Source organism: Dermochelys coriacea, chromosome 3 (genome assembly GCF_009764565.3).
Source record: "Dermochelys coriacea isolate rDerCor1 chromosome 3, rDerCor1.pri.v4, whole genome shotgun sequence".
In the NCBI taxonomy this organism is placed as follows: Eukaryota; Metazoa; Chordata; order Testudines; family Dermochelyidae; genus Dermochelys; species Dermochelys coriacea.
The window spans coordinates 87,784,880-87,856,968 of NC_050070.1; the positions used below are offsets into that span (position 1 = coordinate 87,784,880).

At 41.0% G+C, this 72,089-nt stretch overlaps 1 long non-coding RNA gene across 1 annotated transcript; it reads left to right on the forward strand.

Moving 5' to 3' along the window:
* Nucleotides 1-34,222: 34,222 nt before the first annotated feature.
* Nucleotides 34,223-47,114, forward strand: LOC119853456. The gene is made up of 3 exons (XR_005292084.2): nucleotides 34,223-34,735; nucleotides 45,518-45,624; nucleotides 45,780-47,114. It is a non-coding gene; the product is annotated as an uncharacterized LOC119853456 (long non-coding RNA).
* Nucleotides 47,115-72,089: the final 24,975 nt, after the last annotated feature.

The window sequence follows — 72,089 nt, forward strand, 5'->3', positions numbered from 1 at the left end:
AACCCTGAGCATGTGAGTAAGAACCAGCCAGCCAAGCACCTGAGAGAGAGAGGGAATGCTCAGTGCCCTGCCACACCCGCCCAATATTCTATCTCCAGCCACAGCTACCCCAGTTAGAGGGAGGAGATAAAAATGTATTCCTGGAATACATTAGGGAGGAAAAAATCCCTTCCTGACCCCTGATCATAGCCAGCTGAAACCCTGAAGCATGAGCTTTAGGAACATAAGTCGTAAACCAGAAATAAGTCACAGGGCTGTTGAGCTCTGCCCCTCATCATCACAAGCATCACATAATTGTATTTGTAAATTTGTCATTCTCTCTCCTAAAGCTAATTAAGTTGTTTCCCCCCAAAACTCCTACTGGGAGGCTGTTCTAGAGCCTCACCCTCTGATGGTTAAAAACCCCACCAAAGGGGACACTGGCTTTCCCCCACCAAGAAATCAATTCACTTTAAACTCATGTAGTAGATTTAAAAAATCTCATGAATGACTATAAATTGCTACTATGAATGACAGTGACTAGTCAGTGGGTGAGGAGTAGCTAGTGAGGATGTTCTTATAGCCTGGTGGTGTGGGACTGTGCCTGTGGATGGGGGACACTCAAGTCCCTGTCTAGTAAATATTTCTTTATTTATACATAGTGGAACAGCTTCAAGAGGAGAGAGTGGAAAAAAACCACATGAGCCTATCCCACAGTCTAGTGGCTTGGACTGTCTCCTATAATATCTAACACCCAAGATCCAATCTTTCTCCATATCATGCACAGAGGGAATTGCAAAACTGCTGTACCAAAAGTTTCAAGGGAGGTTCTTTTGTTTTGTTTTGTCCTCTTTTGCTTTGGTCTGACTTGAAAATGTTTTTGACTTGTTGATTTGCAGAAAAATTTCATTTTCAGTTTGACCTGAAATGATTTTGTTTTTTCAGGATTGCCAGCAAACTGAAACATCTATTCACCCAGCACTGCTTATGTGGTCTCCTTTACAAGAGTATCTGAGCACCTCCCAATCTTTAAAGTGTTTATCTTCACAACTCTTCTCTTTAGTAGGGAAGTGCTAGTATGCCGTTTTACAGATGGGAACAGAGAAACTGAATGACTCACCAAGAGTCACAGATGAAGTCAATGACAGAATAGGCATTGGACTCATGTCTTCCAATGTGAAGACCAAGCCATTCTTCCTCTCTAGTGCACACGTTTTGGTTCTTCCCTCTCTGCCTAACTTCAGGCTGACCTCCCAGCAAAAAATCACCCTCTGTTATTGCTTCCTTATTGTAAAATATTGTTTGGTGTGGGACAATATTTGTCTCAGTCTGAACACCAGAAGTGCTGCAAGCCATGGAACAATTTACCACCTACGATACTAATCCTTTTTGGTTATGCCTAGACTACGCAACTTTTAGCGACATGGTGGTGTCACTACAGCCGTGCTGCTAGAAGTCATGCAGTATAGCCACTGTTTGTTGGCTCTCCCGCTGACAACAAACTTCCACCCCCAGTGAGCAGCATTTGCACTGTCATCAGGAGAACATGTCTGCCAACAACGCAAATTCACACTGGCACTTGTCGTGGCAAAACTTTTGTCTTTCAGGGTTTTTTTTAAAAGCTCTGAATGACAAAAGTTTTGTTGTTCTTTTGCCAGTGTAGACATAGCCTTTGTGACTCTGTTTTGTCTGTATTATGTATTATAAATGTGGATGTGAAACATTTTGTGGAGGTTGGTCTCTCCCTTCTTTCATCCACAGCCAAAATTGCCAGAAATGACTGCCAATTATAACTGCACAAAAGTTAACGTGAAATTACAAGCTAGAAATGGCTCTTACACAAATTCTGAGGAAGACAGGGCAAAACAAATTGACAAACAATGACATGTTCGATTTCACATGCCATTGTTCAGTTCCAGCACTGCTGTTAGTAATCAAGTCATTAAGAGAATTGTAGTTAAGTAAAATAGTGTCAGTTACATTCTTCATTAATAAAGTTATTGTGTGTGACAGTTTGGTTCCTGCCCATGTCCTAATGGCTAAATATGCATCTGCATGGGAGTAGTGTTGCTGGAAAATTACTTATTGAGTTGCTGTGTTTAAGTATCACTTTCCTGCCATCATCACGAAGCTCCTAAAGTCTGAGGCTCCCTGCCCTTCTATTTTCATACAAAATCCAAAGATTATTTCTCTTATCACTTTGTCCTTTGTGCCTCTTTCAGCTGTTCTCAGCGATCAGCAAACATCACTTTCACTCCCACTTGAGAACAGATGATACGCGTGAGGGACAGAGGGTCACTTGCTGGAGCCAGGGGGACAGCACTGTGGTTCAGTAACACCTCTAGCCACTTTCTTCTGGTTCAATCCAATTTTCGGGGAGGATTTATCTTCTCTTAACAGCCCTCCCCTTCCAACTGGCTACAGATGAGGCCTGCATGATTTAAGTTATGTTGAAATCCCACATCTTAAACACATAGAATCAATTAATCTGTGCATACAAAAAGTCAATGTGGTGACACCCAGGATGATTTTGAATAATTTTTCCTCTGTGATATAATATTCAAAGTGGCCAAAGATCCTTCACGCACAAATGCTACCTCAATTATCTTCCGTTGCTTTACTCTTGATATCTGAGGAGGGATTTTTTTTCAAACCGAATGAAGCACATAACAACCTAACATAACAAAGAAGTAATGTTTAATATGAATGCGATACAAGGTGAAAAGCTGTACATCAAGAGTAGATTTGCCTTTGTGGGTCAAAGCACACCACGTGGAAGTAAAAAAATGTTCAACTACCGTTTGTTTTCAATTTACTTTGTGCAGGTACTGCATTTTTTTATTGGTTTCAGAGTAGCAGCCGTGTTAGTCTGTATTCGCAAAAAGAAAAGGAGTACTTGTGGCACCTTAGAGACTAACAAATTTATTAGAGCATAAGCTTTCGTGAGCTACAGCTCACTTCATCGGATGCATTTGGTGGAAATCTCTTGGAGGAACTTGGATTTGCGATATCAGCCAAAACCAGATCTCCACAGGTGTGTTTGTGTCCATCAACACAGATTGGATACTTCCCTTTAAAAGTATGTAATCCATTAGAGGTGGAGAAGGATTGAAACATAGTGTCTGTTCAGTCTTTTTTCTCACCAAAGTTAATGTTTAAAAAAAATCACTACCAGTAGGTACCGGAGATCAGAAAGTAATACTAAAAATAATTCAGACTTAAAAAGTCCAATTCATAGGATTCAAAAAGAAACAATTTGGATAAAATAGATAAGAGTTTTAAAAATTTCAGTGGAGTATAAGGTGAATGTAGGGTGTATGTGTCTGGTGGTTTTTTGGTAATAATATTGCTTTTGTAAGCTAGATTTTTTTCTTTTTTCTTGTTTTCCTTGTCTTTGTTTCTTGTTAAAACCAGTGCATTGTTCTTCTATCAAATAGGGAGGAAGTTACATAGACGTGGCTGGTACCTTAAATGGGTGGCTGGCTATAGTTATGTACCAAAGGTGCATGAGGGAGGCACCAGGGATTCTCTGTTCCATTCCTATCACCATGTCCTGTTGCCTTCTACACTTCCCGCTTCAGCTCCTGTAGGGTGTCTGAGTTTTCAAAGTGAAAAAAATGGGATGACTGTTAGGGGAGAGAGGCCATGGAGAAGGGTCAGTGGAAAGATATATGTGGTGAGGTTTAGACAGCTGGAGGAGAGAGACAAAGTATCTATTACATTCGCCTCTCCTCCAAGCTACCCCCTTGTCCCCCTTTCTGAATGAGAGATGTGACAGCGAATGATGGGGTAGGAGAAGATAGTATTTTTTCTCACACCCTCTCAGATCCCATCCATCCAATCACTGACATGCTCAACCCTTCTCCTAATCACCCCCTCTTCACCATTCAGCTGCTCTGTCTCTCTCACCCATCCATTCCCTCATTCTTTCTTTGTCCCTCTCTCCCAACCCTTCCACCCACTACCCACAAGCCTTCTTTCTTCCTGCTGCCCAGCTCGAGGCTCTATTAGCTTTTCTGAGTATTGCCCACTTGTTGACTTGGGGGAAGCAATGTGAGTAGTGCAACCATCCTCTACCCTTTCCATCCTGTATATATCTGTAGTGCACTTCCCACTTCCCACCCCTTCCCCATGGCAGGTAGCAACCTCCATGTAGAGGGTACTAAGGAGATGATCTATTATTATTATTTTATTATTTGTTAACATCTAGTAGTGGACTTGGAGTTTACTTGACACTGAAAGACACCAGACCCAAAGACTTTAGAATCTAAATAAACATATATTCAGGATTTCTTCAAATCTCCAATTAAACATGATATAGGTATGTTATCTATCTAGAACTAACTATATGGCATAAGAAGATCTGGGATCTTGTTTAGGGCTCCCTGAATAGTGGAACTTTTAGCTTGTAAACTCTTGAGGGCCAGGGCTTTCATTTTCTAAATGTTTGCACAGCACCTAGCACAATGGCACCCTGACCCAGTTGAGGACTTCTGGCACTACTGTAATATTAATAAAGAATAATCTTCATGGTGAGTAAGTTCACACTTTATTGGCAACATCCATTTAAGTTTTGTGGGCATGGGCTGATGCAATTCACAAGGACTTTACTATCCTACATAGCATGAACCAAAACTCCCAAATGAACCCTCTGTCCCTGCAAAAACAAACAACATATATTTGGATGTGATAGATCTCTCACAGAAAAAGAATGGAAAGACTGGGTTTCAGGGAGTTCCATTCCTTATTGATGATCACTGCATGCCTAAGATTAATGATTCAGAACCAATCACTATTCCTATAATGTGAAATGCAAACTTTTTTCCCTTCCCCGCAATAATGGTTTAACATACAGTTATGTTCTAAGACAAATGTAATTACCAACGACATAAGTCTAATGAAATATTGTTGAGGCCAGCATAACAGGTCTGCTGTTATACTGTCAAGGCCAATTATACAGAGGGCCTTTTTTCCTGAAAATTCCCATTGGAGGAAAAGAAGAATTAACGTCATCTGACAACCTATAGTTACTACTGGGAATGGTTACATGGCGTGGTTTGTAATTGTAGTCAAATTAGACACAACTTGGAAACAAAATGTGGTGTATTTCACTATGCAGTTTGCAAATTTCAATAGAGATAGTATAAATCACCTCTTAGAGCTAGCAAATTAGATCAGCTTTATTAAGCTGCAAAAGGCATGTTTCATAGACATTAAAAAGATACTGACCTTCTGAAGTGGAAGGAGCATTTAAGAGAGAAATATAAGATAACAAAAGATATTAGCCCAATTTGTACATTTTCAATGACATCTGGGTATGGGAGAGTTAAACAGAATTAATGTTTGCACAGCACTTTGGAGATGTAGGGCTAGATTGTGCCTATATTGTGCGTCAATGCAGGAGAGTAAGGATCCCCCAAGCCCTTCTGAAGTCCATGTAAGGATTACCTTGATCATGGCTCTATGGTTCAACAGAGCACAGGAGCTGTGGGTCAGTTGGTACCCACTGGAATGAATAGATCGGAGAGGCAAGGAGCGGGCAGAGCTGTGAACCTCTCCCACACTGGTAAGTGGAGCTGATTGGACGAATAGGGGGAATATTCTGCACTTTATAAGGAGTGTCTCAAATTACTTCCCTGGGGGAAACCAGGGAGTCTCAGGAGGGCCTGTTCCTCTTTGAGGTAAGGGGCTTCCATAGACACTGCCCTTACTATGTGTTATGGGCAAATAGAACAGTCTAGTCCTTAGATCTAAGTATTCATCCTTATTCAGAACTTTATAACATATCTGAATAAGACTCACTGAAATATGCAAATCAGGGATTAAATATGAGAAACATTACATTTTGGAGATACTTAGAAGATCTGATTCTGCTCCCAGTGAAGTCAACAGGAATTTTTCGTTGGCTTCAAAGGCAGCAGGATTGAGGCCATAGTGAGTCTTGACTATAGCATTTAAAACTTTTGCCACAGGATATGTTTTAGTATTTAAAATATAATTCATATAAACCTTTGCATATGGTGCAATGCTTGTCATCTGAAGTCCAGTGAAACAAGTATTAAGCAATCACTCAAGGGATCAGTAAAAAGTGTTTTTTTACTGGCATGTCTTTTACCTGCTAAAAGTTAACAGTTCTCTTGGCAAAGCTGAAAAGGATCCAATAAAAGATTAAATCATTTCACATAGTCAGGTTTCATCCATAGACAGTAGAGAAATTTGCATGGAAACATATTCTCAATTGGTCGCTGACCACTTTGGAGGATGTCACTAACAGATTGAGTCTATCTACCATCTCCCACAATGGCTGATCTTTCTTAAAGAAATTCTCTCATACTATTTAAAAAAGTGAAAATAAGGTAACTAGTTTTTAACATACTGTCCCTTCCAGGCTATATGTGCTTGAGGTTGGAAAAGATCAAGGCTAGATGGGAAGATTCTTCACTGAAGAGTGTGTGCCACTTGGGGACCAATCCCACATTTCTTCTTACCAACAACTTCTTAGTGTGGAAGTTTTATGTCCACAAGGAATTCAGGAATGGAATACTGATAGAGAGAATGGGTTTTTCAAAAACACTTAAGGGAGTCGGAAGCCGAAGTGCCATTAACTTTCAATGGGATTTTAATTCCTAATTCTTTTGAATCATTTTGTAAAGTTCAACCATATGTATTGATGTCAACTCATTAGATATATTTTAGACATCTGTATACTATTTGACATTTCTTTGCACTCAATTTTGGCCAAAGAAATGATCAGTTCCAGCTGTTATGCATTCGCAATTACATTTCTCTTTGGTTGATTTTAACTGGATAGGTACAACAAGGAATAGGAACTTCAGAATCATAGAAATGTAGGGCTAGAAAGGACCTTGAGTGGTTATCTAGTCCATACCACCCTTGATGAGGCAGGACCAAATATACCTAGACCATCTCTGATAGATGTCTATGTAACCTGTTCCTAAAAACCTCCACTGATGGGGATTCCACAACCTTCCTTGGAAGCCTATTCCACTATTTAACTATTCTTATAGTTAGAAAGTTATTCCTGATATCTAACCTAAATCACTCTTGTTTCAGGTTAAACCCATTATTTCTTATCTTGCCTTCAGTGGATGTGAAGAACAATTGATTACCATCCTCTTTATAAAACCTTTTAACATATTTGAAAAATATTGTTAGGGTCCTGCTAAGTCTTCTTTTCTGCAGACTAAACATACACCTTTTTTTTAATCTTTCCTCATAGGTCAGGTTTATCATTTTTGTTGCTGTCCTCTGGACTCTCTCCAGTCAGTCCATATCTTTCTTAACATGTTATGCCCACAAATGGACATAATACTCCAGCTGAGGCCTCTACAGTGCTGATTAGTGAGTCATTTACTGCATGTGTCTTAGATATAACACTTCTGTTAATACACCCCAAAATTATATTAGTCTTTTTTGCAATGATATCATACTGTTGGCTCATATTCAATTTGTGGTTTACTATTACCCCCAGATCCTTTTCAGCATGACTACTGCCTAGACAGTAGTTCCCCATTTTGTATTTGTACTTTTGATTTTTCCTTCCTACATCAAGTACTTTTCACTTGTCTTTACTGGATTTCATCTTGTTGATTTCAGACCAATTCTCCAATTTATCAAGATCATTATGAATTTGAATACTGTCCTCCAAAGTGCTTGCAACACTTGCCAGCTTGGAGTCATTCACAAATTTTATAAGGATTATCCATTCCATTATTCAAGGCATTCATGAAAATACTGAATAATTTCTAAATCCATCTGAAGTAAGCTTGTCTGAATTAATGTAAACACCCACCTGGCCACCCCTCACTCTCTGCACTCTGCAAATAATATGGAATCCAAATATTTAAGAATACACCCAACGAAGAAAGACACAGAAAGACGACCATCTCTTTATGGAATGCAGATTCTGCTGTCCTTTATTGGGCCTTTGACTGCTTAATATTTTACACAATTGGAATGACTGAATCATTGGAGAAAGGAATCAGAGCATTTATAAGGCTTTGCAATAAACATATCTAGGCTAAGATTTTCCAAATAACTTGATTGATTGCACTGTAAAATAAATGTAAATGCATACAATTATGTTTATTTCACTGCACATTACTATTTGTTTTTTTCTTCCCTAATTGTCTGTAGTTCTGGAAGATTAATTTAAGAGTTATTGATTCGGATGTAATTAATACTGTCTGCCTTGGGAAAAATGTTGAGGGCAGGTAAAAGCCTTTTAATAGCCATGCATTTTTCCCTTCTAACAAGAGTACATAAAATATAATATTTTATATTCACCAGGCCTATACTAATTTAACAAATACATTTATCGAGTTCAACATCCCCTGAAGTAATCTTAATCTTTTAAAAACAAATTGCACCCTAAAGAATATCTGTTTATTTGCACAATTCATAAAAGTACATTATGAGCACTGTAGCTATTGGTAACTTTTAACAGTAATAGGCAGCCAAGTATTCAAACTTAAAACAATCAGAATGGTACCAAAAGAGTTACCAGATTTTTCAAAATTTAGATAGGAAGAATCAAGCAGCATTGGGAGTTGTGGGGGAGGGAAGCAGATAGAGTTTTTATAGTAATTTGACCTTTGAAACTGGACAAATTGAACTTCTGTCCTTTGAAATGCCAAGTGAAATCTGCCATGTAATCCAGATACTGATCTCCTAAATATGAAATAGATCATTGTTTCTCAGTCTTTTTGATACTGATTTGCTGCCTTCCTAAACTGTGTCAGGGGGAACTCAGGGACCGGTGTCAGTCCATGGACCGGTCATTGAGAAACACTGAAATAGAGAACTCAGATTTCATTTAGGGGTTTACTGTTACTTTCAGAGACCATTCTTCTATTATTTTCCTAACCATATCACTAGCAATCAGCTCATCACAGGACAACCATCTCGAGATCTTGCAAATAAAAGCAGGGTGAGCCATTAATGAAACCAGCACCATTTACAGTTTGAGTTTGAAGAAGTCACCTGATATTACTTTCATATCTGAATAAATGTTATCATCAACACTATATAGCGCAGCTAATCCTCAGGTTAACTGATACTAAACAAATAAAGATGGGTTCTAGAAAACGGCAAAGAAAAAGAAGTAAAAGGTGATGCAGCAGCCTTGTTCTCCTCCAACCTCAGAAGCAGAAAATGCCTCATCCTAGAAATCTAAACCTTTGAATGCACCTTGTGACCTGTGACAGTAAGAGCAAAAGGAAACTAGAACTTAGTGGGTCTACAGACTGCAAACTAGAGTTGGTCAAAAATATGGGGGGAGGAGGGGAATAAAAACATTTAAAATTTCTGACATTATTTCCTTGCATTAGTTTTTTAAATTGACCAGTTTTTCATTTTTGTGAAACATTTTATTGTTGGACTTTAAAAAAGTTCAAAACAAGTAATTTTAAAAAGTAAAAAGGTTTCTATTTTCAAAAATCACATGAAAAGGATGACCAGTCAAAATGCCCCCATACAACGCAAAGGTGATGCCTGAGTATTAGAACTGGTTGGTATTTTGAGGTGGGGGGGAAAGGTCAGAAAATGCCTGTGTGTGTGTGTGTGTGTATATGAGAGAGAGAGAGACCTAAACACACTCCAAAATAATCAATAGGCTAGATGTTAGGCCACTCATCTTGGATGTGGAAGACCCTGCTCTGGCTCATTCTATTTCTGGTCAATAAATATGCAATAATTCCCTGCTGTACCTGATTCAGGGCAGGGATTTATTTTCATGTTCTCTGTCTGTGTATATATATGTGTGTATATGTATATCTTCCTACTGTATTTTCCACTGCATGTATCCAATGAAGTGGGTTTTAGCGCACAAAAGCTTATGCCCATCTAAATTTGTTAGTCTCTAAGGTGCCACAAGTACTCCTCATTCTTTTTGCCAACATTTAGTTGAGATTCTTCAGTCATATCTTTTAATGAGATGAATGTTGAAGATAATTACAAAACATTGAAAACTTTATGTTACCTCAGGCTTTTTTCTCTTAAGTAATTTTAGCATTTTACTTGTTACTCTATTCCATTTGGTTCAATGAACAGGTTGACTTAATTGTACAACCAACTAGTACTAATAATTTATTTCTCCATTAGTAGATGTTGGTTGGTCCTAATTTTATTCTTGCGTGACTTGGATCTTTCCTTCACTTCTGCATTTCCTCTTGTGACATGAAAATAAGAACATCTAGATAGACAGCAATATTTTGGCTTCCCCTGATGCTTTATTATCTCATTTGATAATGTGATGCATCATTTCATTAAATTATTGCTCCTTTTGGATTTTCCATTTCTTTTTGTTCCTTTTTCATATTGAGCAGCAATTATTATTTTCAGACACTATTGATTTGCTAGTATGTTAACCAATCAATGTATCTTTTTATGATTAAATTTCGCTTTATTTTGGGAGGCGTGTGTATAAATTTTTGCAAATTGAAACCCTTTGGAGAGATGATGATTGCAGAGGATTGAAGTTATGAATCATATTTTCCATGGACTTAATGAGCTCCATCACACCCAAAGCAGAACCTCCTGAAACCAGGGACAGGAGAGAGAAGAAGACATCATTAAGTCAACTAGGAATCTCAGTATGCTAGTATAATTAACCTAGAAATCTTTTAGGCCCAGCTCCTCAAAGGTATCTAGGTGCTTAACTTCCATTGAAATCCAGATTACCTGAAATCAATGGGAGTTAGATACCTAAATACCTTGGGTGATCTGGGCCTTAGATACCACAGTGATGGGCATCTTAGATAGCTCTGAGCTAGACAGATGAATAGTAATAACCTATTATGCTTCTAGTTTTTTCTAAAGATCTGTAGGAGCGGGTCCTGCGATGAATAATATATATATAATATAGTTCCAGAGTATAAAATAAGACAAAATGACTTAATTAACATCTACTATTTTTAGTACAGTATAGATCTAAATAACACTAAACCAGATTTTTTTTAATAAATATGTAATATAGGCAGTACATTTAATTTACATGTTCAGTATACAATGTCAATATGTTCTGTTCCTCTGGATAATTAAGTTACAGTAGAACCTCAGAATTATGAACACCAGAGTTATGAATTGACCAGTCAACCATGCACTCCATTTGGATCCAGAAGTACACAATCAGGCAGCTGGAGAGACGACAACAACAACAACAAAGAAAATACAATACAGTACTGTGTGAAATATAAACTATTAAAAATAAAGGGAAAGCAGCATTTTTCTTCTATGTAATAAAGTTTCAAAGCTGTATTAAGTCAATGCTCAGTTGTAAACTTTTGAAAGAACAACTATAACGTTTTGTTCAGAGTTAATGAACATTCCAGAGTTACGAACAACCTCTATTCCCAAGGTGTTCGTAACTCTGAGATTCTACTGTACTGTAGAGCTGCAGCAGAGACTTTATGGCTTATTTTCTGCAAGGAGTAGCGCTCACAGTGTCCTTGTTTCTAAGGACATACAAGTACTTTATTTCCTCTGACATTCCTTCCAGTACACTTAGAATGAGGATATTTTTGCTCTGTCATTGCTTGGATGGTATGACAGGGTGACTTGCTTTCTTGAATTTCTTGCTGTTCCATTAATCCATCATGAAGTTTGAATGCTAAGCAAAAATTGTTCCTTCAAACACCAGCAACAAAAAATGTAGGGGTAATTTCATTCCATTAAAACATGAAGAAAGACCAAAAGCATGATTATTAACAGGATTCTATCAATGGTAAATCATCCATCTCTCTCTATCTCCTTCCATTGACTAATGCAGTGACAACATTTTCACAAGGCAAATGGTTCCTGACATTTCACATCTTGGTCTTCACCCTTTTCACACCCACCTGAAAGCTTTTTATAGCTTCTTCCTTGAAAAGAACTGGAGCAGCAGAAGAAAAGCCACGGTCACTGAATATGAATATATATTCAGCATTTACAATTGCAAACCAGTATGTGTTTGTGAAATCACTTAATCTTTAAAAAAAAAACCCAACACCTTCTATGCAGTGTTCTTAGTGTTAGCCTCCACTGTATATAGTACATAATTATCACCAATTTTACTGAGGAGGTCCCATTCATCAATCTGTTTAAATCAGCAGTGCCAACTGTATCATGTAAAACAGTCGGCAGTTGGCATTGGTGCCTGCATCTCAGCATGCAACCAAAATATTCTAATACCAAATACTTTTCTGCTTGCAGAGCATTCTCTCGCAGATCTCAGATATATACTATTTCTCTTTTTTCTTTTTCTTCTTCACACCCTTTTCTTTCCCTTACTCCTCTTTTTTTTTCAGGGCAATTACACATACAGAGATAGCATTTCATTTTCTATTACAATCAATTAAGAGTTCATGAACAATTTGGAAAGAGTTCATAGGAGAAATAAAGAGGGTTTTACAGAATAAACAAACACTTTATTTGGAAACAGTCAGACAGACGACATGCTCTGGGTTTATTAAATGGATAAGGATCAGTGAGGCAATTCCAAGTAGGACTTAGACCAGGGTAGAATTGGGCATATTCCACATCTAAAACAGGAAATAAAAGAATGTAAAAACCCCAACTTTAGGGAATTTAGATTAGAGACTGGTTGGTGAGCCAAGGCTGTGATTTCACTGGAAACGTTATCTCCTTGACTCAAAAGTTAGAAAGAGACTGCAGGAACAACAGAACAAAGGTGGGGTAAGAAGTAGTTATTTGTTGTTGTTGTTTATTTTTATTTCTCAAAATGTACAGATGCCTTTACATTTTACCTGATAAAATCATTGCACTTTTACACGTCTTTATACTTTTTAGGATTTCTGCTGAAAAGGGCAAACCCTGGAGGACTTATTCATTCCCTGCGTGCCAGACATGTGATTCCCTTACACTGAGAAGAACCTTGCTCCACCTGTTGTGACATAACCATTGACTTCAGTGGGTCTACTGGGTAAGCTCTTATTCAACATGAGCTTCAGTGGATCTATTGGTATTAAGCTCCTATTCAACATGAGAGAAGGCAACAGAATATGGCCCTAAGTCCTCAAATATGCAGAACTCTTACTGAGATAGATGGAAGTTTTTACTGAATAAAAACTGAGTAAAACTTTCAAAATATGGCCTGATATTTTTATTTTGTCTTCCAATTATATTTGAAAATAGTATTGCTACTTTAGCACTGATGCCTGGTGTTGGGGACAGCGACTGAAGGATATCTCTATAACAATAAAGAAATATTCAGAAGAGGAAATAAGAGACCACTTTGAAATTTAGCAGCTTTGATTCATCTCCTTTCTAATTACAATGCATACTTAAGTTTGGTTGTATAGCCACAGAACAGGCTTTTTACACTACTTTCCTTTCTGAGGCTGCTGTTGTATGACAGGTGATGAGATATGACTCACAAATGACTGATAAACACTTCTCATTACTGTTGTTTTGTACCACAGACAAATTTAACTTTTTGATGTTTGAAAACGTCAGGCACATCATTTACTGTGCGGCAAAAGGAGGCAATTGTGCTCCCAGACTATTCATAGAGCTATGTTTTCCACTTTCCCTATCCCCTTCAAGACTTTGCAAGATATAATATAATCACATACACGGTTCTGCATGCTGACACAAATTCTCCTCCATCCACTCATTTTTTTCTGAAATGACATCCCAGGTTGTTTTCTGAAAATGTTGAGGATTAATGTCACATTTAGCCTGAATGTTTTCATTGCTCATGGAACTTACCTCCGACTATCCTCTTTCATACAACTACCTTCTCACATGGGTGCATCGTGAAATGCATGAATGGGTCCGTGCAAATGGATGAGGAGTAGTTGTGGGTGCACATGAAACCAGATTATGCACCATATCTTCCATTTGTATCCACTCAAATCAACCAGAGTTCTGAGTGAATAAAGAATGCATTACCCAAGGCCAGAGATTACCCGTGCCTGCCAGTAGTGTGAGAGGGGCCAGAGTGAGGGCAGCCAGCTTCAGCAGTATTATTGAGCATGCTCAGTCCATGTGACCATGCTCAGTACAAGCCAAGCAGCAAATCTGGAGCATCATGTGACCCCACATGGCCCTTCATGCTTCACCTCTGCAAAAGGCCTTGTTATCATGACATGGGTAGTATATTTTAAAAGGGGGCAATGTTTTCAAATGTCAACCCCCTGTGTTTTGGTACGTGTTAAAATTTGATCTTTTAGCATCAGTCTGAATACAAAAATCTAGCTAGTGTGATTAAAACAACAGCAAAAGTAAACCTTTAACAAAGCAAGTCGATTGTCCATCTCCACCTCCAACTGCTGCTTTGTGACTCTCGCCCAGCCTCTGACATCCTAGCTATACTCAGTTGTGCCTTCTCTAACTGGTTCCCTAACATCAAGCCATTTTGTTCACAAATCATCTTTGGTTAATGTTATCTACTGTAAAAGTGGAAGTATAACTTGTGCTAATTATTTGCCAAGTTTAATTTGTTATTATTTTCTTAGGGGAAAAGAGCTCGGACACTGTGGTTTTGTTTAGTTTTCATTTTTGGCACAGGTGCAATTTAAAAGTAATCTGTAATTTTTTTTGAAGGAGGAGAAGGATATACTTGGCTTCTAAAGCCTTCAATTTAAATTCCATCATAGAGGAAATTTTAACAAGAAATATAGCTTTATAATGAAAACTACAACTCTGGCTTAACTTCAGTGGTGCAAATGTATGGCAATAACATACAGTACACATATAGTGACTTACAAGCTCCTGACAGGTCCTGAAGTCTATTGCCATGGTACTGGCTTGAATTCTAGGCCAGCACTGAACTGCAGGTTGTAACTCTCACTACATTCAGCTGTCATTGTGCTGCGGAATATTTTCCTTTGACAGAAAATCACTGAGGTTCTAGATAAAATTCTACTATTCTAGCAGAACAGGGGTGGGGGATGTAAGCACATATATTTCACAAAATATTTGTGTGTCTTTCCTGTAATTTTAGCATAAATGTGGAAATCCAGTGTTAAAGAAATGACACACCAATATAGCTGCATGATTTATATTTGCTAAACTCTGGCAAACTCTTTCTCTTATCGCATCCCAACTGCAGCTATATTTTTCTCAAAGGCACTCAGTGCATCCTGACAGAACAGAACAAAACATCGTTCAGTATATGTACAATCAGGGAGTTAAAAAATTAGTCTTTCCCCATTAAGTAGCTCTCTCTTGTCTCTTCGGCTATCCCTCAATGCGAGGATGATGTCTGCCAAGGGAGTTCATTGGTCAGTTTTTAAGTTGAGGAGCCCAATTCTTGCCCTGCAGATTTTCTCACAAAAGTGACAGGTATAATCTTGGAGGAGACATAGTTGTTGGCTGGACTGTTGTGCCCTTTCTTTCCTCCTGTGTCACTTCTCTGTCTCACGAGTATGTCTGTTCTCCTCTAAGTGAGCTGTGGCTTGGTGTATGGTGTGGTTGCCACTTTGTTCTGTTCCGTGCCAGGTTCTCCCTGTTTGTTGGGTTGATGCCTCCATTTTTAAGATGTACTTTCAGTATGTCTTTGAAACACTTTTGCTGCTCTCCATGAGCCCTTTTCCCCCGACTTAACTGAGAGAAGAGTACTTGCTTTGGGAGCAAGTCTCAGGCATATGTACACTGTGGTCAGCCCAGTGGCGTTGGTACTTCATGACCTGTGCTTCTATCCTGCTGATGTGGGCTGCACTTATGTTAATGCATCGGTCTTCCCAGTTGATCCAGAGAATCCTCCTGTGGCAGCGCTGCTGGAACCACTCCAGCTGCTTGAGATGTCATCTATAGGTTATCCAGGTCTCACACCCATAGAGAAGGGTGGGGATGACAACTGCCTTGTAGACCAAGATCTTGGTAACCTGTTTGTAGATCTCTATCATTGAAGACTCCTTTGAGTAGTCTTCCAAAAAAATGAGCTGGCACAGTGGATCCTGTATTCAATTTCTGTGTCAGTGCTGGCTGTTTGGGAGAGGTGACGGCCAAGGTACAGAAAATGGTCCACATTTTCCAGGGGTTCTCCACTGATGGTGATTTGTGGAGTACAAAGAGTAGTTTGTGCAGGTGAGGGCTGGTAGAGTACCTTGATTTTCATGATGTTGAGAGAGAAACCCAGGCTGTGATAGGATTCTGCGAAAAGATTTAGGGTGCTTTGCTGGTCAGCCTCTGTGTGTGAAAGAATGACATAGTCAGTGGAGCTCTTCTCTGGATGGGGTGGGTGAAGGGCTTGAGGGTACGCCACAGGAAGGAGTTCCCAAGTGTGCCTTCCTGGGTTCCAAGGGCCTTGCATTTGGGTGGTGGCAGCATCTATCCATCCAAGGTTAGAGAGAATCCGTAACCTTAGGAGTTTAATACAAGCCTGGAGTGGCCAGTATTGATTTTTAGAATCCTTGCAGGCCCCCACCTTCTGCACTAGAAGTGCTGGAGTGGGAATCAGCCTTGACAGACCCAGTGAGTGGAATATCCTATGGTTTCAGCACATGCATTGTTAATGGTGCTTTTAAGTTGATCCCAGTGCTCTTGAATGTCAATGATGTTGTCAAGTGGGTTAGAGAGTTTCTTAGACTGATGTTGCTGGAAGTCTCGCAGCTAGCTTGGTCCTGAAGTTTGACATTGTATCACTTTCTCTTGGTGTTTGGGTGTTTGCAATGTGGTGGAGTGAGCTGCAGGTACATGACTGATGTTACTAATCGATGGTCTGTCCAACAGGGATCGGTACCTATCATAGCTCATGTTATAAGGACATCGGTATAGTCTCGGGCTCTGACTCTAACATAGTCAAGGAGGTGCCAGTGTTTGGACCGAGGATGTTTCCAGGTGGTCTTAAATTTGTTACTCTGCCTAAAGATGGTATTTGTGATGAGCAGGTCATGCTCCACACATTTGCTGAGGAGGAGAATGCCATTGGGGTTTACATTTCCCACCCCTTCTTTGCCTATTGTGCCTCTCCGGAGTTGGGAATCCTGTCTGACTCTGGCATTGAAATCTCCCATGAGGATGAGTCTGTCTGTCTTAGGTCTGGCTGTGAGGACTGCATCAAGAGTTCTATAAAACTGCTCCTTATTGTCTTCCTCATCATTGAGTGTTGGGACGCATGCTCTGATGACCGTGGAATACTGGTTGTTGCTAAGCTTGAGCCACGGAGTCATGAGAGGCGTGTTGATCCCCATGGGAAGCTCCAAAAGCTGACTGGCAATCTTATTTCTGATGGCAAAGCCAATCATGTGAATGCACCTCTCTTCAGGTCGCTTTCCTTTCCAAAAGAAGGTGTAGCCACTTCCATCCTCTTTTAATTGGTCCTCATCGGTCCAGCGGGTCTCACTAAGAGCTGCAATGTCAATGTTGAGTCTTGCCAGTTCTCTGGAAATTATGGCAGTTCTTCTTTCTGGGCATTCACTGTGCTGAGAGTCCATAAGGGTGCGGACATTCCAGGTGGAAAAATTCATTCTCCTGTATCTCTTGTTTTGGCCACAGAGTTGAGTGATCCCACTGGATATGGCCATCCAGTTGGAAGAGTGTGAGCCAGCCTATGTTTGGGGCACTTTTTCCAGCCTCCTCCCCATTTGGAGTGAGCAGAGGGGATCCTGAAAAGGCCTGGTCAGTCACAACCGCTGCTGCTGAAATGCAGATCTGTCTCAACCAAGCACAAAATGATCATCACACAGCGGCCACCTGCATGCAGATTTGTGACTAAAGACTCCCAGAGATCACTGCTCCTGTCTTCCCTGCCACTCGTCCATCGCCGCAGGACTTTGTGCAGGTCTGAACCCATTGGCAGAGGCCTGTGTGTGAAATCTTTTAACGAGGGGAAACCAGTGTGCAGGCGGTAACCACACAGAACTTGACAGGAGGAAAACCCTGACCCAGTGACAACGAGATCCAAAGCAACCATGGGCCTCCCTCCTGCTGCAGCCCTCATCTGACTTCATAGCCGCAGAGTACTAGACGGTCCTCTATATGTGTCTGATCCACCGTTGGGGTCTTTTGAAGTTTGGACCACGGTTAGTCAGGAGCCTTGCTTCAGATCTGCTTGCCAAAGGGGACCCTACCAGGATATAAAAGCTCCGGAGGTATAGCTCTGAGGGTCTTTCACCCATGCAAGCCTCTCCACCATGACACGGTTGCAGTGCATCAGAGAGGATTAAATAGCAGGCACTAAGTGGAGCACAATGCCCATACTCCCTAGAAACTGTCATTAATTCTAAATTATAAAAGCAGAGGACACTGCATACCCTCTTTACATAGACCCACATGATTAATCAATCATCATCATCATAATACTTGCAGTTGCATAGTGCCTTCCTGCAGAGAATCTCAAACATTAATTAAAGCCTCACAACACCCCTTTCAGTCAAATTTTATATTATTCTGTGACAAGCTAGAGAGTCAGGTTAACGGGCTAAATGTCAGCCTTGAAATATCAGCACACTAAATATCAGAAGTGCAAGTCCCACTAGAATTGTCTCACTCCTTTATCTTCCTAAAGTAAATATATGGAGTTCCCTGAAGTTCACCCTGTGGCTGTTTGGGATAAAATATGGAGCCGTGGAGACATTAAAGTTTCTATAGCACTTTCATAAGAATAGGCTTTTTTTCTGCATTGTCTTGGGCCAGGATTTCCCCCTTCCTTCCAATTGTGCTGTGTGCTGTGGGGCTGGTTGCCTGGCTGCTGCTCTCCACTGTGTACATTTCACTGATATAATTCATCATTTGCAAAGCACTTCAGAATGAAAGGTGGTGTATTGAGGCAAACTGCTATTATTTTACAAGTTGTAAACTGAGGCACAGAGAGGTTATAAAAAAAGCTAGGACTCCTGAATCCCAATCACCTACTATAACCACTAGACCACAAAAGCAACAGAATCCATTCTGGCACTGAACAATGAATTGTGCTGACAAGTTATATAAATCTCATGCTTTTTGAGTTCACTAAAGCCTAAGTTAATGGCTTCCCTGAGCTTTGTTACCCTCCTCAGGGGTGTGTGCACAAGCCAGAAAAGAGGGAGTGGAGATGGCTATAAATATTTGGCTCCAACATGTGCATTACATCTGTTCACAAGGGAAATGGTGAAAAATGTTTGAAAAAATCCAAGTGTGCAATTAATGCTGGCCAAAGATAAAGTAACATTTACAAAATCTTCTTTAGTAAATACTTTATCATGAGACCTCTGACAACATGGAACATATACAATTTAAAGTGTCCGGGCAGTAGGAACAAAGAATAAAAGGAAAAAGGAAATATGAGCAACATGGGTCAAATTCACCTCTGGCAGTAGGTTTACTGAAGCTTGTGGAGTTAGGCCAGGGACCAATGGAACCCTGTAAGTTCACAGAAAAGTGGAACAAATTTGTGAAGATCTATTTGGGAAACATAATAATGGTCTCCTTATGTTTCAGAAGTAAAATGGTTGGAGGGCAGGAACAGTCCCCGTGAGGGGAAGGGGGAAAATGAGGCCAATCATGAGGTTGCAATGCTAAAATCTTAGACTTGTCCTAACAATGCATAGTTGGTCTAGGTCATGGTTCCTGGCTCCCAACAAAGATATTCTGTAGGACAAAGACACAGAAGATGGCAATTTGCAGTGGCTACATTGTGTCCCAATCCTTACCAGCCTAAAAGGAGGGGAAAATGCCTACCATTTGCAAAGAAACAATGTAATCAGAGGTAACCACACAGAGACAGTATGGTTTCTAAGACAAGGCTAATCAACTTCAGAGTTACAAACTTAGCAGTCAACCACAAGTATGCAATCAGGCAGCAGAGGAGGTGGGGGCGGAACAAATATAGTACTAAACTACTAAAAAAAAAGTTTTAAAAAATATTTGACAAGGTAAGGAAACTGTTTCTGTACTCATTTCATTGAAATTAAGATGGATAAAAGCAGCATTTTTCTTCTGCATAGTAAAGTTTCAAAGCTGTATTAAGTCAATGTTCAGTTGTAAATTTTTGAAAGAACAACCAAAAGTTTTTTTCAGAGTTACGAACATTTCAGAGTTATGAACAACCTCCATTTCTGAGGTGTTTGTAACACTAAGGTTCTACTGTACTTACTGCCAGCTGAACTGCTCTTGGAACCAGCTACCTGACTTGAGAGGCAGGGTTGTAACTAGCAGTAAAAATATCAGCCATATTTTAAATACTTGTGTATGGGGAATCTCTGTTTGAAGAACTGGTCCAGCCCATATCTGTATTGTCATTCACTAAGAAGTACATTACATTACTCTAGTGTTAGTTGGTTTTTAAAAGATCATAAAATATTGGCCTTTCTGGAGCTATGCTTTCTAGGAGGACATTAGTCACTGCTCACCAAATTATGGTTTGTTTTTTTAAGCAAAGCAGCTGGATTTAGCCACTTTCCTCTGTGCAATATTTAGCTGGTGACCTGCAGCAGCCAGACTGGCCTACGCAGTAATCTTTCAAAGGGTTTGACTCCCAGGAGCAGGCAATATGGAGGCAGAATAACTCAAATTATATAATTTCATGCTTGAAAGCAACTCCTATTTTGGCTTTTAATTGAGGGAAGAGATCTGGTAAGATATCTAAGGAAGCAGGGAGGACTATGGCAGAGGAACATAGTAAGCTCTCATTCTCAGCATGCTGGGGAGAGGGTATATTTTGAGGGCTATTTTGTGTCTTGTAAACTAAAACTTGCTCAGGGGAGAAATAGAAGGGCTATGCTGCAGCAAGACACTCTGCCAGAATTTCTTTGGGTGCTCCCCATTATATCTATGTAGCTATGCTAGCCAGTGTGAAGAGATCGACAGGGCCATAACCTTTAGGATGGAAATAAGATTCTCTTCACAGCACTTATTCATGCCCAATCCAGTGCAGTGCACTGATACCTAACAATCTTCTTGATGCAGACGGAGGAACCAGTGCTCCTATTTCTCCTTCATTCTGTGGTATAGAACCCCCATAGATAAAGAGATACTTAAGTTGGCCTCCACATTGAGTGACTGTAAAATGTAAAAAATTACAACAAAATGTAAAAACCAGTGGTGCTGATGGATGAGAGATGGAAATGTCCATATAATGGCATGCATGATGCCATTGTGCGGGACACTGCATTGCTGTATTTCCCTGAAATGTACATAGTGACTTCATGTAATGTAAAAATTGTGAGAAAGGCACTGGATTTAAACCCAGCAAAGGTAGAAAGTGCATCCCCTCTCCCTTCGTTTCACAACCCAGGATGTCAGTTCCTTGCCACTCCCACCTCCTGCCCACTTAGGCAGTGATAAAGGACCAAAAACTTTGTACTTCAAACAAAATTGGGTCTTTCAAACAAAACATCTGGGTCTGGAGAGGGGTCCTGGGCATGCACCTCTGCACAAACACCAACCTTCTCTTCTAGTGGGGTTAGAGTTACCCCTGGAACATGCACCACACTTAACAACAGAACAACACTTTTCTCTAACCCAGGCAAAGGCAGGAGTAGACCTTGGTCAGGTTCTCTAGCAGGAGTTACACAAACTCCCTTGTCCCTGATACAGAATATAGCACACAGGCACCCTATGTCTGGCTAGATATGCAGACTGCCTGCTACACCCATGCAATCCCCCCCGCTCCCACTTTGGATAAGTCCAACCTGGCCATGCTCTCTGACACTGGCCTGCAGTGTGAGCTCAGAATGGTGTATCAGTTACATGGTCTCAGCTGTTCTGCCAGCTCCAGGCTGGGATTTTATGAGTCCCCTTTTGCAAGCAGCTGGATCTCCTTTAAGGAGCTCCTAGTTCAGTCTCTGTCTCTGCCCTAGCTCAAGGCTTCTCCTTTTTCCTTCACATGCCGCCCCCCATTTCCTTTTTGGCTCAAACCCTCCCAGGGGTCAGAGCTAATTTGGTGTCTCTTTTGGGAGTGGCACTCCCCCATGGCCCATCAGTTCTGTCCAGAGAAGCAGGGAGCAGAGGAAATGAGGAGAGGAAGTAAGTTTTTTCCCAGTCCCACAAACAAAACAGTTTTTACAATGAGTTTGAGTGTAGGCTTCAGGTTATATCAATAATATTCCACATGGAACTAATGATTGTTCAGTGTATAGAACCCAGGATTTAATATGTCAAATCAAAATGCATGGGTAAGATGAGTGGGCAAGGAAAATGCAGCATTTTTCCAAAACATGAATGCTTTAACTTGTTTCTTGTAAGAATCCTGGCATACTTAGTTCACACAGTGTTTGTAAGCCCAGTGCATGTCTAACTGGCTTCTGCATAAAAGTGGTGTATAAGGACTATTTGATCAGCTGATTTCCCCACCAGTCACCATACAAAATGTATTGAGCTGCGGTACATTATTAGGAGTTGATTTTATTTTGTTTGTTTCTTGAAGAATCTTGTTTCTTGTCATCATCAACAAAATATTTAGGTTATCTGAAAATGTATAGGTGCAGTAATTAGATAATGGAGCTACGATAGCCACGAAAGGGTAATTGTGTGGAAGGCTGAATGCAGAGTACTACTTAGAATTACCCAACTTGTTCTAAAGGGTCAGTCAAATCTTGCTAACATTGTGACATTGCAGAAAATATTAGAACTTCCCCTCTATAACAGCATCTCTTCTTCCCATGACATTATCATTACTGTCCTGCATGCTGGTGGTGGTTCTGTTGTATTGATTGATGGAATATATGGGCACAAAGCTGTTAAAATGACTGTCACTGTCCAATATTTAATAGTTTTAAACAAGGTCTAAGGGTTGGTATACAGAGACCTCAGCCTGCTTAGTATCATGGCAAACACACAATTTAAAATATTTTAATACATTTATTAAAAATACAGAAAAGAAGGAAAAACAGTTAAAACATCTGAAATGTAAAATATTAAGTAAGGCTTCCATTTTAACAACATGCCCTGTTTCCTTTCCCTTTAGCTAGGGAGGGTTTTTAGAAAGAACCCCCCTGGTCTGATAGTCTTTTAGATGGTATTAAAGATGGTAATAACTGTCCTTTTGGGGAAAAGAGAAGAAGTGAGTTGAGATAGACTAGAGCTATTGTTAAAGTTCAATCCCATTTCCTAGAAGACATAACAAGAAAAACATACACAAGAGGGAAGAGAAAAGAATAGCAAAGACAGAAAAAGCAGCTTCTCTTTCTTGTGTTGACTTTCACTTGCAGTCTCACTACTGGAGAATCACAGATATGGCGCACAGTCTTATTAACCACTCTGAGACCTGACAAACTTGTGCCATCACAGGGCTATTTAGGTTTCAAAGTAGCAGCCGTATTAGTCTGTATTCGCAAAAAGAAAAGGGGTACTTGTGGCACCTTAGAGACTAACAAATTTATTTGAGCATAAGCTTTCATGAGCTACAGCTCACTTCTTTTATCTGCCTTCCTGATCACAGGCTCAAAACAGTGTTGAAAAACATACAGTCTTTGCTGACTAAGCAAAACTTTTATTAAACAGATGACAAAGGGAAAGGGAGAGGAAAGAGTAGAAAAGAAAAGAACACATTATGGGGGGAGATTGACTAAGACTCACATCGCAGACGGTGTTCAGAATTTAGCCAAAGCCAGTGGAGGTCATCTGAGTCCCCCTCTCTGCCTGGGCTGGTCAGAAGATCTCTCAGGATCAAGATTTTGAAGGCCCAATGGTGTTATAGTGAATCTTGGGTTCCCAGGAGACAGTGGCAGTAGCAGCCAGGATGTTGAAACTCTCTCCTTCCTGTTCTCCTGTCTTTCAGTCAGCCAGCATTCTTGATTTCCCCCCAAAGTCTTTTCTTTTAATGACCTCAAAAGGGGATAATGGCTGGAATAGTCCATCCCTTCATTATTTTGTCCACCAATTGGCCTAATTTTCGACACACCAATTTTGGTCCCCCATACTTCTCTTGTTTACCACACATGATTTTAACAGTCCTTGAGTTAGCATCAGTAAGCCTTTTTTGTTTGGACTAATTCAGTCTTTCTGTCCCCCTTTTTCATCTTTTGCCATCAATATTTGTTGTTATGGGTTAGTGTGACATTTTATGACTTTAATTCTCTTTTCATAGTTGAGCTCATAATTAGTGTAAAGTTGTATGCCCAGTTATCACAACAGTTCTTCTCTGACTTGTTCAGTCTTTGACTCCAATTCAAATGTTAGAGAACAGGGAGAAAGGTTGATGAATGCTGAACTTAAGTTAAAAAATGTTTATAACAGACTGTGAGGGGAGGCAGCATTCTGCAAGGACAATCTAATCCGGATACGTCCCATTCCCCATGACTGCATACCAACATCATAGTAATAAGACGACATTTGTTGATACATTCCAAGATGCAGACCAGTATAAAGCTGGTTTTGGGGAGAAGATTTCAGGTTAGACAAATCTTTGTGTTCTCGACAGTATTTGCATCTCAGAGCACCACACCAATAGCAGCTGTGATTTTCTTAGAAAGTACAGCATGTTTTTGACAGGTTTCTTTTTCACTATTTTCATTAGTGGCTAAGATTTGTTTACCAGATGCATTGCTGTCATTTTCATGAAGAATTACAATGACCTACAACTATGAGACCTTGGGAAACATTGTGAAATAATTAGCCATTTCTTTCCAAAGATTTCAGGCCAAAGGAAAATGTAATTACCTACCAAAAATAAAGAAAAATAAATTTAAATAAGCCATATATTTCTAGCTACTCTACCAGATACAACTCTATTTTTTTTTCATTCAACACCTACAATGGTAGCATTGATTTTTGTGAGCTTTTCTGAAGCTAAAAGACTAAAGGCAACATCTGAATCTTCTGTGATCAGATATTCATGAATCTCTAAACTTAGCAGTGATTTTTGCCCTCAAATGTTACTCACTCATAAATTACCACATACCACAAAACTGTAAAAATTCCTCTGTTTCCTCTCTGTGTGCTCATGCAGAGGAGCATTATTATATTATGAAAGACAATGGCAATTCACTTCAGTGCAGGAATGTTCCCTAGGAAATGGAATGCTTCTGGGAGCCACAGAGATAGGGACTGCAACAGGAAGCATCACAACCCACAAAGGGCAGGCTCTTGAGTAAAGATGATGCCACCTGTGGGACAACGATGGGCAGGATGCATATGATATATATGAAGTGATGCCAGCAGGAAGTATGAAAATCTATTACTCAGATTTACACAGGAAAACAGGAAAATATTTGAATGAAAAGAAAACAAAAAAGACCTGGGAAAAGGTTGAGGGTGAGTGTCACTTGGAGAAACAGAATGGCATTAACTGAACAAACGATGTGTTTCCTAAGCTGATTCAGCAGGGGACTTTCAGTTTAGTTGTGAGGGTTCGGAGTGGTCTTGAGAAACAGCCTTGTAAATTGTAAGTGGCCCGTGTTCATTTGTATACAGTGTGCATTTCAGCTGAGTGCAAAGAATAACAAGGCCTACATATGCTTCAAAAGGATCATTTTAACTAGACGGTAACCTCAGATTTCCTTTCCAAACCATAAAAATCCCTCTGTGACCAAATTCTAAACATAAAAGGCCAGATTATGATTTCACAGCAATGACTTCAGTTGAGCTACTTCTAATTTACACTGGTTGGCGTATGCACGATCAGGAGCAGGTTCATTCTGTATTTGTGAGACAAACTTAATTTTTGTCAGGATTCAGACTGGATCTTGCAACATACTACATTTCATGTACACAGTTCAAATTAAAGCAGCTCCTGAATTTATTTATTATTTTCAATGTATTGCTATTGCTACTAATATGCTCCAGTAATTGTGCAGTTATTCTACCCCAAAAGCAAGATAAAAATACATCTCATATATTTGGAGTTATATGACATCGTATTTTCCAGGAAATTGCACACGCTATTTAATACTATGCATTATAATATTTATTACCTTAAAATATTACATCATTTTTACTTCATTCATTCACAAATTGGTTTGCAAAAACACACTTTATATGAATAGCATATAAATATTAATCTCTCAAAAGGTATTATTTGCAAAACTGTAGTCATTCTTATTAACTTGTTCTGAGTCTTCACTTCTCAATATTGCAAAGCACTGGTATATTGGTCATTTTTATTGTTGTTACTGTTTTATTAAAAACATGTACCTAGTACCATTAAATTCACAATACTTTAGAACCATAGCACCATAGCCCCAGATCCTGTTCTCAGTAAAAGCAGATGTAAAAATAGAGCAACTCCATTGCTAGAGTTTCTTTATGTACCCCATGCCAATTTGTCTGTCTTGGAGCCTTGAATACAAAATTAGCACAGGGACCTATTTCTATAAACAAAACTTTCTGCTTATCAAATGTAATGTTTTGAAAGCTGTCAGGAGGGAGGTGGAGACTGCATTGGGCATAGCTCTAATACCAGTACATCACAAGATGGAGCCAAAGAGACTATTTGGGAGGAGAAACATGAGTAAAAGTGTAAGTACAGGTAGAGAAGCAATTATTTTACCTGGGAATCAGGAGGAACGCTATGGTTCTTGAAGTAGCTATTTTCCATCGCTACTAGAATTCGGAAGCCCAATCCGTGAGACAACAGCTTTAGGGTAAGTCAAAAATACGAGAAAAGTATGTTCTCATACAGGGGCGTTGGAAAAAATTTTATAGAGGAGGTGCTGAAAGTAGAAACCATGTTTTTGGTTATTATGACTACTTCAAGCCAGAAAGTGCTGCAGCACCCCCAGAACCCCAAGTTCCAGCACCCTTATTCTTATGAATCAGAATAATCGTTAATAAATGGTCATGTCTTGAAAAATATAACAAAACTTGAATAAAGGGACTTACCCAGAGGATAAGGTACACAGCAGGGTGAAGGGAAGTAACTCTCAAAATAAATTTGTGGCTTGTTTCTGTAGGGTATAGGGTGAGAAGTGGATGTGAGCTGCCATTCCCCTTCAGTTATGGATCTTACCCTAGTGAAATCAGTCCCCTGAATGGAGCTGCAGCTTGGCCACTCTTGCAATGAAATGCAAGGTTGCATTTAGGTTTTACATGACCCATTCCTGATTTGGGCAAATAACACTAATATAACCAATAGCATACAGCCACATTTTCGTTTCTGAAATAGCACCTCATTGATTTGTAAAAATGCTTTTGTGTTGCCCTTCCAGGGTTTTCTGTGAGTTTTTTCTTTTGAATGATGGAGCATGCTTTCCATTGCAGAAGTAAAATGAGAATAAATCACCTTGGAGAAAGGTAATGAGCACTGGGAGCAGATTTTGTACAGGGAGAAGTTCTATTTTAAATGTACAAGTTTTATTTGCTAATTATATAAACACCTTGAAACAAGGACAGACTTCATTGTATCAACTTTTGAGGATGATACTGGGATGGAAAAAAGAGTGAATGCAGATGCATACCTCTGATTATGAGATTGATTTTCAACTACAAAATCTTGGTCCAGATGCTGATCTCAGTGGCAGGAGTGTAAATCTGGAGTAACTCCACTGAACTTCATGTTAGATATTTGTTTAAATATTGGTAATTTGGGCTACATGTGCCCAGGTTTGTAGTGATCAAAAGTGGCCTTAATGGCTGGTTGGTAGATTATGGGAGATGAGTTTGGTGGTTTCAGTCTAGTTTCCAGTACCTCTATAGTTGAATTCCTGAGTAACAGTCTCAGAAGAGGCCCACTGAAGGGGCATGACAATCTTTTTATCTAGAGGGATGGCTCCTACCAGTATGGGGTTAAGGTTCATAGGTAGAGCAGGGCAGAAAAGGTTCCACTTCAACGCAGACTACCTGATCTCTGGATAAAGGAGAACAGTTAACTTTCCAGGACTATCAAGCATCTCCTTTCACTAGAAGTAAATACACATACATTTTCCTTTTCCTCCTTCTCACTCAATGGTGGAATTCTGTCAATAGCTGCCTGCTCACATTTCCTCTTATACACATGAAAAAATGCACAGTGAATCATACCTCTCTCAGCATCAATTTTATCAGAAATTAAAGCAATAGCCTGTGATCTTGAAGCTGCCCATTCATCCAGGTTTAAAGTTATTGCTGAACTGCAATACGGTTCCCTCAATGGCAATTATTTTAGCTTAGGGTCCTATCAAGCTGGGACTGGGTATTCTCTGTGGAAAGACTGATGAGATGAAAGACTCCCAGGTCTGTGGACAAGCTTTGGTGACACTCCATAACAGCTACTTCAGCCTAACATACCTCTGGTCCAGTCTGTGGAGCTAGGCTCTGTGGCCTGCAGAAGGTGTCCAACCCACAAATCCAACCCCTGTCCTTGCACAGAATCACACCTGTTCTGCTCCATAGCCCATATTGGGGGCTAGAGCTGACCCTTAGGTACTGCAGTATTGTTGCTATTGCATTTTGTTAGCAAGTGCTCATGCAGTAGAAATATGTGGAAGCAAATTATCTCCATCCTGGGCTCAATATGATAGAATAAAATGATTCCAGGAAGGGTAGTATAACTTGTGCTATACTTCAAGGGTGGTCTGTTTGAGCAATAGATTGGATACAAAATTATTTCTATTTTCATACATCCATCTGCTGCGATTCATGTTTTATCAAAGCAGTTTATATGATTTCAGGCAAGACTGTTAAAGAGCATTGGTTTCTGCTGTTGCTATGGATACCGAGCAATGCGTTATCATTTTATGATGTGACAAATTGTTTACACTTGTGTTAATTTGCTTTTTCCAGAGCAACATCAGATTTTTTATCTAGCTCTTCACTGTACCTGGTGATAAAACCTGAATGAAGGGGGATGGATCAGTGGTCTGAGCACCAGGATGGAAATACCTAATCTCCCATGAACCACAAGCTCAAATAATGGCCATGTCAAGGCAGATCGACAGAGTTCCCTCAGTGCACTGTGTGCAGGTCATTAGATGAAACCTTAGAATTGAGGTCTTGCCTGCTTCCTATGGTCACTAAAGATCCTCCAGTACTTTTTATAACAGTAAGATTTTTTTCTGTGTCCTTGGTCAAAAATTGTCCTCCTACTACTGTTGTCCAATGTGAAATAGGGCAGTTGTCTGTTTGACTGCCACCTTCCACAGGGGAATGGAACAACATTATTTCAGTGATGTTGGAGCAGAACCTCAGCTGATGTAAATCAGCATAGCCCCCTGTAAGTCACCAGAGAGATTCCAATTTACACCAGCTGAGCCATTATACATATATAGTATTGCATATAGCACTGTGGATCTGAATAGTTGCTGTCCCTTCTCCTAAAGGACAGCTTGTTTTATATATAGTATGATGCTGTATGGATAGTAGCTACAGTTTTTAAAGCATTTTGGGATCCTTCATAATAAAAATGCCATATAAATGTACACTATTATTAGCCTTCAGAAGTGTGGTCCTGTCTAAGATTCCATATGCTTCTCTCTCTGCCAGCTGTATATGATTTCAGAGGAAGACCTGGTGTGTGTGTGTATGTGTGTGTGTGTGTTTCAGATGAGATATGAGCTCTGTGATTTGTCAGCATTGAAATTCAGTTGTTGTACAACAATATGTCTTAAAATATGTTCCTCCAAAATGTGCTTTAAATGGAGTTGTGAGGAAACAAGTGAAAACTGAAGTCAAACAGGTTCCCTTTGCAGAACCGAATTTTAATAGCTGGATAAAACATTATATTCAATAAAATAAATTCATGGCAGTGAATCGAACTGAAAGCAGGTTCTCATTTATGTCAAAAAGTGCCATCCTTAAAATGGACCATATAATACATTATCCAGATTTAATGAAATTACAAAAAAAAAACCCAACCACCCTATTTTTTTTACATGGGCTACTATGAGCACACCTTCTTTATTACCAATGACAAGGTGTCAGAATAAATGCTAGATTGAGGCACAGGTACTTACAGGCTCATACCTACATCCCCATCTTCTGGAGTCACTGGATGAGATCAGAATAAGCTCAACTTTCATTAAGAAAAAAGGTTCTAGCATTCATGAATGCAAAGAAAAAATTGGAAATGTGAATCATGTGTAACTAATTTCTGTCTGAGTTGCAGACAACCTAAAACAATAGCTCTAAAAGTGTAAACCGATCCACTTAATTCTGAACACTGCTGCCAAGAGGGGCATGGGCATGGCATGGGTAGGACTATGGTGCAGAGATGGGGACCTTGTTTAGGGTATGCCTGAATTGGGTTTATTTGGTCCCAACCAGAACAAAACAGAAATCTTCGGTTTACCTTGAAAATAGGTAACATCACTGCATGATTCTTCTCACTGTCTGATGTAAGTGATTCAACTCTGACCTGGAGGGATCATCTCTGTTGTGATAAGGAAGTCTCCATGCCAATTTAATACTTGACCTCTTGATTGATGCCCCCAATAAGGGTGTTAGTTTTGATGAAGATTTATGTGATGTAGACATCTATCAGTTGAGTAATGGCCACATCCTCATTTCATATTCTTTAGTGCACCAAACAGCCACATGGTGGGGAATAACTCTTCCCCCACCCCCTCCCCAAATTACTATTGACCTGGGCTGAATTCTAAAGCAGCATTTTTTTTTAATAAAGGATTTTCAGTATGAGGATGTCTTCAGTGGCAGAGCTAGTCTGGACTTAATTTTGAAAATACTTGTTCATATGCAAAAATCTAACAACTGTATGCTGGGCCAGCTAGTTGTTTCTAAATTAGCATACAAGGAAGTAAGAGACCTATAAAATGGGAAAGAAACTACTGGGGGAAGTAGAACATTGTTTCAGGAGCACACAATTTTCAATGAAGGGATTATTTCAGAGTTGTGTAAATCAGCACAGATTTCTACCTACAGGTTTTTATAGTGAGTTAAAGATTTAGGTAAGAGTTGAAGAAATTAAAACTAAAGGGTGTAAAAAGTTAAAAGCAGTTTTCAGATGTAAATAAATCAGATGAGACAGGTGTAAACCCCAACATGTTCACTTCAGGGGTGAATATTTTCACATACATCTACTGGGCAAGTCTCAAAATTCTGCAGTTCTCGAAGGGTATGTATACCGTGTAATTAGACACTCGTGGCTGGCCCAGGCCAGTTGACTCAGTCTCAAAGGTCTTGGGGTAAGGGGTTGTTTAATTGCAGTGTAGATGTTAGTGCTCGGGCTGGAGCCTGAGCTCTGGGACCTTTGCCTCTGACAGAATCCTAGAGCCTGAGCCCAAACATCTATACCACAATTAAACAGCCCATTAGCCCGAGCCCCATGACCCCGATTCAGCTAGCACAGGCCGGTTGCGGGTTTTTAATTGCACTGTAGACATACCCTAAGAGTGTCTTCTGGAATACAGAACACTAGAATGGATCCAGTTGAAAACATCCTTCAAGACAGACTAAGGTTCAACTGCATAAAATGGATGCTGAATATTTTGCCCTTTGCACTACATTTGTTGAGTTGATTATATACCAGTTACCAACCCACATGGTATCAGAGAGGTTCTTGTCTATCTGCTAACTCTCACATGGATTGACTGTTTGCGAACACGTCATTAGCAGTAATGTTCTGCCTTTTAAAACAAATAGTTGAAGTAATTAAATAGTGGCAAAGAATGTTGAAAGCAGCTCACGAGACGACAAGCCCAAAATGAAGGCCTTGTCTACATGGGAAAATTGTTGCAGCATTGCAGACCCCCAGCTTGTGTGTGTTTTCTCAGTTTGGTTTAAGAGGCCCAAGTATTCAGGCTCCTAACTTCCAATGGGTCTGAGCCTGAGTACCTAGTGTAAACTGGCAGGGGCGATGGAAGCTCCTTAAAAGTGGAGAGTCCACTGGCGCTCGAACTGTGACCCTTCCCCCGAGCTCCTATCATTGCACTGCCCCTTCCTCTATAGCTGCACCCCTGTACTGCCCCTTCTCCTGTTGCTCTACCTCCACCTACTCCTTCCCCCTGAGCCCCCACCCCACACCACCCCTGCCTCCTGAACCTGTGCTCTCACATCATCCCTTCTCCTGAAGCCCTGCACCATCTCTTCCACCCAAGACTTGCTCCTCTTCGTCCCCTTCCCCCTCTCGCTCACCCTTATGGCTGCTAAAAAGTGGAGGGCATAGTCCTCCCCCTTTTAAAAGTGATAGGGCCATGGCCTCCTGGCCCCCCCATTTCTGGGACCCCTGTAAACTGGTAAGTAATTGGTTTCTAAGCCATTTTGATTAGACTGGTACAATTTTCTCATGCAGACAAGGTCTATGTTTATGCAAAGCAATTTCCATTGTACAAGTGGAGGCACTTTTGATACCATCTCCTTCTTTAGGGACCACAATTTTACCCCCAATCATTTAAAGCATTCATTCTCTTTACCTGCTATCCACCAGAGAAGAAAAGCAACAGAACGAATGAGACATAATGATATTGCCTTGTATTTACTCTGGACAGTTGTAGCAAGAAACATTACATTCCCACTCCTTTTTTCAATGACACCTAACCACTACACTTTGTTATTCCCCCTCCCTCCAGTAAGAATAGCTCCATAGGAATTACCACTAGCTCATAAATAATCAGCAAGAATACCAGGCTCATTTATTAACTCAGGCAGAAGCTGATGCACCTTGTCAGCTCCTCTTGACAATGACCATTACAGGTGCATTTTGAAAATTATTTAGTGAGGAGATTAGTGGTATAGATTTTTCAAAGCAATAGTAGCTATTTTGTCTCAAATCTGTCCTTTTTCAGGAGGTGATTTTTTTTTAAATTGGAAGCAGTAGATAAACCTTATAGTTTTAATTGGATACCAGACAGTTATTCCAATAGCCAAATGAAGATAAAATCTCTAATCATTTCTTTATTAAATGATAGGCTACAAAATTCCCTGTATTTATTTTTAAAAGTGTTTTAACTAGCTTACTGATATTTAAAGGCACCATACCTAGAAAATGAAATCATCTAGTCACAACCTAGTTATATCAACAAATTAGTTGTAGCTTCTTTATACTGCTCTACAAACTACACCTCAGTCATGACCTACATACCCATTAAGGTTCTGATCCATCAAAGCACTTAAGCATATGTTAACTTTACACAGCTGAATAGTACCATCAATGTATTCATACAATTCTCTTTAAGCCAAAGCTTAAGAATTCTGCTGGATCAGGGCCTAAAACTTTGACCATTCACTGAGAATCCAAATGGGGCAGAAACTGGTGCCAATTATAATGAAGATTTTTGTGTGTGTGGTGTGGACACCTGCTCGCTAAGGATGGTAAAAACAGTTTAAAAAAAAAACAACAACAACCCTGAACATTTCCAGAACCTTCATTCAGAATAAAACTGAACCTGTGTCAAACTTTAAGGTTTGTAATGCTGATTCAGAACCCTATCTCCCTCACCAAGGAAGCTTGGTGCATTCAGGTAGCAGCCGTGTCCTTGGTTATTAGACAGCATTGACATTCTGAGAGTAAAGCCACATTATCAGCTCCGAGTGGGAGCTCATATACTAACATAATATATTACTTTATCCTACCAGCTGGTATGTCTGGTTCATGTTGGGGGGAAGGGATAGCTCAGTGGTTTGAGCATTAGCCTCTTAAACCCAGGGTTGAGAGTTCAATCCTTGAGGGGGCCATTGAGGGGGATCTGCAGCAAAAATTGGGGATTGCTTTGCTTTGAGCAGGGGGTTAGGTTAGATGACCTCCTGAGGTCCCTTCCAAGCCTGATATTCTATGTGCTCCAGGTTAAAGTGATCATCAGATTTGGGGTTGGGAAAGAATTTTTCCCAGATCAGGTTTTTTTTTTTTTTGCCTTCTTTGGCAGTATGGAGAATGGATCACATGAACATATATTATTTAATCAATTTCCTGCCATTGCAGGGATTTCAGGCATTGGTGACACCTTGGTCTCTCCTGATCTCTGCCTGTGGCACACAGTTTAGTTTCCTGAGGACTGAAATTCTTTAGTGTAACCCAAGTTACTGGGCTCAGTATAGGGATTACTGGGTGAAATGTAATGGCCTGTGATATACAGGAAGTTAGACTAGATGGTCTTTCTGGCCTTGAACTCTATGCAGCTATGAAATGTGTATAGAGAGTACATAGTTTTTCTTGTTTCCTTCCAAGCTTTCTTTCTGATGTGGTGTGGTATTCACAACATACTGTGGCTTGGGATTGTAGTTGTGCAGCTACCCCCACTCTGGTGTGGAAGGGATTAAAGCAAGCCAGAGAGGCTGCGCAGAGTCCCAGACAATCCTGGAAGAGCTTATAGGGAGTCAATCAAGTGGAGGCTTGAAAGCAGCCTATCAGGGCCAGGCTGGGCCCTATAAGAAGAAGGCTGCAGGGCAGAGAGGGCAAAGGGAGAAAAACTAGCTCTTAGAGAGAAGCAGCTAAGACAGAGTGGGCCAGGGCCAGGGCCAGGGCCAGGGCCAGGGCCAGGGCCAGGGCCAGGGCCAGGGCCAGGGCCAGGGCCAGGGCTGGCTGGGAAAGCTCTAGGCTGATGACTGCCAGACTGGGGCCCTGACACAAAGGGGCAGAGAAGGTGCTGGGGCTATGGGGAAGTGGCCAAGGGAAGCAGGCAGTAGAGGAGAACTGGAGGTGGGCAGTAAGTGGCTGCCGTGAGAGTGTCCCTGGGTCAGGGCCCCTCACCCTTTTCCCCTGACTTGTCAGTGATGAGAGTGGCTAAGCCAGACTGCAGTTTGACCTTGGAGAAAGGGGCTAGACTGAGGTCTGCAGTGAGCCATTGAGGTGACTGATAGAACCAGAAGCTGCTGGTCTCCTGGAAAGTGGGGAGAGCCAGCAGAGCGAGCACAGCTGGAGAAGCAGATGCCATCCGGGAGTGACATGAGTCTGACAGTGAGGATGGTGGAGACCGAGAAAATAATGTAGTGGTGCTTCACCCTTGTGAAGGCATGCTGCTGAAAGAGCAAATTCCCTAAGCAACCAGCAAGAGGTGCTGCTGTGGTGAGTCTGGCACTGTTATAGGGATGTTTCAGGCTATGTCTTTCAGAGTGTATTGGAACTGTCAAGATATCTTTCTGGATTCATCTCTACTCCCCTATAAAATGTGGGAGCAGTACTTTTTGTTCTACTCTTAAGCAGGTTCTCATTTGCTTCCTTGATGTACACCAATCTGGTCAGCAGTTTTCAAAGAGGAGGCTGGCTTTACTTTTGTGTGGCAGTAACTTTTCTGCATCTGCTTGTGAAGGCTCAGCTTCTTAAAAAAAAGTGGCTAATTTTTGTTTCATGTAAACTAGTTGTAGACCTGGTTGGAAAATGGGGAGAAAACCATTACAAATTTCATAGAAAATATTTTCTTTTTCTAATTCAAAAGTTGTAAGTGGCATTTATTACCTCCAGATATCTATCTATTACTAAGCAGGTATGTGATTCTAGATAGGTCTTTCTGAATATATTTTGTTTCAAAATTATAGTTCAGTAAGGATCAAGATTATCCTCCTTTGCTTTGAGTATTTTTTCATAACTTGAAGAATTTATTCTGCTAGCTCATTTGACTATTTGTATGAACTTGGTTCAATTACACTAATTTTTTCTTCTGCACTTTTTTTACAAATATCAAATCTGTTTTGCAAAAATGGATTTCAGATTAAGAATCACTGTTTCAGCCAGAAACTTTTAGACTAGAACCAGGGTGGTGTGAATGAGTTAATTACCTTTAAATAGTATTTGCCTTCAATATAAAGAGGACCGTTAATATACATTTCTAAGGTCTTTTTCTTGTTGCTTCCTAAGGTTGCAGGTGATTGGAAATTATGCTGCTGTCATCAATATGTTGGTACATTGAATGTTGCTAGTGTGGTGTTTTAAATCCTTGTGCATACCAAAACCAGGCTTTTAAAGAATTCCTCTTGCTCTCCTTTTGTACAGATGTTCATGAATATCACACTTCTGATTTCATTCTGCAAGGAATGCTCATTCCTCTCCTTTTAACAATCACATGACCAATAACCATTCAACTCTTGAACAGAACTGCTTTGATGTAGCAGGGATGAAACTTCTCCTCACCTTTGGCTATCCCTAGGCTTCAACTTTCTGAGGTCTTGAACTTTTGCCTCCTCATAAGGTACAATTCATGTATCTCCAGTAGCAGATCTCTATTTTATCATAGAGATTGATATGCTTCAGTAAGCATGTACCCTGTTCTCCTACATCACATTCTATGGTACTCTCCACTTCTGATGCATATGTTCTATTATGCTTAACTGAGGTGCTTGGATTAAACTGGCTCCTCTTCAGTTTCACGAGTAACCTTTTATTTTGGCACAGTTTGCTCTGTTCAAAAGCTTTTTAATGATGGCTCAACGGCTTCTAAACTTTATGATCAGTGTAGCAAGGTGAGGACTCACTAGCGCAGTGCCTCCTGCTAGTCATCTTGAGAATTAGCTCTCCAGCCTCCAGAGTGCCCTCTGCTGGCTAGTGGCTTGCCTGCCTCAGTGCCCCTGTATCCCTCCCAGACCCCTGGTGCCCTTTACTTCAGGATTCTGCCCACCGCAGTACCCTCACACACTGGGTATCCCCTCCCAGGGGAACCCCCAACCCTCTAAACCCACCTTGCCTCAGTGGCTACTGCTAGTCGTCATCTAGCCCCCACTCACTGGGCAGACTGTAGTCTGTAATCCACTCATCACTGGCAAAGTGGTTGGACCAGCTGCTTCTGCCTATTCCCAAGCTGCACCTCTGTAGCCCCAGTACCTTTGTAGGCCTTTCAAGATCTGCAGCCTGGGGGTTTACCAAGCTGGAGCTCCCCAGATCCCTTGCCCTATTGCTCTGCTTTGCTTCAGGTACCATCCTCTCAGGCAGCTAGCCCTTATCACTCCAGGGCTAGGGTCAGACTCCTGTCTTCCTGGCCCCACAGCCCTTTTACCAGGCCAGCTGTGGCCTGATTAAGCCAGCCACACCTGGGGTCAACTATCTTGCCAGCCTCCCTCAGCTGCTCTTAATCCCTTTTCTCAGCCACAGCACTCTCCAGGGCTGCTTTTAACCCCTGTTCTCCAGGAATGGGGCAGCTGCCCCACTACAATCAGTTTCTATCTTAAATTGTGAAATATATGGGGAAACCTTTGGAACCTATCTAGTACAGGTGTGCATCTGTTTCAATTTGGGAACCATTCTGAAAATTTCAAACCACTTTGGAATTCCAGACACTGCAAAAAGCTCCAGTCTCATGGGGATGCAGAGGGAAGAGGACTCCAGAGTTCCTTAAGTTTTTTTTAAAGGGCTGATTGAGCAGAGAAGGCATGCTGCACCAGAGTCAGAAGTCAGCTGACTGGACATCTTCCAGAAAATAATCCTGCTGACTGGAAGAACTGGACTCCCTGAAACCAATGGATGCAGGAGAGGGTGGGCTGCCCATTCCTCCCCAACCACAAGCTCCTTGTGATGGTGGCTGACAAGGGAAATCAATGTGCAGGTGGTAGATTGTATAGTAACAGTCTGTTAACGTGCTGAGACTGAGGGAGGGTCACACAGTCCTGTCAAAATGTTTGGATGGATCAAACAAACCTCCAGACTTGACTTATCCAAACTGATAACTTTTGAGATTTTTTTTTTCTGGTGATCTCTCTCTTCTTGAGACTACTAATTCATTTTACATTAGCCACTGAGCAATCATCAGATAGTAATCACTGGTTCATCATCACTTACCCTGGACTGGATGTATACTCATGATCCATAGGTGACACTCTCCCTATCTCATTACCAGTCTCCTGAACCCTCAATGTGAAAATGTCTTGCACTATTAAGAGTTTATTTAATATTTTATTTTTGTCTTCTGGGTGTAAAAATATCATAGCGAGAAGTTCCTAAGAAAACATTATAAATAAGAGTTAAGCCCTTAAAAACAATACAAATGCAGTTGACAATCCACAGACAATCTCACTGCCACCTCTTGTAAAACATCTGAGATCAAGCCTTTTCTTCCTGCACAAACTACCAAAATGTGTGCTGAAGCCCTCTGCTTTGACTATGATGATTTCCTCCTCTTTGGATTGGATTACTCCCAGTTTGCTCCCCTTAAATCCATTCCAAATGATGCTGTTAAGTTCATTTTTTCTAGACTGTTCCTTTGTCCACTTCCTCTTTGCATTCCACATCTGGTTCCTGTTCTTCCCCCACATTGACCATGTGCTTATCTTCACCTATAGGATCCTTCCATCAACTAGCGCCTTCCAAACTATCAATTCTAATCTCTTAATGTAAAGTTACCCTCTTCTTTGCTGTGCCATTCATGCCAGCCTCGCTTGCCTATTCCTCTGGGCTTCTCACAAGTAACTGTGCGCTTTCTCCCAAGTCTTCCACTCTGCATGGAAAGAGCTCCCCATTAACATTTGAAAAGCCACCCACCTACCCCTCATTCTAATCCCTTTGGATCCAGCCCTTACAAATTAAGTATGGCAGAAATTATTCTGTGTATTGGTTTAAAAAGTAAAGAATTTTACATACTGAAATGGAAGCCTGGGTATTTTTGCTTGGACTATAGCAATACTTAAAAAGCAAATTGCTATTGGATCCAGTCTCTGTTGTGGGTGATATTCACCTCATTTCTCTTGAGGGCCTTTACTTATTATGACTGAGGACAGCTGACCCCCTAATGTTGCCCTATTGTCATATAGCCACTGAGGCACAGGAGGGAACAGCTTCAAGAGGTTTGGGGGGGGAGTGTGTTTGGCATATGAGCAAGTGCTTTCCTTTTTAATTTTTTAGGATTTGCAAAAATAAACTCATTGAACTTCAAAACCTTTCTTAACCATCCGCCTTCACACTGCAGTGTATGAAAAGACAGTCAGTGGAGTAGATTAGTAAACTCAGGTTTCCAATAGGCCGCTGACTTGATAAACAAACCGGGGAAGAGGTTGCCAAGAGCTTTCACACTTTGATGTAGGAGTGCACAAGGTGAAGCTAGCATCATTTCTAGTGCTAGCTTCTACAGCAGCTGACATGGATCAGTGGACAGTGATTGATACACCTGCTGTACGCAGGTGTTCTGTGAAGCTGCGTGTATGAAGCTGCTCCTGTGCAAAACTGCATATTCATTAAAAATGTTTTTTCTATTTACACACCCACAAAGCCCTGCCCTCTCCCTCTTTTCCTTCTCTCATTTTTACCATTGAAATCAAAACAAAAGCACAGTGATAGCTATTGAGAGGCAGATTCTTAGCTGGTGAAAATTGTCATGATTTCATCCATGGAGCTGTGGCAATTCACCTCAATTGAAGATCTGTCACTCTGTGCTCAATCTTATTCTCATTGACTTCAGTGAGAGGAGGATCTGGGCCCAGCTGACAATTATGTCAAAAGGATGTACATTTAAATGTCCCTTACTTGTTGGAAGACGTGTAAAAATCAGCAGCAACCTTCTGCAGTAATGCAGCTGTTGGAACATTATTTACATACAAATTTAGTAAAAAGAAATTGCTATCCTTTTTCAAGTAAGCTGTGAATACATTTTTCCATCCAGCTCTGTGCAATAAGAAATGTTCCCAGATTTCAGGTTTTATTACCTCCATTTTCCAGTCTTTCAAGTGTTCAGATAGCAGAGATGAAATCCTGGCCTATAGTGGGGCAGCTGTCCTGCTCTTGCAGAACGGGGGGTTAAAAGCAGCCCTGGAGAGGGCTGTGGCTAGGAAATGGAATGAGAACAGCTGGGGGAAGCAGTGGGGAAGCAGCCACAGCTGTGGCCAGCTCAATTAGGGCCCAGCTGGCCCTTATAAGAGGGCTGTGGGCCAGAAGCTGGAGGAGGTTCACCCTAGCCCTGGAGTGGGAAGGGCTAGCTGCCTGGGAACCGTGTGCCAGCACAGCGGCAAAGAGAGCTCCAGCCTGATAAACCCCCAGGCTGCAGGTCTTGGTGAAGGCCTACAGATGCACTAGGGCTGCAGAGGGGCAGCCTGAAGATAGGCAAAGGCAGCAGGTCTTACACCCTTGCTAATGATGAGTGGCCATTAACTGCAGTCTGCCCCAGTGAACGGGGGCTAGCTGATGACTGGCAGTAGCTACTGAGGCAAGGTGGGTCTAGAGGGTTGGGGGTTCCCTGGGAGGAGAGACCCAGCAAGGGGGTATTGCTGGGGCAGAACCCTGAGATAAAGAGGCACCAGTGTCCAGCAGGGACACAGAGCCAGCGGGAGACGAGACTCTGGCCTGCAGAGGGCACTCCAGTGCTGGTGAAGAGCTAATTCCCTGGATGACCAGCAGGAGGTGCTGCACCAGTGAGTCTCACCCCGCTACATGGCCCCATTGAAATTAATGGCAGAACTCCCTTTGCCTTTCAGGATTTTACCCCAGATCTTTATCATGTTTCTTTAAAGGCAACTTACATAAAATAATAGAGTGATGATGCTTTGAGGGTTGTTAAAATAGCAGCTTTGAGACAGTTATACTGCACACATGAAAACTGATCTTTGCAACTGATTATTTGACTATGTTCCAAACTTTGTCACAGAGGCTTTAGCTTTACAAATACCCACAGTGGATGTTTCCTTTCAAGCATGACAAATAAGAAAATATACAGCAGAACTGAAGCCTGCAATTTGAGAAAATTACAGTACAAAATTCTTTTTTAAAGCAGTCTCATTTTCACAGGGTGGTAAATTATTTCTTTCCCCTCTACTCCCCAAAAGAAAGTCTTGCAACCATCTTTTGTTTTCAACCTAACAGAAATCCCCAGTGGGCTTGACTTTTTTTTTTCTAGAAGAAATTAAGAGCAGAATTCATCAAACATTAATGTTAAGAAGTCAGAAATTCTGGAATGTTTGTCCAAAGTCCCAAGACCCAGAGCAAACTCTGTCATCCTGCCGAGCTCCAGTTGAAAATCAGAGCCAAAACAAACACAGGCAGAAACTCCATCTGACTGATCATGTGGAAACAGCTGTAACCACTTAGGTGGAAAACCACCTCAAATTCTTCTCCCAGAAAACACTGATGACATGGGAGATGGCGAGCAGGAAAACTCTGTCAGAGTCTCTCTTCAGCTGTGGTCAGGAAAACATTTTTTCTCTGACTGTAAATAGATGGGTTCAACCATGGTCACAATAAAATGCAAAGCACAGAAATGCTGAATGCCTCCCTCTTTTGTCCTTTCTCTTGTGTATTTCTTTAATGTTTGATCTTTGCTTGCCATCTACATAGGTCATACTAAACCTCTTCTGTTCAGTCTTTTTCTTATTATTGTCTGTAGAGAGCTTTTGTCAGGTGTGCTTCAGCTGTAAAATAGGAAACATGCTGGAAGAAATAACAAACATAAACAAAGGTGAAATTGAAAATCTAACTTAGGCTGTTGGATCACAGCTGGCCAAGCTGCAGATGGCTTTCCTAAGGAGTCTTGCAGATAGAGGGAAAACAGAATGAGGGAAGCAGTAGAAATCAAGGGATAAAAAAGGAAATTTGGGTAGCATACTCCACTTTGGATCCTTCCTCATTATGTAAAGTAATTTTTGTGAATACAGGATGTTGAAGGTGTAATAGAGCATTCTAGCAACACTTTCTGTTTTCTACGCTTCTACAATACCAAATGTAATAGTTCTGGATTCCCTTTTTTATTTTATGAAGATAAAATCCATTTCCTTGATTTCTACTATGGTACTTGTGTGTATTTTTTTTCCGTCTGCAACTTGAGATCGTTACTCTGCATTCTGTCGTCTGCTACCACTGAACAGTCTAGATCCATCCTCTTTGGAACCCCTTTTCAGGTAGTTGAAAGCAGCTGTCAAATCCCCCCCACTCATTCTGCTCTTCCACAGACTAAACAATCCCAGGTCCCTCAGCCTCTCCTTATAAATCATGTGTTCCAGACCCCTAATCATTTTTGTTGCCCTCCGCTGAACACTTTCCAATTTTTCTACATCCTTCTTGTAGTGTGGGGCCCCAAACTGGACACAGTACTCCAGATGAGGCCTTACCAATGTCAAATAGAGGGGAACAATCACATCCCTCGATTTTCTGGCAATGCCCCTACTTATACAGCCCAAAATGCCATTGGCCTTCTTGGCAACAAGGGCACACTGATTCATATCCAGCTTCTCATCCACTGTAACCCCTAGGTCCTTTTCTGCAGAACTGCTGACTAGCCATTTGGTCCCTAGTCTGTAGCGGTGCATGGGCTTCTTTCATCCTAAGTGCAGGCGCTTGTCCTTGTTGAACCTCATCAGACTTCTTTTGGCCCAATCCTCCAATTTGTCTAGGGCCCTCTATATCCTATCCCTACCCTCCAGCATATCTACCTCTCCTCCCAGTTTAGTGTCATTAGCAAACTTGCTGAGGGTGCAATCAACACCATCCTCCAGATCACTAATGACGATATTGAACAAAACTGGCCCCAGGACCGACCCTTGGGGCACTCTGCTTGATACCAGCTGCCAAGTAAACATGGACCCATTCATCACTACCCGTTGAGCCTGACAATCTAGCCAGCTTTCTATCCACCTTATCGTCCATTCATCCAGCCTATACTCCTTTAATTTACTGGCAAGAATACTGTGGGAGATGGTGTCAAAAGCTTTGCTGAAGTCAAGGAATAACATGTCCACTGCTTTCCCCTCATCCACAGAGCCAGTTATCTAGTCATAGAAGGCAATTAGATTAGTCAAGCATGACTTCCGCTTGATGAATCCATGCTGACTGTTCCTGATCACTTTCCTCTCCGCTAAGTGCCTCAGAATTGATTCCTTGAGGACCTGCTCCATGATTTTTCCAGGGACTGAGGTGAGGCTGACTGGCCTATAGTTTCCAGGATCCTCCTCCTTCCCTTTTTTAAAGATGGGCACTACATTAGCCTTTTTCCAGTCTTCCGGGACCTCCCCCGATCGCCGTGAGTTTTCAAAGATAATGGCCAATGGCTCTGCAATCACATCCGCCAATATTCAGAAGGTTTTGCAGACATAATATTCATAAAGAGAGATTTTTACATGCTGAGTATCTTTAATGGCGAGTGAAACAGGCCAAAAATGTGCCTGTCGGAACATGTCTAGAAAAAGAGGCCATAGAATTTTTGAAGGTTTCACCTTGATGCAATTGTCCACCGAAGTATAAATATACTACATATTCAATGGATAAAACCATGTTATTGCAGAATTAAGGTTGTTTGGTGTATGTCATCCCCTTGCAGAATGCTGAATTGAACAAACTCAGACTTATGAAACCCAATAAATATACAGTAAGGTTGCCCATGCAACCTTAACTGCCCTCTTTCAGCAATGCCCCAATATGTCCTATTAACACACTTACCTTTACTCTGCCAACCCCACAAGTACTGAAAGGTAGAAGCTCTTCACCGCCTTTTACTCTCACTCACAGGAGTCCACTTAACTTTTATTAAAGGACAACGACAACAAAGTTTGCCGGTGCCACCTTCCCTCTGATCCCCTGGAGGTGGCAGTAGTCAACAAGAATTATTTGCACATACTCCAGGTGTAATCTGTGTGTTAGGTATGCCTACACTACATTGGTGGAGGTAGTAGTTGGGCCTGCTTGGTAAAGGTGGGTTTGATATGAGGACATGTGTGGATTACTATGACGGGTGTAACAGAGATGTGATTATGGTATAAGAAAAGCTGTTTGTTCACCCTTTGTATGTAAGGAAAGGGGAAAGCTACATCACTTCCTCCCCTCACTTCTGCCCCAAACCCCTCTCCTCCTATTCTTCCCTTCTTCCCCCCCCCCCCACTCCTCTGCTCCTCCCAGGAAGCACTCAGTCTAATATTTCCCCCAAGACTTTGATTACATGCCCCCTCCCCCAAATAAAATTTCCACCCTTGGCTCTCAAATTGTAGCAAACTCTAGCCACTCAATCCAAAACTCTTTATCTTTAGTGGGTGGGGTTGTGATTAACTTATCCTTATGTTAACTAAGGATAAGTCGCTTATGTTGAGTTCACAGCCGTCGGTCTGTGTGATTCATCCAGTCATTAGTACCTCTCAGCTTAACAGTACAAGGGAGTAGAAGGACACCATAAGAATGGCCAGACCTGGGGGGGGGGGTCAGACCAAAGGTCCCTCTAGCCCTGTAACCTATTTTCTGACAGCGGTCAATGCCAGGTGCTTCAGAAGGAATGAACAGGGAAAGGATCACTTGATGATTACTTGTTCTATCTCCCATTCCCAGCTCCTGGCAAACAGGCTAGGGACACCATCCCTGCCCGTCCTGGCTAGTAGGTCCATCAATGGCTATCCTCCATGAACTTACCTAGTTAGGGTGTTTTTTTTTTTTTTTTTTTGAACCCTGTTATAGTTGGGGTCTCCATGACATCCTCTGGCAAGGAGTTCTACAGGTTGACTGTGTGGAAGAAATACTTCCTTTTGTTTGTTTTTAAACCTGCAGTGTATTTTCATTTGGTGACCCCCTAATATTCTCAGAAGGAGTAAATAACACTTCCATATTTAATTTCCATTTTTTGGGGGGGTGGATTTTAACTCTGTAACCCTTGGGTCAAATTACACCAAATTTGGTTCACTAATATTACTCCACATCCTAATCAGGCATACCAAATTTCAAAGAAATATGATTAACTGTTCAGATTTTAGAGCACTTACAATAATCAAGCTTTAAACCACATAAAATGACACAAATTTCACTAGCCGTTTTTCTGAATTGACACACAAGCAGTGTTAAGAAAAAAGTACACTTTCTAAAATACTATTCTCAGTTTGGGTCCCCCAAAGATTTAGTGAGTGCTATTGCACTACTCTCGTTAAAACTCTACAAATTGAAAGATCATTTTGTCCACATCACATCAATAATTTGATCTCTATCTCTTAGGGAACAAAGTCTAGAAATTTTTTACAAAATGGCTATTTTTCCCTACACTTAACTCCAGAACACCTGGCTCAAATGACTCTAGATTTGGGTCGCTAACCTTACCCTGCACCCTCCCGAGGCATACCAAATACTAAAGAAATCAGACTAAGCATGTTGATTTTAGAGGACTTGGAAAGGTTGAACTTTAAACAGAAGTTGTGAAGCAACCTTAACTATAGTGGCACAGCTGCTATAGATTGGCCTAAGGCAGGTCAGCCTTTTCTTCCAAAGGCCATGTGAGTGACTCTATAGTCTGTCTTCTAGGGCACTCCCAATCACGTGGGAGAGTCAGGTTCACACCCCTGCTCCTCTCAGCCCAAGTGGGGATTTGAACCCTGACCACCCATGTTTTGGATGAGCGCTCTAACCACTGGGCAATTGGACAAAGCAGGGTTACCACCACTTCCTGTGTTTTGGGTTCAATCTATAGTTGTATTGCCTCTGAGCAAGTCCACTAGATCAGGCCCAACACGTGAGAGAGATGGGGAAATGCCTAGCCTGGTGGGATCCTCAGGATTTAATCATGATCTAGGTGCTGGGCATGAGCATTAGGTAGCTGTGGGCATGTCCACTGGATTTTTTAGGCACTTAGGGGCCTTTATAGACACAAACTTCCATGCCTAGGGAATTTAGGCACCTACAGGGTTAGGTGCCTAACATGGCAGTTAGGTATTCAGGATTGGAGCCAGTAATGTCTAGAGAATGTTCTGTAATTGCATGTATTCACTTACTGGTTAAAAAATTGCAGTTATCCTTTCCAGTCACTGGAAAGAAATGGTGATTCTGCTATGCATGTAAGATGTAAAATACAACTGATCTGATTTCATTTAACTGTCAAAAAGAATTGATACTTGAAATGTGTTACATAAAAACATTTAATATTTTATGGAGATATAAAGATTGTATAAACTAAATCCTGGTGATTTACTATGCTTGTTTCAGAGATGCTGCTTTTCCAGCGTACACAGGAGGTATTAGCAGAGAAAACCATGCTATGATCAACAGACCCACAAGATATTTCCTGATTCTGAAAATCATTTGAGCCATGAGTAAGTATGTGAGCAGGGTTGTGGAAATAAAAGGGTGTGGATGGGAGGAGGAATCCAGAGAAACCCAATGGCTGCTACCTGATGATCAATGTCAGAATGATGTCAAGCTGAAATGAGAACAAGAGTCCAGTGTTATATGTATCCTTTTTACACAGCTGCAGCTGGACCAGATCCCAGGAGTCCAGAGAGGCCAGCAAATCGCCTTCCTCGGAGTAGCAACATAACAGGAACATCTGTTGACATAAGGAGGGAGAAAAAAATAATGCCACAGTGGACACCTCTCTTTGCATACATGAACTCCCTAGACCTGAGGGCAGTGATATGTTTCCTATTGTGAGCCTGTCAATGGTTCTGTGCAGTCCTTTTTTTGGTGGCTCACTTTTGCTGAACAGGGTCTTCTCTGTTTAACTCAAATTAGCCCAGTCTGTCAACTTAATATAAAACAAATCAATCAGCCCTTAAACTCCTGGTTTGCAGTCCTCCTTTGATTCCATTTTTAGTTCCCTATAGGCAGCCTGGCATGGGGCTATTATCCCAGGCCCTTCTGCCTCCCTTTACCTTCTGTTCTTCTTCCTTTATTGCTTGGCTCATTTTCCTTATTGGTGTCAACTCTGGGTGTGTGTCTCTGTGACTGGCAGTTCTGGCAGCTGAGCCTGGGTGTGGTCAGCCTGGTTGCATATAAGTGGGGAAGACTCTCTTTCCGCCACATATGTTCTGTGTGAAGTTTGCAAACCCCATTGCAGAGCCATATGGGAGACTGAGCAAATGAGATATATATGCTGTGTCCTGAATCACCAGTTTCAGAGCACTCAGGTCAACCTCTGGCCTTCCCTGCAGGGATTAGGTGTGCATGCTTGTTAAGATTCCCAAGGTATCAGAGGTAGCAGATTAGGGCAGCTGGGGAATGAGCATGGGTTCAATACAGAAGTGCCTTAGAATCTTAATAGGTGAGAGAGGAAATGGAACTAGCAAATAGCTGCAGTAGATGGAAGCCCTCTCTCAGGGCTAGCTGTACTATTTTTTTTTTTTTTTTGACACTCCAGACAAGGTCAGATTCCCAATCTGCTGGAGGGGAGAATTTAGCTGAAAGGCCCCTTTTCTTCCCATCACTCTGTTGGAAAAGGGAGATCAGCTCAGCCCACGAGCTGCAATTCCCCCAGAGTTTGCTTAGTTTATTTTTGGAGACCAGCCTTATCCTCTCCTGTATCTTAGGAGTATGATGAGTCCAAGTAAATAAGTTCCTTAATAGATTCTGTGGCACTCAGCACAGGAACATGAGATGTAACACCCTAGTAACTGATGTGACCGGAGGAATGGCTTTACCTAAGTTCTATGCTTCTGTCTATGAGATGCTTTTAATGACTCCTCTAGGGGTCCAAGATTGAAGATGGAGACAGACCTGAGGCAGGGGCCTCAGAAAAAAGCCTTATAGTGACTATTTGTTAGAGCTAGTCAAATACTAATCCTCAGTTACATTTGATTTTAGTCATTTTTCATCAACTAAGTAATTCAACAAATCAATTTTTGGTATGTCACCAGAGCTGCTATTCACAATAAAAGCATCATATTGGACCATGGGAACTCTTTATTATGTACCAGTGTGAACTCTTAGGATATTAGGTGACCACTGGTTATGCCATACAAAGCCTTTCATCGCTAGTACTGGAGATCCAGCCCAGCTTGGTAATAACTGGAAAGTGTTCCCATCAATTGCTCAGCCAGATGGCTGGTCTTCATGAAAGAATTGGTGATCTCAGGCCATTTTGTAGAAGACAGCTGTTCACATCACAAAAACAAACAAATCCACAAACTCATGCTGAATGGTATCCTGGCTGGAAACCACAGCAGAGAATCCAAGGACTGAATAGACATGGAGACTGAAATACCCTTTCATCCCTGCCGGTGAGGGTGCAGGCACTCTGAGAGGTTTCAAGTAGGCATCCTTGCTCTGCCCATATCTGTACTGTGAATAAACAGTGAACTTCATTAGACAGTGCTGCACCTTTCACCAGCATGAAATTTCCTACTAGAAGAAAACAACTTCAACACTGAATTTTTAAAAGGTGATGACCCTTCTGTCTGTACACAATACAATGGCACTGCCATCTGCTCTAATCCCCTGCCACAAGGGTTATGCAGGTAGGACAACCCTGAGAGTAGGATTGAATGCAGAAAAAATGTGGGGTATGCCAGGAGCTTCTTAAAACGTTACTCTTAGCATTCTGCATCTTAACCTTCTCAAACTATGTCAGATTCTTTGACTGGCATATATGCTTGCCTCACCTTGTTGTGAGAGTGAACATAATGCCACCCTTACAAGTGGGCAGGAGCGTAGGTTTGCTGGAGAACTTGCAGGTGCTATATCTGAGTAAGGAGGGCTATAATCCCCTCAAGGAATGTTGACTATTAAATGATTGTGAAGAGTCTCTACACATATGGATGAAGCGGCAATATCATTGCTATTTCTGCTTGAAGATATTTTTATATGTAAATTATATTTGTCTCCAACACCTACATGAATATGATTTATGGTGATCTCAGCCCTTAGTTCTTAATGTGTATGAGAGAGATTTTCCTTTTTTAAAAAAATGTGAGATGTTAATGAAATTCACTGATACCTTGTTTTTCTTCTGTTTCTGGTCTTGAAAGAATTCAGTAGATTTAAAAGGGGAAATGTGAGTTGCAATAAGGTATGAGGAAATGAGTTCAGCCCAAATAAGAATAAGCCTGAATCTTCACCTAACTCCCAAACCAAATCTGTTTTCAGGTTTGGTTTGTTAAAGTGAGAAAACTGATCTCGCTGAGGAAACCTTAAAAACTGCTATCTATCACAGTTAGGTAGGTAACAGCTCCTCATCTTTCTTCTTTCCCAGAGTCGCTGTGATGCTACCCACCCATATTGATCTGCTCACTCACATTGGAAGAAGACTAAGTTTTAAAGGTGTTATATTATTGTGTATATTAACCTTTATTTAACAATGTGGTGTTCTGGTAGAAGAAATGGTGTAATAGACAAGCCAGGTACTCCCCAGCTACCTGTACCATTTCTGTATCTAGTGTGAGTGAACAGGGTTAGTGAAATCATAGTTACTGTAACGATACTTGATGCATCTCCATCACTTTTCTGGCCAGAACAGGGTACTGAGACAGTGCTATCTGCTCATTTGCATGCATTCATTTTAGCTATGGAAAAGGAATAAATGTACATGTTCATACTGCTACAGCATAGGTTGATGCTATTGTCTCTCAGGTGTTGTTGAGGCTAGCATTGATGGTCAGAATTGCAGTGTTGGCCCTGATCCTTTCTCTCAGCTATTACAGAGGATTGTGATGGGCAGCTCCTCCTCCATCTAGACAACCCTAATCTGCAGTGCTCCAAGAGGCTGACATCTATCCCCATCCCATTCTTCACATATTAAACTCCTAGGGAAGACTGCAAAATGTCATGAACTTAAGGATCAGCAGTAAAAATAATAATCCCTAGATATTAAAAAATGCCCTACCATGGGTGGAATGGGAAAAGACGATGTGCTTTCTGGTGCAAAGATCCTGCCACACCACAATGACAGAGAAATTTAAGGTAGGAGATGCTCAGGTGTGGTAGGGGGAAGTATATGAGAGCCAAAGGTAAGAGAAGGAGAGCTGAAAACTCTCAAAGATTTTGAGAGGTTTGGTTAAGAAGCTTATCAAAATAGATCTCCCAAACCATTTGAGATGCACCCTCAAAGGTTGGTAAGAAGCAGCAGAAAAAGTTGAATGCTTAAAAAACAGCAATTCTCATCCGTATGAAAATGACCTGAACAGTAAAATAATGGTGGAGGAAAAATTTAAGATCTAGAAGTAGAATGATATTGAAATCTAATGTTTTTGAAAGTCTTCCATGAGGCACCAGTAGCACTTTAATGGTTCATTGTGAGTTGTTGCTGTCTTTTATCTAAAAACACTCCAAAATCAATGCATTCATTATTCTCACACAAAGAAAATGTTTTTAAATTACCACAGCTGTGCACAGTTTTTATCCCAAAAGCTCTGCATTCACAGTAAAGACCAATAAGCTGCAAGGTTTCATTTTCAAAAAGGAAATGTGTTTTTGAATTAATACAGTACACAAATATTTCTGGCATTTACTTGTTTGTGGTCTTATCTCAAAAGTCTGTTAAACGGACGTGGGTTTGTTTTTTTTGAATTATACCAAAACATATATGACTTCTCAATCTGAGAACTCATATTTTGAACTACTGTCCAAAGGGAATTTTCATCCTAGATTTATAAACTGTTAAATATAGTGTTTTATAACAGAAAATATGACAGCCCTAACCTATAGCATCACAGACTCAATGCTATAATACCCCTATCATCTCTTCACAAGTTATGTCACATAAATATGTCAAAATGCCTGTCATGTTGGGAATACTCGCAAAGAAAAAATGGAGCCAATTTACATAAATACATTCTAGGAAAAGCCTTAGGACTACGGAAGCCAACCAAAATTCTCAACAGCGAATGAAAGAATGCTACTGAAAGCCATAAATTAATGGGTATCCTTTATGGTTGGGACTGATTTCCTATATTTGTTTAACTGTTTCATGGCTCTAGGTGTGCCTCATGGTCTGTAGTAAGGATGGACCAACCAGTATGGATGAAATAAAAATTGACCCAATATTTCATTTGAAAATTCACCTGAACTTGACATGAACCTTTTTACTAGGTTCAAAAAAAAATGGACAAACCTTTCTAAAATATGTTGCATACCGCTTATACCAGCTGGGACTTGAAACTAAGTACCATAATACTGTGGCCAACAATTTACAGCCTGAAGAAGAAAAGGAAGTACTAGAAATATAGTAAAAAAGCCAATTCTTGAAAATATATGGCCCAATTTCCACAGGATGATTTCAAGCAAGCTCAGAAGCTTGGGATGAAACAGCATGTGCAGTGGTTAGAGCAAGGAATTGCTAGTCAGAGAATTCCTGGATTTATCACTTGTTCTCTATGTGATACTCATGTTACTTAGCATCTCTAGTGCCTCAGTTTACAAATCTGTGAAGTGATATAATACTGATTTAAAGGACTGATGTGAAAATAATATTTTTGTAAAGCATTTGGAAAACGTTGGATGAAAAGCATCCTGCAAATCGAATTATTCTTACATTACAAACTTAATTTGTAACAAAATAAACTTTATTATTATTGAAGCACTGACAATGCTATAGAAGACACAAAGATAATCTCGCTCCAAGCAGTTTACATCTTGTAGCTTCTTGTCTCTCTGCTATGGTCCAGCTTCCATATAACAATGTCATGCTCTGGAGAGTAAAATGCATATGGCACTGAATAGCCCCGCATCAGTAAAGGGAAGTATAGGGAAATAAGGCCTTTTGGAAATATATGGAGATGGAATGCAGAGAACCCAGGATGCTTGTGGAGAAAAAGGAAGTTTCAGGGAAATGTAAAAGGCCACAAAGTGGGATGGCCGTACCTAGTCTGCACCTTTAAGGATCCTTTCTCACTAATTAAAACCTGATGAAAAGGCAAACACAATCCATATGTTTTTTTCTACACCCTCTGAGCTGCCATGTGGCAGTTTGAAGCTATACTTTGAAAACCATTCTTAGTTCTTTTCAGTACGTATAAGCCAAGAAATATGGAGGAAAGTGGGAGGGGGTTTGTGTCACAAAAAACAACAAGGAGATAAGAGCTTTTTTACTTACAGAAGACCATTCAGTCTTTAAAAACTTGCCTTGTTTGCATTTTCAAAACACACTGTCACTGCTGCTGACCCCACATTAGGGGAGAGATTAAAGACGCCCAAGTGATCGATTTTGAGATACTGGTTAAATGCTACTTTAAAATACTTTAAAAGATTAATTTGCTTGGAATGAGGTGGTGCCATTAAACTTAGCTGCTGCTTTTTGAGATGGTGAAAGACTCTACCACTGAAGAGTATGATTTTATTCTATTTATTTATGAATTGTGAGAAATCAGAGTCTATTTTTGCCTCATTTTGAGGCATAAAGCTACATATGGGGTGGGTGTATAAAATCAATTTTCTTAACAACCAAACAGTTTGAAGGCAAGAGGGAAAATCCTTCTGATAACAGAGCTCTAAAATGTGAACGCCCTGATCTCCGCAGGAACACAGAAAGGCAGCAAAAGTTTAAAAAAACCTTTCAGATTTTAATTCATGTTAAATTCAGATGTTTCCAGACAAGAGACAGCTTTACTGCAGATCAGACTGTACCACTAGCCTGCTCCTTTTTATTAATTTAAGCTGTTTCTGGCTGTACTGAATGGAAAAGTCTCCCTGCCGCCAGTGGTTCTGAGTTATTAATAGGACAGCTGAGTAGAGCTCACATGCCTCAGCAGTTTTATTCAACGATTATATAAACTCATCTCTGTTTCATTTAAGACTCCCATTTACCTCTATCCACGCAGGTGGGTGCTATCCTATCACATTTTGACATAAAAACTTGGTTAAACATGACACTCCAGTTATAGAAATCTTCATTTACTGGTAAGAGATTAATTCCAGAATATAATAGCTTTTTCTGCAGTATTCTAGTGTGCCCCATATGTTTTGGGTGCTGTACTGGGGACTTAGCAGGCTGATAGCTAAGATGTGAAGATTACCGCCTCAGTATTTTCATACTTTGATTTAGAAACAGCTATTTTCTGAAAATTTTTAAAGGATTCTGTCTGGTGACATTCCAGGCTCTAAACTTCTTTTCCAAATCACATCTAGTCTTTGCAGTTTAATAGCACACAGATTTAAAAATGAAAACTACTGCATCTCAGCGTACATGGTTGAAAGTGAATTATACTATCTGCTACGTGTCACTCGAACTTTAGAAAAAGTTTATATTCCTGATGAGGGACATTGTTACCGTGCAATCTCACATTCACAGGCTAATTTCAGGGTGAGAGGTAGGAAAGTTTTAATAGGAAAATGCCAAACCAATGTTCTGACACTTTAAAAGAGTAGCTGCATTGGTTTGACAAAAAGATTAAAATAAATGTTTAAGTGTCTGTTCAACCTCTCTTTTTCTCTCTGTGGTAATCAACTGACTCTGGTATTATGAAAGGTAGATGAAATTTGTGTTTTGTTCAGGTTTGTGTTTAACTTTACTTGGATTTACATATGTGATATTCCCAAGCATGAAGAATAATTCATTACATCAGGTTAATGCTTATTTAATAGAATTCATGGAGGATTCTTTTCTTGTTTGTTGGGAATGTATTTTAATATTCAGAAACACAGTGGACAGAACTTTTTTGATGGATTTCTCTCCAATTATTATTTCTTGATTTATTGGTATTATGGTAATACCTGTAGGCTCTAATCAGGGATCAAAGCCCTGTTGTGCCAAGCCCTGTACAAGCACATTGCAAAAAGACAGCCCATATTCCCAAGAGCTTGCAAGCTAAACATAAGACAAGAGAGAACAGGTGATCAGCTCTGTGTTTGTATTGTGGCTGGAATTCCAAGTCAGGAGTTTCTGGCTCCAGGTCCCATACTCGATCTTCTGGATCAAGTTGTTCCTCTATTTAAGTAATTCCATTTTCTTCCCAATACAACATTAAGGATGAACACGACATTCATTGTGAAAATAGGAATCAATAGGACTTTCTAGGATGAAAAACAGAAAACTTGATCTGGAATGCATGGTGTCTCACCAAGGCCTTATCCTTTTCATTTATGGGCACTCTTTGCCAAACATAAGACCAAAATCTACTTTTAACTCCAGGCACACAACTCAACAATGAGAATTGTTCATGCAGATGCCAGGGCAGAAGCTGGTCCTTAGTGATTGAAATTACTGTTTTCAGTGAGAATGATGTAGTTCTTTGTCTGCAGACTACATTACAATATGTTCATTATAATCTCGGTGCCATTATTTCATATAAACAAGGGTACGTCTTGTTACAACTCTGTGACTATCTTGGAAGAGACTGTGAGTAAAGCATGAATATCTGGCTTGAGCTAGCATGTTTGCCCCTGTAGGTCAGCAGCAGAGTATTTGTCTGAAAAAAACGAAATCTGGGTTTTAGTTCCACTTTGATTTTTCTTTGTTTATGACTCTCTACGGGGGTTGGGTGGTTTGAGGCAGAATATAACAGGCTCCTTTTGTGTATGTTATTATGGGAAGCAAAACTAGTTTTCTCTGTCTTCTTTCCCATTTTTCTCCTTTTACATTAATATTTTGTTGCACATATCTGAGGAGGGTAGAGTTTAATGGGAAACAATTACTAGAATATTTTAACTGTTTATCTACATAAGCCACTAGTAAACCTGAAATCTTTGCTTCTTGACAAACCAGAAAAAGAGTTATGTCTGTAATGCCAAGTGAAGCCTTACTTGCATGCTATGTTTTCCTAAATACTGGCAATATAGTTCCTGGTGTAATTTTCAGATACATAATTTTCATGGGGTCTATGTAACACACAGTGTGATGAAAATTACTATAAAATGATACATGAATATGACTGTAGAAAACATGTATGGTATGAAGTAGTGTTATGGGGGGGGGGAGCGACAGCTCAGTGGTTTGAGCTTCGGCCTGCTAAACCCAGGTTGTGAGTTCAATCCTTGAGGGGGCTATTTAAAGACCTGGGGCAAAAATTGGGGATTGGTCCTGCTTTGAGCAGGAGGTTGGACTAGATGACTTCCTGAGGTCCCTTCCAACCCTGATATTCTATGATTTGAGGCCTAGTTACTTAGTGGGTCCTGTCACCATAGTATCTTAGCACCTATGAGATATATAATTAGTGACTGAATCATAAAGAAGACATATAATGGGGAGGCAAAGGGCAGACTTAATTTCCTGTTCACTGTCTTGAGCACACAGCCCTGCAGCCTTTACATTCTTAATTTTACAGTTATTCTGGCGGTGACTTTCCTTGGGTGTTTTTTTAAGGAAAAAAAATCATAATGTGAACTGGTTGGCTATATACTACAGGAACTCTCTCTCACTAGCCTATGTAACTTGAAGAGTATAGCTGGTCAGAAACATTTTGGTTATTCAATTTTTATTACCAGCTGTACTCATGGGGTGCTGGTGGTGGGATATCGTCTTGCTACACACCTTAGGAAGTCAATGGGAAAGAGTGTATTCCTGCCAACCAGAGTAGCAGCACAGTGTTTACTTTAAGAGCTACACCACAAGTGATAGCAAGGCTCCTGGTAAGTGCTTGCCTCAATCACTGGAAACCTTCACTACATTTTTCACTGCACAGTTAAGTTAGCCATGCATGTTTGGAATGGCATTCCTTAACTGTGCACTTTATAGTTTACTTCTTCCACTGACTTCAATGGCTTTGGAGTGTGTCCTTAGCAAGAAAAGACCATAAAAATAGGTATAGTGCATGTACAGAATGTAGTTACATGGCCTAGTAAAGAGACCATGGGATGGGGACTTGGAAGACCCTGTGTTCTAGTCCAGGCTGTGATACTGACATTCTATGGAACCTTGGCAAAGTCATTTAGACTTAGTTTCCCCATCTGTAAAATGGGGATACTTCCTTTGTAAAGCACTTTGAGATCTGCATCCTTGAAGCTGACAAAAACAAAACAAAAAAACTTGGGACATTTCAAACCAAAAAGTTAAGTTTCAGAAAACTATGAGCACCTGGAAATTGGTTAGGGATGGAGTCCCAGAAAAAGCCCAGACAATAGCAGTCACTACTGCTGTTTTAAGTCAATAAAGGCCCTATTCCACAATGAACTCTGTATCTGTAACTGGTCACAATGGTGAACTACCCCTCCTATACCATCTAGTACACTGTCCAATGATAACAAAATAGCATAAAGGGTAAAGGTTCCGTATAAAACAATTGTTTAGGTGGAAACTGTTGCATTTAATTTTCTGGTGACTGGAAACATTTTTGAAATCCAGGGATTGATCTGTTAACACATCTCTTGGGCATATGCACTGAAAACAAGAAGGGCTGAAAAGGATGTGTTGATCTTGTATCTGATCCTGATTTTGTCGGTTTTGATTTGACCCACTTGATTCCAAACGCTGAAGAAGTAAGAAGAGCAATCTGCCCACCCATTCTCAGGCATGAACAGCTATAATGCTACACATTGTGGATTATATTTTTTTCTTAGATGGTTACTTCAAACAGTGTAGCGAATGAGATTTTAATCACTTGCTTTACAGTATGGAGAATTCTTGCTTATCTTTTTTCTCAAAGCTAAACAGTAAGTGGAAATGGTTCCAAGAATTGCAGTATTTTTTAAAAATAAAACCTCAGGAAACCGCTATAGCATCAACAATCTGTTTATGAGAGAGTGACATAGACAATAAGCTCCTATATAAGCATTTATTTTATTCATTTTTTCACATTTTTGCAATTTTTGTATATCACTTAGAACCACTTACAATAAAGCCTCAGCATTACATATGTGTTAACCTAATGTGATCCAATGCAACTAAAATAACTCCACCATCAAACCAGGAAAGCCCTCAGAAGGAGCCTTGGAAAATAAATGTGGTGATAGGTTTCAGTGGCAACACTATGGGCTCCTCAATATTCATTCCTTAGGCTTTGGATGGGCAACCAGGGATATTAATATTTAGATGTTTCTATTTAAAATTGGTTTCTATTTAAAAATCCTGAGGATGGCACCAGTCAGGGAGAGAGAGGAGAAGAGAATAGGTTAGCATGCAATGAAAAAGCATAGTTGGCTGGTTCAATTTGTTTTGAATTTGTCACCATTTACTTTACTGAGCGTCCCATATTTGACCTGCAAGCTACTAGAGACTAAAAGCCCACTCACCATTATCACAAAGGAGGTGCTTCCGAGCTGTCTGAGTTCTACTGAATGCTTTTTGTTTCTCTTAATCCTAGAACTACAGATTAAATCAGTGTGCACAGTTGGTAGTGACACCTTGTTAACAGCAGTGAGATAAAATGGTTGGCGTTTTGACAAAAATATCTTTTAATTGTCCAGCCTGGGCAACGACCCAAGGTAAAACCAACAGGATAATGGCTCATTGCCATCATTCTCAAGAAAAGATTATAATACCATTCTTCTATTCCTTTCACTGGCTTGATTCCCATTTCTTAATCTATCTGCAAGGGATAATACTATTATCTTTCTTTATTTTTCCTTTTGGTGGTGTTTCCTAACATTTTCTTCTTTCATCTCTCTATCTATCATTTGCTCACACTTTTCTTTTCATCAGTCATTTAACTTTCCCATCCATATCATTTCCCTGGTTTTGTGCCCTGGTTTTGTGCCCTGGCATTTATTGCTAAGGTTCTTAATTCTAATGCTGTTTTTCTGATATGTAGTTTATGCCTAATTGCTTTCTATTATTTCACAAAAAGAAAAGGAGTATTTGTGGCACCTTAGAGACTAACAAATTTATTAGAGCATAAGCTTTCGTGAGTTACAGCTCATTTCATTGGATGTATCCGATGAAGTGAGCTGTAGCTCACGAAAGCTTATGCTCTAATAAATTTGTTAGTCTCTAAGGTGCCACAAGTACTCCTTTTCTTTTTGCGAATACAGACTAACATGGCTGCTACTCTGAAACCTGTTATTATTTCACACTGTGTCTGCCTACAGAATGAGATGATTAAAAAAAATGTTAGTTGAACTTTACAGAACACATTCGTCAGTGGCAAAGTCTAAGGTTTAAGCAAAAAGGCTTCCAGAGTATGCCTTTTCTCGCTGTAAGCTTTGAATAGGAATGAAGAGCTGATCAGAGATGCCATGTATTGGTCTAATCTAAAGTGTGCTGAAGTCAGTGGGAGCCTCTCTATTAACTTCAGTGGGCTTTGAATCAGATCCCAAATGAACTAAAATCAAATGATCAGATATGGTGAGGGAAAAAAGTTGTCATTTATGAGAACAAAAATTGCTAATTTCCAGACCCACTCCAGAGTAAGTGGCTATACATCTATTTATTAGTCAATCCTAAATCACACAATATCTGTGGATAATGTGTAGGGCCCTACCAAATTCATGGCCATGAAAAATGCATCACGGACCATGAAATCTGGTCTCCCCCCTTGAAATCTGGTCTTTTGGTCATGGGGGAGACCAGCGTTTATCAAATTGGGGGTTCTGACCGATAAAGGTGTTGCGGGGGGGGGGAGTCATGGTATTGCCACCCTTCCTTCTGTGCTGCCTTCAGAGCTGGGCAGCCGGAGAGCAGCGGCTGTTGGTTAGGCATCCAGCTCTGAAGGCAGAGCTGCTGTCAGCAGCAGCGCAGAAGTAAGTGTAGCAGTACTGCAATCCCACTCACAATAACCTTGTGACACTCCCCTCCCAACTCCTTTTTGGGTCAGGATCCTACAGTTACAACTCCGTGAAATTTCATATTTAAATAGATGAAATCATGAAATTTAATTTTTAAAATCCTATGACCATGAAATTGACCAAAATGGACCGTGAATTTGGTAGAGCCCTAATAATGTGAATCCACTGACATTTTTACTCCATAACCTCAGAGTCCCCGGCTATTAGAAACACACTCATTTATCCTGCTGTTTGGTTGGGAATTATTTGTGGGTATTATTCCCCCACCTGTATAAATGTAATATACCCAGATATATCTCAGGTACTTATCAGTTGTCAAGCACAGTGGTGCGCACTTGTAATCCCAGCTACTTGGGAAGGAAAGGCTAGCAGATTGCTTGAGCTCAGGGGTCCTGGGCTGCAGTGTTCTGTGCTGATTGGGTGTTTGTTGCCACTGACAGCCTGGGCAGTGGGTGGCTGAGGAACTGGCCAGAACAACACGAATGGCGTGTTGTGATCGGCACTCTCTCTGTGAGGGCTGATGGGCTGATCGATCATGGTGACTTATCAGACAGATTCATAGATTTTAAGGTCAGAAAGGCCCACTCTGACTTCCAGATAAGTCAGGCTACAGAATTTTATCCAATAGGGGTAAGTCAAAGGGTAAGGAATAAGATGAGATGTGAAATGACTCCTTCATACAGCTAGTCAGAGACTGTGTTAGAAGCATTGGGTTCCATTTCTGACGCATGCCCAGAGTGCACAATCTACTGGACTATGCTGCCTGTCATTTATAGTTCCATTCTGAACGGTGGTGTATGTCATCGTTTACATGGCCACATTTGCAGGCCTAAAACACATACAAGGTGATTCATTTCAAAGCAGTGCTTTGGTTTTTGTAAGTAGAAACTACAATAGGTGTAAATACAAGTGTCATCTTCTCTGCCAAAACAATGTTGCTTGCCATTTCTACATGTTGTATCATGCCACTCACCATCCTTCTCCTGAAACCATTGTTTCCATTGTAAACAATGGTCTCCAGAGCTGGTGGCTCACATCAAAGAGAAAAAGTGCTCACAAAATCACGTGGGAATGTAGATCATTACTTTGTTTCTGCTATCTTATAACTGGCGAGGCAGCTAAATACGCTGCTGGAATTATTTCAGGTATTTGGACACAGTTCTGTTCTGGTGTCTCTCCAAACACTACATTGCTCTCCCTCAGTTTGATCCACTATGGTTGTGCATTGTGTAACTCTTCAAGACCCATGGAATGAGGAGTGAAATATTACGGAGCTGATGTATCAAGCTGAGGACTTCAAAGTAGGCAAAAAAACCCCACTTTTCTTTAAGTAACTATGCTACTTTTATTCATTGCTCCAAATCATAGAATCATAGAATCATAGAATATCAGGGTTGGAAGGGACCCCAGAAGGTCATCTAGTCCAACCCCCTGCTCAAAGCAGGACCAAGTCCCAGTTAAATCATCCCAGCCAGGGCTTTGTCAAGCCTGACCTTAAAAACCTCTAAGGAAGGAGATTCTACCACCTCCCTAGGTAACGCATTCCAGTGTTTCACCACCCTCTTAGTGAAAAAGTTTTTCCTAATATCCAATCTAAACCTCCCCCATTGCAACTTGAGACCATTACTCCTCGTTCTGTCATCTGCTACCATTGAGAACAGTCTAGAGCCATCCTCTTTGAAACCCCCTTTCAGGTAGTTGAAAGCAGCTATCAAATCCCCCCTCATTCTTCTCTTCTGCAGACTAAACAATCCCAGCTCCCTCAGCCTCTCCTCATAAGTCATGTGCTCTAGACCCCTAATCATTTTTGTTGCCCTTCGTTGTACTCTTTCCAATTTATCCACATCCTTCCTGTAGTGTGGGGCCCAAAACTGGACACAGTACTCCAGATGAGGCCTCACCAGTGTCGAATAGAGGGGAACGATCACGTCCCTCGATCTGCTCGCTATGCCCCTACTTATACAACCCAAAATGCCATTGGCCTTCTTGGCAACAAGGGCACACTGCTGACTCATATCCAGCTTCTCGTCCACTGTCACCCCTAGGTCCTTTTCCGCAGAACTGCTGCCGAGCCATTCGGTCCCTAGTCTGTAGCGGTGCATTGGATTCTTCCATCCTAAGTGCAGGACCCTGCATTTATCCTTATTGAACCTCATTAGATTTCTTTTGGCCCAATCCTCCAATTTGTCTAGGTCCTTCTGTATCCTATCCCTCCCCTCCAGCGTATCTACCACTCCTCCCAGTTTAGTATCATCCGCAAATTTGCTGAGAGTGCAATCCACACCATCCTCCAGATCATTTATGAAGATATTGAACAAAACGGGCCCCAGGACCGACCCCTGGGGCACTCCACTTGACACCGGCTGCCAACTAGACATGGAGCCATTGATCACTACCCGTTGAGCCCGACAATCTAGCCAGCTTTCTACCCACCTTATAGTGCATTCATCCAGCCCATACTTCCTTAACTTGCTGACAAGAATGCTGTGGGAGACCGTGTCAAAAGCTTTGCTAAAGTCAAGAAACAATACATCCACTGCTTTCCCTTCATCCACAGAACCAGTAATCTCATCATAAAAGGCGATTAGATTAGTCAGGCATGACCTTCCCTTGGTGAATCCATGCTGACTGTTCCTGATCACTTTCCTCTCCTCTAAGTGCTTCAGGATTGATTCTTTGAGGACCTGCTCCATGATTTTTCCAGGGACTGAGGTGAGGCTGACCGGCCTGTAGTTCCCAGGATCCTCCTTCTTCCCTTTTTTAAAGATGGGCACTACATTAGCCTTTTTCCAGTCATCCGGGACTTCCCCCGTTCGCCACGAGTTTTCAAAGATAATGGCCAAGGGCTCTGCAATCACAGCCGCCAATTCCCTCAGCACTCTCGGATGCAATTCGTCCGGCCCCATGGACTTGTGCACGTCCAGCTTTTCTAAATAGTCCCTAACCACCTCTATCTCTACAGAGGGCTGGCCATCTCTTCCCCATTTTGTGATGCCCAGCACAGCAGTCTGGGAGCTGACCTTGTTAGTGAAAACAGAGGCAAAAAAAGCATTGAGTACATTAGCTTTTTCCACATCCTCTGTCACTAGCTTGCCTCCCTCATTCAGTAAGGGGCCCACACTTTCCTTGGCTTTCTTCTTGTTGCCAACATACCTGAAGAAACCCTTCTTGTTACTCTTGACATCTCTTGCTAGCTGCAGCTCCAGGTGCGATTTGGCCCTCCTGATATCTTTCCTACATGCCCAAGCAATATTTTTATACTCTTCCCTGGTCATATGTCCAACCTTCCACTTCTTGTAAGCTTCTTTTTTATGTTTAAGATCCGCTAGGATTTCACCATTAAGCCAAGCTGGTCGCCTGCCATATTTACTATTCTTTCGACTCATCGGGATGGTTTGTCCCTGTAACCTCAACAGGGATTCCTTGAAATACAGCCAGCTCTCCTGGACTCCCTTCCCTTTCATGTTAGTCCCCCAGGGGATCCTGGCCATCTGTTCCCTGAGGGAGTCAAAGTTTCCAGGGAAGCGCAGTCCAGCCAATGCTGCTCATGTTGATTTTCAGAGAGACTGGGACTGTTTAGGAGATAACCTCCTTATTCCTTGGGTGGGAAAAATGAAGACTAGATGACTGTCAGCTAGCTCAGAACATTGTTAGATTTGCAGAGGAAGATGTCTGCCCGCATAGACTCACAATAGTCTATTTGTGGCTGGTTATGGGGAAGGGATAAGCTGTTACTAAATGCAAAATAAATAATAGACATAAAAATTATATAATGTTGCTGACATGAACAAGGTAAAGGCAGAAAATGTAAAGTTAGAATAATGTGCTAAAATTAGCCACATCTGTGAGCTAAGGATGTCTCTTGTCTGTTTCATTTTGGCTAAGCTTTAGAAAAGCATCCCATCTGAAAAGTGTTTATTGTAATTGAACCTCCAGAACTTGTCAGACTTGTCCTTTTATGTCTATGTTATTTACTGTAGACACAAGCTTAAGAGCAGTGCACACAGCTCTTTTACCAACCTTCAGAATTAACTATTACTGGATTTCTTTATTATGTTTTACTAGAAACAAGAGTTACAGAAAAAGAGAAAAATTACCCCATCCAATAATAAGAGTTAACATTGTCACAGACATCACTTTAGGATCAGAGTGATGTATTGTGGTGAGTACATATAAGAAGCTAGAGAGAGAGATCAAACTGAAAAAAACACAGACATCTTGCTCCTGGATCTTTACCCACTCAGTTTCTAAGACCGTGAAGCCCATGATTAATATATCACAAAATGACAGTATTAGTAGCAGAGCCAGTCTTAGGTGTGCAGAGCACAGCAGAATCTGCCCAGTTAGGGCTAGGAGACGTAGCACCAAAGCCATATTTTTTGTTCCTAATGGGAAGATGGAAAAAGGGAGAGTGATAGGAACTTCAGGAGATGGGGTAGGAGCTGTTACAAAAATCACTTTCAGGGAGTTGGAGGGGGTGGGAGGATAAACTGGTGTCCTCCCCCTTCCTGGCTACTGCCTTTAAAATGTTGAAAGACCAGCCCATATTAGCAGCAGGTTTGTATTGTTGTATTTCAATTCACTCTTACACTTGGAGTGAGAAGGGTCTGATTTTATCATTCATCCCACTGTTGCTTCAAATATGGCTAGAATCTGGGACACCCATAGGAAAAGCTCAGATTTTCATCTATTTTTGGATGATTAGATAAACCAAGCGTGAGGCGTGAACTTCTGTGTGTACACCTGCAAATGCAAATGTAACAGAATGTCTGGATTAAAAACAGTCCTAGATAACAGCATTTTCTACCATGGCACATGATGTTCCCTGTGATTCTCACAGGAAATTTAGTCAGACCTGGTTTAAAAAAAAAACAAACCCACTTTGCAAATGCCACCATCATTTGGATTTTTTTTAAATCACATTAACTAGTTTATGTTTGTGCTTCACATAGGGCAGGAAACTGGATACCATTGAAAATGGGTAATCCATCTCATATCTAGGCATGTGAGCCATGAGGGGCCATGAGATTTTCTGGATCCATAGACCATAGGAACACCTATCTCTCCTTACCATCTCCACATGGCCCCTTTTCCTCTCTCTCCATTATTTCTGTCTGTCCCTCTCCTTTCTTTCTTCTCTTGCTCTACCTCTCATCTTACTTCCCTGAACAAAAGGAATAGGGAATAGACCTTTGAAGGGTGGCTTGAATTTAGCAACATTTTAGTATTCCGTTTCATAAGAACTACTTTGATGTGAATATCAACAGCTTTATGCTACTGGGCTGTCTGTGGTCCCCACTTTTCTCTCTTTGTAGGTGCAGATAGTGCAGAAGAGCAATGGGGATATCAGACATTGTCACAAGAGGTACAGGCACAATGGGGCATTGGAAAAACATTGTCCTCCCTCCTAACGTTAAGGTGAGTATTGGGGGAGCACATTACCAGGAACAATATGCTATTAAATACATCATTTTAGGGAGGTTGTACTGGTTTCAGAATTAATTAGCTCTGTGTGTGCTCCCTGCTCCATTCTCAATGGTCTTTTCCAGGCACACACTTAAAAGCAAGCTTTATCTGGACACGTGGATCTCTCTTGTGCATATTGAGTCAAAGAGAGTACCATATCATACACAACCACATTAAAAATGTGCATTCTCAATTGTTGCACTTTCTATTGTGCATAACTATGACCTGTTAGCCCAGTTGTAATTTTACTTTTTAAAAATGGAAACCGATTGTTATGCATAAGTTTTGCCCTGGCTTTAACTATGCACGGCTTTTTAAAGTGTTATTAGCATGAGTCCAACAAACACTATGATGGGACTGTGCAGTAAAAACTGCCTTAATGAAACTATGACAGGTTTCAGAGTAGCAGCAGTGTTAGTCTGTAGCCACCAAAAGATGCATCCGATGAAGTGAGCTGTAGCTCACGAAAGCTTATGCTCAAATAAATTTGTTAGTCTCTATGGTGCCACGAGTACTCCTTTTCTTTTTTAATGAAACTAGGAAATCATATGACTGGGAGAATGGAACAGCAGAACAGACCAGTAGCTGATAACAGAAAAAGTTCCTGCTAAGAGAACTAGACTGAAAGTTCATTAAGAGAGCACTGATTAACAGATAAAGTGCAACAACCTGAAGACATAACAAATATTGTTTAAAATAAGCTTGCCTCTCTCCCCTATAGCTTTGTTCTTTGTTTTCTAAAGTGTTAGAGCCATATGACCAATTTAAGAAGCCACTTCAAATCTGATTGGCCAGTTCAGGAAAGGTTACCTCTGGTCAGGATTGGTTTCTTTAAATATAGGCAAAATATTTGTTATCCTGTAATTCTCTGGTGTAGTAGCTGATTTTATTGTGAATGCACTTACTAGTAGTTCAGAATCTATATTTTAAGTCCCTTTCAGAAATCTTGGATGTAGCAACTGGGCCTGGTGACTAGTTGCTTTTAAATTTATCAGTTTGTCCCATCAGGCTCTGATAGTACTTCATCTTTATTACTAGAAAAGAGTCGGTCCAGGGTAAGTATATCACCAATATCCTCTATGTTGAAGACTAATGCAAAGAAATCATTTAGTTTCTCAGCAACATCTTTATCTTCTTTAATTGTTCCCTTTCACCTATGGTGGGCTAGCAGACCCTCCTGATTCTTTCACAAGCTCCTTGGTGCTGCTATAAAGAATTTATTTGTTTTTATGCCTTTAGCTGTTTGCATATCTGTTTCCATCTCAGGCTTCCTGATTTACTTCTATTCAGATAGCCTACATTCCTTGTTATTGGCCTCACTAGGGTTTGATTTCTGTTTTCTGAAGGACCTGGGTTTGGTGCGAACAACCTTTTCATATTTGCCATTTAGCTATTTGCTTCTTGCCTTCGAACTTACTTTTATGTTGAGAGGTATTGTGCTCCTTTTGAGACTCTATTACTGTTTCTTTAAGTAGCATCTATAGTGAATGTAAGTATGGTCATTTCTTTACTTTTGATTTTATGGCATTTTGGATAATCTTCCTCATTTTTTTTGAAGTCTCTGCCAGAGAGTCATCATGCTAGTTTGTGGAGACTTTCCTCCTCCCAAGGATGTTAAAATGAACTATCCTCTGTTCACTATTGCTTAGTGGCTCAACTATTGTTTTCTGCTTGAACCAACTCTTATGTGCTACTTTGGAATAAGTTGGGTATACTATGTCCTCTTGTGTGCTCTAGAACTAATTGTTCTAAGCAGCAGTCAACTCAGGTGTACAGAAATTGCACCTCAACCAAGTGTCCAGATTATTTACTATGTAATGCATATCTTTACTGAACACACTATCCTTTTTTGTATTAAACATTGACATTTTAATAACAACAGTGTGTGAATTCTTTAGAAAATCTCATTCCTGGTAGGTCCCAGAAACATGGCAAAAGAGAATTCTTCCCATACTGCCTTTATTATTTTTGGAGCCTTTTATTTTTGTATAAAAAATAGTAATATAACTTGCTAAGTAAAATGCCCCCTTGGCATCCAGCCCAAAACAGCAACTATAAACACATGTTTAGGTTTTAAACTGCATTATTCTCTAGATAATTTATCATTTCCCTGCTGTAGCTATTTCATTTCAAGCCATTTGTCAGACCTGTGTAAATAAATCACAACCAACAAAACTTTAACGGTCTGTGTAAAGGAGGCAGAATTCCCATCTTTTCTGTATTTGCAAAGAAAACCTATAAGGAGAATTTAATAGAGGTGTAAAATGCTTACTTTGCTTTCTACCATATTAAATTTTAATTCTTGGTATTTTGTTTCACTGGGGGATTCATTCTTTTGATAGCTCTGTTCCTACTTCTCTATTTTCAACCATATATTTCTTTGTGTTTTGTTTGGCTGGGAACTCAGTCCCTCAGAAATGCAGTCTCTAGGTCAGTCATCACATTTCACCAGATTGCTTTAAACAGCAGTGTGCATCTTTGAGGGTTAGATAGCACATAATTCTAGCATGTAGAGTTAGTAGAAATAGTTGGAAAGACTGTTCTCAATTAACATTTCTTTACTAGCAATCAGTGTATATTTCCAGCACAATTCACCTGCATTTAGAAGGAGAAATCTAGAGAAAAGAAATATTTGGAATACGGACCCATGCTGATTTCCTTTTGTAGTTGACTAAATCTCAGTGTGTGTTCCCAGCTAACAAATACTGGCTTTGCCTGCATAGTAAAAGTTGAATTTAAGACTTTAACTTAAACAAAAAAACAAAAACTATTGTTCACTGCCTGATCTCTGGGAACTATCATAGGGACTGAACTGATATTCTGTATTCTTAACAAGTGGTGTGAGTGGAGCAGATTAGCTGGTTGATAAGTGCTGTCCAACCCAATTTTGCATTAAGAATGTGCAGTGTCAAAGTTCGCCTCAAGTGAAATATTTTTTGCAAGTTTGCATTCATTTTAAACCCTGTCTTACTCCATCAAGACTTTCCACATCTGACAAGCAGAACTGAAAGTACAGTTATGCAACTCAAGAGATGCTAAATTCCAGGTTGGGCAACTTTATAACAAGTTAGGCAACTGGTTTACAAAGGTGTTTGAATCTCTTGCACTACAACAAAACCAAGGAATGCAAAGGGGGGGAAACAAAGATCTCCCAATTCTAATCCATTAGGATTTCCATGGATGTTGATTTTTGAGTTTCACTGGCCTATTGCTTAATCCTGGACATATTTAAATTTAGGTCCTCTCCCAGGTGAGCGTCTTATGTTCACAACTGTGACAGTGTTGGTATGACAGCAGTGACGCTAACTGAGGTCCTTTTAACAGGAAGGCAACAACTATTTAAATATTACTTAGAAAAGCTTGATTTTTCCCCCTCTCTCACACTCTTTTCAATTGTCAAATATATTTTGATTGGCTTCCCAGGTTGAGTGCCAAGAAAAGGCTACTTAAGGATCATTGAGACTCAAGTGGGTAGCAATGGGCTAAATATTTCAGACTCTGCAGTGCACTAAATTCCTGGCACTGTCTCTTCCCTCAAATCCCTACCAATTTCCCGTTCTCTCCTGTGATCTGAACAGTTCAGTGTGACATGGTTTAAGCCACATATGCTCCTGGGTTCTGTGTCACAATTTTATAGCTTGACAAGCAAGCCACTCTCTTGTTTCTTGGAAAGAGAAGTCCAGTCTGCCTTTCTGTCTGTCAAGTGTGTGAACTCCCACTGCTCCCCAGGGTGCAGACAGAAAGAAAATCTCATTGAGTCTGCCATTTCCTAGCCAACGCTAACACAATGGAGAGCATGTAAACAGTTGGCTGGACTGATTGTTACAATGATTGAAGCAAATCAAGGGCAGCTTTGCCTCAGACAATGAAATCTGTCCTCTGTAAGCAAATTTTCCCCTGCTTTCACTTGGTTTCTCATCTGTGCCAGGGCTAAGTGTGGTCTTAGCAAGTCTCCTCTGAACTGCAAAACAAGCTATGAAACCTTGCAGATCACTTTTTTTTATTATGAGCTTTCAGTTTCACTTTTGCACAAAATGTGCCTGAAAGCATAACCAAGCCTCCACAGCTGGACTCTTATAAGCAGCTGTTGTCTTTTTTCTTTATTAAATACTGGGTCTTTGTCTTTTCATTTGCAGTATTATTCAATAAAGTGATAGGAAAAGTGCCAAAGATATTATGCCTTTTAATTTTCTGCATTCCATATTTCTCTTTCTGTTCTGTTGGTCTGAATTCTGGATAGTTGCTAGAATTACTAACTGTTATAGTTCAGCAACTCCACATGGGGTTTAGAAATATTTGGCTCAAATCTTCACTTCAGTTCTGAGCTCTGAGGTTGGTTTAGCCAGACTTCAAAGCTCTAATTGGGTTACTGCATCCCTACTGGGTGTCATAGTTGCCTGTGTAAGGTGCTAGGACTTCCATGGTTCTTTGCGCTGGAACTAAGTTGTGTTTTGCAGTGTATTGTGGGAAAATTTGCCCAGGCCTCTATGTATAAGTGGTCTTGGAACCTAGGAACTCAGTAAAGTAAGCCACTTCTGAATCAACATACTTGACTTATATCCACAGCCTTCCTTCCAACTTATGACAAGGAATGGATCCAACTCAGGATTATAATGACTTATTGCAACTGTTAGCATAAATGCAAATCTCATTTTGGCAACAGGAGGCAGATGCAGGGCATGAGACATGGTGGAGGGCATTTCAGCAGGGGCTTCTTGCCTTGAGAAGATGTCTTACTGAGTAGATCACACAGGCTGCATATTGACATGGCAGAGTGGAGACAGCTGATGCAAGGTTTAATAGCTGTGTAATACCCAAATGCTGACTGGCAGTTCTGCAGCAGGACCACAAGCACAGCGTGGTGGGACTACACCATTATGCAGACCTGGGATGACCAGCAGTGGGTCCAAAACTTCATCATGAGAAAGGCCGCCTTCCTTGAGCTGTGTGAGGAGCTAGACTCAGGCCTTCTGCCCCAGGAAACACAGATGAGAGAGACCAGTCTCGAAGCAGATTGCTATTAGTAACTGGAAGCTGGCTGCCTCAGCTGCTATAGGTTGGTGGCTAACCAGTTTGGTTTTGGCCATTCAACTGTCAGTGCTTTGCTGATGGAGGTTTGAAGGCAATTATTGCTGTGGTTTACCAATGAGTTGTGAAGGTTGCTTTGCGTGAATGGGGTTCAGAAACTGCTGGGGCCATCTACAGCTCCTATGTGCCTATTGTCACCTCCTATCCCACCCTCATGTGCACAGGAATACATCAACCAGAAAGGATATTACTTGCTCATTGTCCAGGCCTTTGATGACCTTAGTGGGAGAGTCACAACCCCAGTGTGAGATGCCCCAGCAGGATGCCAGCATATTCCAGGCATCTAGTGTTTTTAAATTTCGACAAGCTGGGACTTTATTCTCATCCAGTAATATAGATTTCAAGAGTGCCTGTGTCCACTGTTATTTTGGGAGACCCAATCTAGCCTCTACTGCCCATCCTACTGGTGCATTTGGAAAACTGAAGGCAGGATGGCACTGCCTACAAAACAGTCTGGATGCCAGTGTGTATAATATGATTCACATTAGGGCTTGCTTTGCACAGCACATCATATGTGAGTAGAAGGGAGAGTACTTTTGCCTGTAGAGGATTGATATCTCTGCTGGTTTACAGGCCCTGTACAGGCAGCCAGAAAGTTCACCTTTGATAACTGTGTTTGGGTCTGAGAGAACAAGGGAAGTAAGTGATGCTGTATGTGCCCACATCCTTGGTTTGAAAGGGGGTAATAGGAAGGAATAAAGTGAGCACAATAGTAGTGCATTGTATCAATTGACCTGTGAGATAATCAATGTTATGTATTGTTAATCTGAGACTTTATTAAAATCTTTGCTTTGAAGTGCCTGTCTCTCTTTATTGTTTCCCACATATTCATACACTGAAGGTCTGAACAGCAAAATAATTTATTAAAAATCACGCAGGTAGTCCAGCTGCCATAAACTAAAGAAAGTGCAAACAAATCAAAGTGCAATAAAAACAAATAAAAAATAACCCCCCAAGAAGTTCAGTGTCCCATGTAAAGGAATTATCAGTTTTCCTTCCCCTTTCGGTAAATGGCAGTGAAGTGCAGTGGGTACCTCTGCCCATGTGTATTGCATTCATAGAGTGCATAGCATGGCTCATCGCCCACCCAGAATTGTCTCAGTGGCTGCAGGACATGGTAGACTGGAGGAGAAGCCATTAGACAAGACTGGACATGTTCTGCTCCCTGGCCATCATGCCAAGCAACTGCTTGTACAACTCCTTTTGCAGCTGATGGTCTTGCTCCCTCATTACCTGGTTATACTCACTGTAGATTATTACCATCTTTTTCTCTTTCTCCAGCATGGCCTGTGCTGAACCCTGTTTCTGTCAGTCCTGCTCCAGCATCTCCCTCTGCACTTACAAGGGCTGGTCATTCCTGCAAGAAAAGTCCTTCTGAGACCACTGCCTATCATGCTGTCCAATATTGTCACATTAGTTCCTTGTGCTCTCCTGTCTATGTGTATTCATCTGTTGATTCTTGTCTTATATACTTAGGGTATGTCTACACTACGAAATTAGGTCAATTTTATAGAAGTCAATTTTTAGAGTTGGATTTTATACAGTCGATTGCATATGTCCCCACTAAGCGCATTAGGTCAACGGAGTGTATCCTCACTACCATGGTTAGCATTGACTTACAGAGCAGTGCACTGTGGGTAGCTATCCCACAGTTCCTGCAGTCTCCGCTGCCCATTGAAATTCTGGGTTAAGCTCCCAGTGCCTGATGGGGCAAAAACTTTGTTGCAGGTGGTTTTGAGTACATGTTGTTGGGCTCCCCTCCCTTCCTCTATGAAAGCAACGGCAGACAATCGTTTTGTGCCTTTTTTCCAGGGTCCCATCTGTCGGCCCCACTTAACCTACTGCCTGCCTAGATGATCGGAACCCTAGGCAGGCAGAGGGCTGAGTGGGGCCAGTGGACGGAGCCCCCGACTGGCAGCGGGCGGCTCAGCCCGCTGCCGGTCTGGGGCTCCATCCGCCGGTTCCTGCCAGCTGGGGTCCCGGCTGCCGGCCCCACTCAGCCCACTGCCATGCTTGCCATACCACAGCAAGTATGGAGCCCACTCATCTCACCATCACCATACATCTCCTGGGTGCTGCTGGCAGGCGCGGTACTGCATTGCTATACAGCAGCACCTTCTTGCCTTCGCAACAGATGGTGCAGTAGGACCGATAGCCGTTGTACATCTCCTGGGTGCTCCTGGCAGACCTCGGTGAGGTTGATCGGGGCGCCTGGACAGACATGGCTATCCTCGTCTTAGAGCACCGAATGGGAGTGACTCCAGATCATTCTCTTCTTTAAGCTTCATCTCATGGAGATTCAGTGCCGCCTGGAATATCATGCAAGCTGGAGGGTTCTGCCTCAGGCTGCTCTCCCAGCTGGCAGCACCACACGGTCGCACCTACCCCAGCTTGCCCCTTGCTCCCATGGCTCATGAAGCCTGGACAGTAGTAAGGAGCAGTTCAACTTGTGGAATGACAAATCCAGAACAAAAAATTGCACTCTATGGGCCACATTAAGATTTATTTCAGAGTCCTAGATAGCATTTAGTCCCTATAAAAGGCTTCATGAAAACTTTTCCCCACCCCAACAAAAATATTAATTTATCAGAGCAGCTGAAAGGGTAAGGAACCCAGGACTATAACTTAGAGAGAGCTTCCATATTATTTAACTCATAATTGATATAATTCAAAGTAAAATTTCACAGTGTTCTAAGACTAAAAATGCAGGAGGGGAGTCAGAGAAAGAAACAGTGAACTGTTTCTGCCCAATTTTGAACTGGGGACCTTTCATATGTTAGGTAAACATGATAACCACTATGCTACAGAAACCTTGAAGGGGCTTCTCTTTTTTTGCCAAAGACTTTGCCAAATGCACAGGAATGTTTTCTCTAGCTACAGAAGCTTCCTAATGCAATGTTTATATCTATGGCATTCCTGCTCACAAAGTGGTCATGCCCCTGCCCAAGGCTGACAAAGCGCGGAGTGCTTGTGACACAGAAACCTGGCTCGGGAAGGATTGTTAGCGAGGCATGATACTTTTGCTGTTAAGCAAACACAGCAATTCTTTCCTGGCCTCTGCCACTGAATGCCTCCATGCATTAAGCTGTGCCCTATCAGTGCGGGAGGACTGCATGAGCTCGGAAAACATGTCATCGCGAGTGCGGTTTTTTTGCCTTCTAATCTGCAATTACCTCAGGGACGGAGATGATAGGGGGAGCGTAGAAACATTCTACGGTCTACGATTCTGGGGGGACTGCATGGTCACCTGTGCTGCTGAGTTCGCCACGCTGACCAAACAGGAAATGAAATTCAAAAGTTCCCGGCGCTTTTCCTGTGCTTTTCCTGTGCTCTGGACTTTCCTGGCTAGTGCATCAGAGTTCAAAGTGCTGTCCAGAGCGGTCAAAATGGAGCACTCTGGGATAGCTCCTGGAGGCCAATACCGTCGAATTGCGTCCACGCTACCCCAAATTCGACCTGGCGATGTCGATTTTAGCACTAATCTCTTCGTCGCGGAGGAGTACAGAAATCGATTTTAAGAGCCCTTTAAGTCGACAAAAATGACTTCATCATGTGGATGGGTGCAAGGTTAAATCGATCTAATGCTGCTAAATTTGACCTCAACTCGTAGTGTAGACCAGGGCGTAGAGTGTAATCTTCT